The sequence below is a fragment of the Nannobrachium achirus genome (genome assembly GCF_963921795.1).
Source record: "Nannobrachium achirus genome assembly, chromosome: 10".
Lineage (NCBI taxonomy): Eukaryota > Metazoa > Chordata > Actinopteri > Myctophiformes > Myctophidae > Nannobrachium > Nannobrachium achirus.
In genome coordinates this window covers 42,726,599-42,798,687 of record NC_137819.1, presented here as the reverse complement: position 1 = coordinate 42,798,687, position 72,089 = coordinate 42,726,599, and the positions used below count along the sequence as shown (strand labels likewise).

Genomic DNA, 72,089 nt, shown 5'->3' with positions numbered 1-72,089 from the left:
CACGCGGAGCGAAAATTCCAGAATAAAAGCAGGTTTACGCGTTTTACAAACTGCTCAATATGGGGGAAAATCGAAGGGCGGAGCTTACTTAACAACGACACAGATGTCTTCCGCTCGAGTCAAAGCACGCGTGTAACAAGTTGCATGTCTTCAAACAAAACGAGTCATGACTTATGCCCGTTTGAAGTTTGAATTTTCAAACGCTTCGTATAGCGCCCCCCTTTGGCCGATTGGAATAAAATTGGTTTCAGTGATACTTTGACTAACCCTCCACATCTTTGCCAAATGCCATGAACGTGTAACTTTGCATGTATGATTTAGAGGCCGAAGAATAATTTGCATAAAACCGCAATATTGATGGAATTATTAAAAAATTATATTTCACTTTAAAAAAAATCTGGTTGATCAATCTGACCGTATTGGTCCAAAGTTCATGTGAAAAAAGTTTTGTGCACTTGACGCGAAAATCCCAGGAGGAGATAGATTTTTACTGTTTTTCATATAATTCCGAATTGTGGGAGACCTAAAGGTCAGAGGTCAAAAGTTAGAGGGTAAAAGTTGTTCGGCATGAGGAGACGCATAAGTGTATACAGGTTTCATGGCTGTATGTATAACACAGCATGAGCTCTACCTGTTCAAAGTTCGCACTTTCGAAGGCTTCCTACAGCGCCACCATTTGGTCCGATTGCTGTATAAAGTAATAGCACACGTCGCCACTGTAAGCTGAACACATTGATGTTTTTATTTTCATTTTCTCACTAAGTATGTAGGAGTAGAAAGGAACCGAAGTTTTGAGGAGAACTTGATATGACGGTTAGATATTGTCACTAGAAAAATATTGTTCCTTCGAAACAATTGTGGGCTCGCTTCAAGCCGGAAAACAATGGCTATAAAAGCACAAAATGTCAAGATCGCAGGCAGTGCTCTCTTTGACGTTACTGACGTCAAAGATTGGTCCATTTTGTTCCAAAAATGTGTTGTGCAAAAGTTGACCCGCTGGTGGCGCTATAACAGGCCAATGTGAGAAGGTTGGTATCTGTTCCTTGACCTATTGGGAATGTGCTTGCAAGATTTCACGCACATCCCAGGCTGTGTTCATGATTTGAGGTGTTTTTGGCTTTGGCCACTTTATCGCTGCTTGCAGCTATATTTATTATTATTATTTTATATTTTTTTTGTGTGCACTTCATAGGCATGTTAGATAAAGGTCCTTAGATTGCGTGTAGAATGTTTCATGCAAATTGCAAAAAAAATCCTAGAATAAAAACGGGTTTAAGCGTTTTACAAACTGCTCAAAATTATATAGCGCCCCCCTTTGGCCATTTGGGGTAAGATTGGTTTCAGTGATATTTGAACTAACCCTCTACACTATTTTGTCATGAAAATGTGACTTTGCATGTATGTTTTAGAGGCAGAAGAATAATTTGCATAAAAATGCAATATTGTTTGAATTATTTAAAAAAGCATGTTTCAATGTTAAAGAAATCCGATCTGACAGATCTTTAGATATCGGTCCAAAGTTCACGTAAAAAAAGTTTTGTGCACGTGACGCGAAAATTCCAGAATAAAAGCGGGTTTACGCGTTTTACAAACTGCTCAAAATGGCGGAAAATTGAAGGGCGGAGCTTACTTAACAACGACACAGATGTCTTCCGCTTGAGTCAAAGCACGCGTGTAACAAGTTGCATGTCTTCAAACAAAACGAGTCATGACTTATGCCCGTTTGAAGTTTGAATTTTCAGACGCTTCGTATAGCGCCCCCCTTTGGCCGATTGGAATAAAATTGGTTTCAGTGATACTTTGACTAACCCTCCACATCTTTGCCAAATGCCATGAACGTGTAACTTTGCATGTATGATTTAGAGGCCGAAGAATAATTTGCATAAAACCGCAATATTGATAAAATTATTAAAAAATTATATTTCACTTTAAAAGAAATCCGCCGAGATTAGTTTGACCGTATTGGTCCAAAGTTCATGTGAAAAAAGTTTCATGCGCGTATCGCGAAAATCCCAGGAGGAGATAGATTTTTACTGTTTTTCATATAATTCCGAATTGTGGGAGACCTAAAGGTCAGAGGTCAAAAGTTAGAGGGTAAAAGTTGTTCGGCATGAGGAGACGCATACGTGTATACAGGTTTCATGGCTGTATGTATAACACAGCATGAGCTATACCTGTTCAAAGTTCGCACTTTCGAAGGCTTCCTGCAGCGCCACCATTTGGCCGATTGCTATAAAAAATAATAGCGCACTTCGCCACTGTAAACTGAACCCATTGATGTTTTTATTTTCATTTTCTCACTAAGTATGTAGGAGTAGAAAGGAACCGAAGTTCCCGTCTACTGTCTGACTGACTGATAGATAAATAATGACAATATCTAAAGTGTGCTCGCCTTATAGGCGAGCCCACAACTAGAAAAATATTGTTCCTTAGAAACAATTGTGGGCTCGCTTCAAGCCGGAAAACAATGGCTATAAAAGCACAAAATGTCAAGATCGCAGGCAGTGCTCTCTTTGACGTTACTGACGTCAACGATTGGTCCATTTTGTTCCAAAAATGTGTTGGGCAAAAGTTGACCCGCTGGTGGCGCTATAACAGGCCAATGTAAGAAGGGTGGTATCTGTTCCTTGACCTATTGGGAATGTGCTTGCAAGATTTCACGCACATTGCAGGCTGTGTTCATGATTTGAGGTGTTTTTGGCTTTGGACACTTTATCGCTGCTTGCAGCTATATTCATTATTATAATTTTTTTGTGTGTGTGCACTTCATAGGCATATTAGATAAAGGTCCTTAGATTGTGTGTAGAATGTTTCATGCAAATTGCAAAAAAAAAATCCTAACGGGTTTAAGCGTTTCACAAACTGCTCAAAATGATATAGCGCCCCCTTTGGCCAATTGGGGTAAGATTGGTTTTAGTGATATTTGGACTAACACTCTACATCTTTGCCAAATGCCATGAACATGTTACTTTGCATGTATGATTTAGAGGCAGAAGAATAATTTGCATAAAACTGCAATATTCATTGAATTTATTTAAAAAAGCATGTTTCAATTTTAAAGAAATCCGATCTGACAGATCTTTAGATATCGGTCCAAAGTTCACGTAAAAAAAGTTTTGTGCACGTGGAGCGAAAATTCCAGAATAAAAGCGGGTTTACGCGTTTTACAAACTGCTCAATATGGCGGAAAATCGAAGGGCGGAGCTTACTTAACAACGACACAGATGTCTTCCGCTCGAGTCAAAGCACGCGTGTAACAAGTTGCATGTCTTCAAACAAAACGAGTCATGACTTATGCCCGTTTGAAGTTTGAATTTTCAAACGCTTCGTATAGCGCCCCCCTTTGGCCGATTGGAATAAAATTGGTATCAGTGATACTTTGACTAACCCTCCACATCTTTGCCAAATGCCATGAATGTGTAACTTTGCATGTATGATTTAGAGGCCGAAGAATAATTTGCATAAAACCGCAATATTGATGGAATTATTAAAAAATTATATTTCACTTTAAAAAAATTCTGGTTGATCAATCTGACCGTATTGGTCCAAAGTTCATGTGAAAAAAGTTTTGTGCACTTGACGCGAAAATCCCAGGAGGAGATAGATTTTTACTGTTTTTCATATAATTCCGAATTGTGGGAGACCTAAAGGTCAGAGGTCAAAAGTTAGAGGGTAAAAGTTGTTCGGCATGAGGAGACGCATACGTGTATACAGGTTTCATGGCTGTACGTATAACAGAGCATGAGCTATACCTGTTCAAAGTTCGCACTTTCGAAGGCTTCCTACAGCGCCACCATTTGGCTGATTGCTGTAAAAAATAATAGCACACTTCGCCACTGTAAGCTGAACACATTGATGTTTTTATTTTCATTTTCTCACTAAGTATGTAGGAGTAGAAAGGAACCGAAGTTCCCGTCTACAGTATGATATGACTGATAGATAAATAACTAGAAAAATATTGTTCCTTCGAAACAATTGTGGGCTCGCTTCAAGCCAGAAAACAATGGCTATAAAAGTACAAAATGTCAAGATCGCAGGCAGTGCTCTCTTTGACGTTACTGACGTCAAAGATTGGTCCATTTTGTTCCAAAAATGTGTTGTGCAAAAGTTGACCCGCTGGTGGCGCTATAACAGGCCAATGTAAGAAGGGTGGTATCTGCTCCTTGACCTATTGGGAATGTGCTTGCAAGATTTCACACACATTGCAGGCTGTGTTCATGATTTGAGGTGTTTTTGGCTTTGGCCACTTTATCGCTGCTTGCAGCTATATTCATTATTATTATTTTTTTTTGTGTGTGCACTTTAGATAAAGGTCCTTAGATTGTGTGTAGAATGTTTCATGCAAATTGCAAAAATAAATCCTAACGGGTTTAAGCGTTTCACAAACTGCTCAAAATGATATAGCGCCCCCCTTTTGCCAATTGGGGTAAGATTGGTTTTAGTGATATTTGGACTAACACTCTACATCTTTTCCAAATGCCATGAACATGTTACTTTGCATGTATGATTTAGAGGCAGAAGAATAATTTGCATAAAACTGCAATATTCATTGAATTTATTTTAAAAAGCATGTTTCAATTTTAAAGAAATCCGATCTGACAGATCTTTAGATATCGGTCCAAAGTTCACGTAAAAAAAGTTTTGTGCACGTGGAGTGAAAATTCCAGAATAAAAGCGGGTTTACGCGTTTTACAAACTGCTCAATATGGCGGAAAATCGGGGGGCGGAGCTTACTTAACAACGACACAGATGTCTTCCGCTCGAGTCAAAGCACGCGTGTAACAAGTTGCATGTCTTCAAACGAAACGAGTCATGACTTATGCCCGTTTGAAGTTTGAATTTTCAAACGCTTCGTATAGCGCCCCCCTTTGGCCGATTGGAATAAAATTGGTTTCAGTGATACTTTGACTAACCCTCCACATCTTTGCCAAATGCCATGAACGTGTAACTTTGCATGTATGATTTAGAGGCCGAAGAATAATTTGCATAAAACCGCAACATTGATTGAATTATTAATAAAATATATTTCACTTTAAAAGAAATCCGCCGAGACTAGTTTGACCGTATTGGTCCAAAGTTCATGTGAAAAAAGTTTCATGCGCGTATCGCAAAGATCCCAGGAGGAGATAGATTTGTACTATTTTTCATATAATTCCAAATTCTGAGGGATCTAAAGATCAGAGGTCAAAAGTCAGAGCGTAAAAATTGTTCGGCATGAGGAGACGCATACGTGTATACAGGTTTCATGGCTGTACGTATAACAGAGCATGAGCTATACCTGTTCAAAGTTCGCACTTTCGAAGGCTTCCTACAGCGCCACCATTTGGCCGATTGCTGTAAAAAGTAATAGCACACGTCGCCACAGTAAGCTGAACACATTGATGTTTTTATTTTCATTTTCTCACTAAGTATGTAGGAGTAGAAAGGAACCGAAGTTTTGAGGCGAACTTGATATGACGGTTAGATATTGTCACTAGAAAAATATTGTTCCTTCGAAACAATTGTGGGCTCGCTTCAAGCCAGAAAACAATGGCTATAAAAGTACAAAATGTCAAGATCGCAGGCAGTGCTCTCTTTGACGTTACTGACGTCAAAGATTGGTCCATTTTGTTCCAAAAATGTGTTGTGCAAAAGTTGACCCGCTGGTGGCGCTATAACAGGCCAATGTAAGAAGGGTGGTATCTGCTCCTTGACCTATTGGGAATGTGCTTGCAAGATTTCACGCACATTGCAGGCTGTGTTCATGATTTGAGGTGTTTTTGGCTTTGGCCACTTTATCGCTGCTTGCAGCTATATTATTTATTATTATTTTTTTTGTGTGTGTGCACTTCATAGGCATATTAGATAAAGGTCCTTAGATTGTGTGTAGAATGTTTCATGCAAATTGCAAAAATAAATCCTAACGGGTTTAAGCGTTTCACAAACTGCTCAAAATGATATAGCGCCCCCCTTTGGCCAATTGGGGTAAGATTGGTTTTAGTGATATTTGGACTAACACTCTACATCTTTGCCAAATGCCATGAACATGTTACTTTGCATGTATGATTTAGAGGCAGAAGAATAATTTGCATAAAACTGCAATATTCATTGAATTTATTTTAAAAAGCATGTTTAAATTTTAAAGAAATCCGATCTGACAGATCTTTAGATATCGGTCCAAAGTTCACGTAAAAAAAGTTTTGTGCACGTGGAGTGAAAATTCCAGAATAAAAGCGGGTTTACGCGTTTTACAAACTGCTCAATATGGCGGAAAATCGGGGGGCGGAGCTTACTTAACAACGACACAGATGTCTTCCGCTCGAGTCAAAGCACGCGTGTAACAAGTTGCATGTCTTCAAACGAAACGAGTCATGACTTATGCCCGTTTGAAGTTTGAATTTTCAAACGCTTCGTATAGCGCCCCCCTTTGGCCGATTGGAATAAAATTGGTTTCAGTGATACTTTGACTAACCCTCCACATCTTTGCCAAATGCCATGAACGTGTAACTTTGCATGTATGATTTAGAGGCCGAAGAATAATTTGCATAAAACCGCAACATTGATTGAATTATTAATAAAATATATTTCACTTTAAAAGAAATCCGCCGAGACTAGTTTGACCGTATTGGTCCAAAGTTCATGTGAAAAAAGTATCATGCGCGTATCGCAAAGATCCCAGGAGGAGATAGATTTTTACTGTTTTTCATATAATTCCAAATTCTGAGGGATCTAAAGATCAGAGGTCAAAAGTCAGAGCGTAAAAATTGTTCGGCATGAGGAGACGCATACGTGTATACAGGTTTCATGGCTGTACGTATAACAGAGCATGAGCTATACCTGTTCAAAGTTCGCACTTTCGAAGGCTTCCTACAGCGCCACCATTTGGCCGATTGCTGTAAAAAGTAATAGCACACGTCGCCACAGTAAGCTGAACACATTGATGTTTTTATTTTCATTTTCTCACTAAGTATGTAGGAGTAGAAAGGAACCGAAGTTTTGAGGAGAACTTGATATGACGGTTAGATATTGTCACTAGAAAAATATTGTTCCTTCGAAACAATTGTGGGCTCGCTTCAAGCCGGAAAACAATGGCTATAAAAGTACAAAACGTCAAGATCGCAGGCAGTGCTCTCTTTGACGTTACTGACGTCAAAGATTGGTCCATTTTGTTCCAAAAATGTGTTGTGCAAAAGTTGACCCGCTGGTGGCGCTATAACAGGCCAATGTAAGAAGGGTGGTATCTGTTCCTTGACCTATTGGGAATGTGCTTGCAAGATTTCACGCACATTGCAGGCTGTGTTCATGATTTTAGGTGTTTTTGGCTTTGGCCACTTTATCGCTGCTTGCAGCTATATTCATTATTATTATTTTTTTGTGTGTGTGCACTTCATAGGCATATTAGATAAAGGTCATTAGATTGTGTAGAATGTTTCATGCAAATTGCAAAAAAAAAATCCTAACAGGTTTAAGTGTTTCACAAACTGCTCAAAATGATATAGCGCCCCCCTTTGGCCAATTGGGGTAAGATTGGTTTTAGTGATATTTGGACTAACACTCTACATCTTTGCCAAATGCCATGAACATGTTACTTTGCATGTATGATTTAGAGGCAGAAGAATAATTTGCATAAAACTGCAATAATCATTGAATTTATTTAAAAAAGCATGTTTCAATTTTAAAGAAATCCGATCTGACAGATCTTTAGATATCGGTCCAAAGTTCACGTAAAAAAAGTTTTGTGCACGTGGAGCGAAAATTCCAGAATAAAAGCAGGTTTACGCGTTTTACAAACTGCTCAAAATGGCGGAAAATCAAAGGGCGGAGCTTACTTAACAACGACACAGATGTCTTCCGCTTGAGTCAAAGCACGCGTGTAACAAGTTGCATGTCTTCAAACAAAACGAGTCATGACTTATGCCCGTTTGAAGTTTGAATTTTCAAACGCTTCGTATAGCGCCCCCCTTTGGCCGATTGGAATAAAATTGGTTTCAGTGATACTTTGACTAACCCTCCACATCTTTGCCAAATGCCATGAACGTGTAACTTTGCATGTATGATTTAGAGGCCTAAGAATAATTTGCATAAAACCGCAATATTGATTGAATTATTAAAAAATTATATTTCACTTTAAAAGAAATCCGCCGAGACTAGTTTGACCGTATTGGTCCAAAGTTCATGTGAAAAAAGTTTCATGCGCGTATCGCAAAAATCCCAGGAGGAGATAGATTTTTACTGTTTTTCATATAATTCCAAATTCTGGGGGATCTAAAGGTCAGAGGTCAAAAGTCAGAGCGTAAAAGTTGTTCGGCATGAGGAGACGCATACGTGTATACAGGTTTCATGACTGTACGTATAACAGAGCATGAGCTCTATTTGTTCAAAGTTCGCACTTTCGAAGGCTTCCTACAGCGCCACCATTTGGCCGATTGCTGTAAAAAATAATAGCACACTTCGCCACTGTAAGCTGAACACATTGATGTTTTTATTTTCATTTTCTGTCTAAGTATGTAGGAGTAGAAAGGAACCGAAGTTTTGAGGAGAACTTGATATGACGGTTAGATATTGTCACTAGAAATACTGTTCCTTCGAAACAGTGTGGGCTCGCTTCCAACCCAACAAATAGGATACTTTAAGGTACTGTAAGGTACAGTAACTTACAGTATTGTACTGTACCTTACTATACTGTACTGCACCTTACTGTACTGTACTGTACTGTAACTTACTGTACTTTACTGTACTCTACTGTACTGTACCTTACTGTACTTTACTGTAACTTACTGTACTTTACTGTACTCTACTGTACCTTACTGTACTGTACTTTACTGTACTCTACTGTACCTTACTGTACTGTACTGTACCTTACTGTACTATACTATACTGTACTCTACTGTACCGTACTGTACCTTACTGTACTGTACTCTACTGTACCTTACTATACTGTACTTTACTGTACTCTACTGTACTTTACTGTACTCTACTGTACTTTACTGTACTCCACTGTACCTTACTGTACTTTATTCTACTTTACTGTACTTTATTGTACTTTACTGTACTCTACTGTACTTTACTGTACTCTACTGTACCTTACTGTATTGTTTTGTACTTTACTGTACCTTACTGTACTTTACTGTACTCTACTGTAACTTACTGTACTTTACTGTACTCTATCTACTGTACTGTACCTTACTGTACTTTACTGTACTCTACTGTACCTTACTGTACTGTACTTTACTGTACTCTACTGTACCTTACTGTACTGTACCTTACTGTACTATACTATACTGTACTCTACTGTACCGTACTGTACCTTACTGTACTGTACTCTACTGTACCTTACTATACTGTACTTTACTGTACTCTACTGTACTTTACTGTACTCCACTGTACCTTACTGTACTTTATTGTACTTTACTGTACTTTATTGTACTTTACTGTACCTTACTGTACTTTACTGTACTCTACTGAACCTTACTGTACTTTTACTGTACTCTACTGAACCTTACTGTACATATTCTATGTGTTCTAGAGGTGTATATTGAGTGCATATACTGTAGGTTAACAATCCCAGATCACATCTGTCCTCCACTATGTCTATAACCAAGGCGTTCTTCTATGTGGCCACTCCAGACTGAGGAGTGGAGCATGACTTTTATTGTGTTTGTGGATCTGATTTGAAAATGCATTGGTTGTGATATCTCCCTGAAAACCAACAACAACCACTAATACGGCTGATTGTCCCTGCGGGTTCTAGGATATATACTGTAAATCCCATTGCCCGGGATCCTAAAACCTTATTCTTTTTAAGTAACATTCTAAAACACTACAAAACATGTCTCAAAGACAAATACAAGCAAACGTCTCCACAGTAACACAGTAACAGTTGTTTGTGTGTGTGTGTGTGTGTGTGTGTGTGTGTGTGTGTGTGTGTGTGTGTGTGTGCGCGCGTGCGTGCGTGCGTGCGTGCGTGCGTGCGTGCGTGCGTGCGTGCGTGCGTGCGTGTGCACATTGTAGATCAACTTCATAGCAGTATTAAGTGGTCCATCTATGTTTTTTATTAATAATAAAATCTGCAAAGTAACAAGTAACTGAGGCTGTCAAATGCTGTATTTATAGTAGAGTATATGTAACAAAAATGGAAAGTAGAGTAAAAGTACCTCAAAATTGTACTGTAGGTACAAGTACTTGTATATACTTGAGTAAATGTACTTGGTTACTTTGCAGCACCACAGAACAGCCAATGACAGACAGGCCTTTAATCACAGCTGTCTCAATCAGTAGAGTGGAGAGGGACATTTATAGATATTTGTAGTTTTAACTCAGAATATATACATCACAAAGCTTAGATATTTGGATCAAATCAGAGAGCAGACCTGTGTGAACGCAATGATATAGATAGCATATCTGAAGTGTGAACACTGCAGCCACAGCGCCTTAACATAAACATGGGTCTATTATCCTTCTCTCCACTCTGTCCCCACTCACTAAACCCATTGGAAATGCATTGGGTGCTTAAAGTTAAACATTTTTATTTTTTATATTTATACTACAAAACATTTCAAAACCAAAAGTACAAGCACACGTGTCCTCAGTAAGCTGAACACATAAAAATTTGAATGGTGTTGAAAGGTGTAAGCGTTTAAGAGATGAAGCGCGCCAAAGTTTTGAGGAGATACTGACTGACTGACTGACTGACTATAAATAATGAAGATAACATACGTGTGCTCGCCTTCCAGGCGAGCCCACAATTAAGCCTTAAGGTTTTCTGTCTTGATGTGTGTTTGTGGAAGTTGTTTTGACTGGGTTCTTGACAGAACAAAAGATTCCATTGGGTGTGGGAGGTGGGGTTACAAAACAAACAGCTTAGTTTAAATTACAGTTTTGTCTATACACTACAATTCCAAAGAGGTAACTAGATGCCGTTGCAGCCATATCTTTTAAGAACGGTTTGACCTATATCACATATATTTTTCCCTTCAAAGATAAGATATGTTGCCCCCAACACAATGCAACCATTCACATTCAGATATTTGCTTACGCAAGTTTGGAACACACGCACGCATGCATGCACACACAAATTGTTTGAAACAAAATCACAGAAACGAATACTGCAGGGTCGTATCGCTGAGGAAATCTCGGGAAAGCAAGAACTAGGTTTTCAGGACCTCAATATATAGACTTCTAATACATAAACAAATAAATGTCTGGTGCATTTCCAATGTCTATGTATGTACAAGTGGCTAAATATGTATTTTTAGACACAATAAGCCAAGATTTCCAAGATGCACCACAATCTTTCATGGGAAGATGTAAGTATACTGTAAATCGTATTAAAGAACTCACCAGCTTATTGTGTCTAAAAATACATATTTAGCACTTGCACGCATGCCCCCACCCACTGAAATAAAAATTTCTAAAATAGCTAAAACGATAGAAAGTAGTAAATGAAAACATTTTAACACCCATCTTTTCTTTTCTCTAATTACAATCTAAAATATGAACCCTTGATGTAAAAAAAATCACACTGTGAACTGAGCGGTGGTGTGTGTGTGTGTGTGTGTGTGTGTGTGTGTGTGTGTGTGTGTGTGTGTGTGTGTGTGTGTGTGTGTGTGTGTGTGTGTGTGTGTGTGTGCAACAGCGCCCCTCCCTTAACATGTGTGGTCAGAAAAGGTTACTGCAGGCTACGGACACGGAGACAGACAGACATACATACCCACACACACGGCCACGTATAGGAACGTTGTGACCACCGCTCAAAAACTAAGTGGAGATGGTGGACACCTACAAGTTGGTGGGAGTACTCTGAGGGGGCCTAGGCTATAGGTCATTGTGTGCTAGGCTGCTGTAGTATTAGTGTCCTCTTCTTTTCCGTGGTCTGTGTTTTGTTTTATTTTTTGTGGGGGAGGCAACATCAGGATGCCAACAAACTGAACAAGCTGGTGAAGAAGGCCAGCTCTGTAGTTGGCATTAAACGGGATGCTGGATTCTATCCTGATGAACCCTTCTCATCCCCTTTGTGTTGAGCTAGCAGGGATGAGGATCATGTTCAGCCGCAGACTCCTTCACATCCCCTCTGGGTACACCACAAAGTGGGACTTTGTGCCAGTAGCCACCAGGCACCACAACCAAGCTTGACCGCATAATATGAGAACTTAAGACCTGCACTGTCTGCTCTGTTCTTTGGGATTACTGACTCCTACTTGACTCTGGCCCACTCGCGCATGGACTACTGATATCTAGCACTACTACAGAACCAGGACAGGTGCCTAGTGCCAAGGATGTGACTTTATTATACTAATTCATATATCCATGTTCTGACTTCTGTGGTCATTGTTGTCTCCACCAGCCGAAGGCATGGGGGAGAGTATGTTTTCCCCTTCGTCTGTCCGTGTGTCCGTCCGTGCGTGCGTGCGTGCGTGCGTGCGTCCGTCCGTCCGTGTGTCCTCGCAGTTTGTGAGCGCCAAATCTCAGTCGCCGTTGGCCCGGTCGCTGCCAAAGTGAGCACACACATTCCCTGGATGCCAATCTAGAACCTCTGCCCTACATTTTTCAAATGGGCCTTTTCTAGCGCCACCTAGTGGCCGATGTTCCCAAAACACATTTCTGTGCACTACTCTTACAGATTTTGTCCAAAAATCCTACAAATCGGTAGGCAGTATCTCGACAGTCATGTGATCGACACGTATCTGTCTGATTTTGCATATTCTATCCTGATTGGCTAAGATTGGCTTCCAAAGTTTGTAGGATTGAGCCGTTTTGAACAAAATGCCTCAAATCCCAAACGCAAAGTGCAATTATCATGAAATCGCGCACACACGTTCCCACTAGGTCGAGGAAGAAATGCCACTTCAAATTTTTGAAATCAGCCTCATGGTGGCGCTATAACAGGCCGATTTGTGGTTTTACCTATAACTCCACCGATCAGTTTCAAACTTTGTAAGCGCACTCCCTAGAGGCCAAGGAAAAACCCTTTCCCTGCATTTTTCACATCAGCCTTTTATAGCGCCACCAGGAGGCCGACTTATGTAAAACACATTTTTTCCTATTATTTCTTGAGATTTTATCCAAAAATCATGCAAATCGGTACACAGTATCTCTATAGTCATGTGATCAAGTCCGATCCATCTGATATTTCATGTTCCATCCTAATTGGCTAATATTGGCTTTCAAAGTTTGCAGGATTGCTCAGTTTTTGAACAAAATGCTTCAAATCATCAACGCAGCTTTCGATTACCGTGAAATTTGTCAAACATGTTCCCACTATGTCAAGGAACAAATGCTACCCTTTTCATGTTGGCCTGTTATAGCGCCACCAGCAGGTAGACTTTAGCAAAACACATTTTTGGAACACAATGCTCAAATCATGCATGCAGTGTCCGATTGCCATGAAAGGTCTAAGGTGAAGAACATATGCCAGCCTATTTACATTGGCCTATTATACAGTAGCACCACCAGGACGCATGGCCTGGTGGAGACCTGTGCTCAGAAGAGCACTGCTTCTAGTTTATAGACTGAGACTAACTTATATTTACTTATTTGTGTGTGTGTGTGTGTGTGTGTGTGTGTGTGTGTGTGTGTGTGTGTGTGTGTGTGTGTGTGTGTGTGTGTGTCGCTATACGCTGTACATGTGAGAGCAAGTACAGTAGAATTTGAGAAATAGAATATCGTCTGTTGGTTGAAAAAAAAACGAATATGTCGAAAAGGGCGTTAATTTATGGAAGAACACAAAAAGTTTAAATACGGGGATAATACAAACTTAATGTGCATGTGTGTGTGTGTGTGTGTGTGTGTGTGTGTGTGTGTGTGTGTGTGTGTGTGTGTGTGTGTGTGTGTGTGTGTGCGTGCGTGCGTGCGTGCGTGCGTGCGTGTATACAGTATTATACAGTATATATAGAGACTAAATCTCGTAATTCATTGTAACCACTAGAACACAGTTTCTCCCCTGAAAAGTTAACAGTTTCGGATGTACAAGATTTCCACCCAACAATGATGATATGCTCTAAGCCATCTAAAAAGAGACAAAAAATGATTAAAGGAGACGAGAGTGGAACTCAGGCCATTGGCCATAAAGTCCAATATGTACATAAAATGTGCTGCATAAGTATAGAAGTGTTGGAGCATTACGGCATTCCATTCTCCCCCCATTAATCTTCTCCCAATATACCACGGCCGTGAAGGCCTATATATAGACCACAAGATGATTAAGTGGTGAAGCACTCTGCCACAATTGGGACCGAGCACCCCCTCTGCACGCACGCACGCACGCACGCACGCACACACGCACGCACAAAGCTCCTTTCTCACTCATTCCAGTTCCCTGTTTCCCTCTCTCTTTCTGAATATCATTCCGTCTCTTGCATAGCTGTGTATTAACTCCCAACCTAGCGCAGTTCAGTTCACAGTCAAATTATGTTTGACTCGAGGGGAGAGGATAAGTCATTCAATTCCCTTTTTATTTTTTTCCTTCTGTTAAGCTGCTCACAAAAGCGTTTGTGGAGATTGTAAAGTGTTCTGTGGGCTGCTTCTGGAGAAGCAGCAGCAGCAGAGTGGCTCCCTCAACGTACAGTTAATGTAAGCGGCGGAGGTTTCAAGCCAGAGGAAGAATTGCTGATGTCCACCACTAGTGAGATGAAGGGAACGGGGCCCTCTGACAGACGCAAAAGAGCTCTGGGATCACAAGGTGTCCTTGTGTGCAAGCCACAGCGCGGGGAAAACAGATAGGCTTATCTCCATGCATGCATGTAGAGATGATTTATTAGAGAGAGGAGAGGAGGGTGAGAAGAGAAGAGAGGAAGGGAGACACAGAGAGAGAGAGAGTGGTGGAAGTGTAGAGAATTAACCTCAGTACGCTCAAGAATGGCCCCATTTTTCCACAGCCATGGCAGTATAGCGGAGAACTCTCTTTTATATTTTCGTCCACTGTATTAATTTCACAGTGAAGAGTGTACAAAAATGGGCCCTAGTGGACCCTTGTAGGACCATTTGATTCCAATTTGTACACTCTTCCGCGTTAAATAAACACTGGGATTTCCTTTCCAGTAGTAAAGACGCTAAGGTGTAGACATTGCCTGCAAGATATATTTTATGCCGGATTATACTAAAACCATTGTTCAACCTTCTCGCTCGCTGAAAATAACAGATTTTTAAAACAAGACAGTTGGCAATCAGGGTATCAAAGTATATACTAGAAAAATATTGTTCCTTCGAAACAATTGTGGGCTCGCTTCAAGCCAGAAAACAATGGCTATAAAAGCACAAAATGTCAAGATCGCAGGCAGTGCTCTCTTTGACGTTACTGACGTCAAAGATTGGTCCATTTTGTTCCAAAAATGTGTTGTGCAAAAGTTGACCCGCTGGTGGCGCTATAACAGGCCAATGTGAGAAGGTTGGTATCTGTTCCTTGACCTATTGGGAATGTGCTTGCAAGATTTCACGCACATCCCAGGCTGTGTTCATGATTTGAGGTGTTTTTGGCTTTGGACACTTTATCGCTGCTTGCAGCTATATTTATTATTATTATTTTATAATTTTTTTGTGTGCACTTCATAGGCATGTTAGATAAAGGTCCTTAGATTGCGTGTAGAATGTTTCATGCAAATTGCAAAAAAAATCCTAGAATAAAAACGGGTTTAAGCGTTTTACAAACTGCTCAAAATTATATAGCGCCCCCCTTTGGCCATTTGGGGTAAGATTGGTTTCAGTGATATTTGAACTAACCCTCTACACTATTTTGTCTTGAAAATGTGACTTTGCTTGTATGTTTTAGAGGCAGAAGAATAATTTGCATAAAACTGCAATATTGTTTGAATTATTTAAAAAAGCATGTTTCAATGTTAAAGAAATCCGATCTGACAGATCTTTAGATATCGGTCCAAAGTTCACGTAAAAAAAGTTTTGTGCACGTGACGCGAAAATTCCAGAATAAAAGCGGGTTTACGCGTTTTACAAACTGCTCAAAGTGGCGGAAAATCGAAGGGCGGAGCTTACTTAACAACGACACAGATGTCTTCCGCTCGAGTCAAAGCACGCGTGTAACAAGTTGCGTGTCTTCAAACGAAACGAGTCATGACTTATGCCCGTTTGAAGTTTGAATTTTCAAACGCTTCGTATAGCGCCCCCCTTTGGCCGATTGGAATAAAATCGGTTTCAGTGATACTTTGACTAACCCTCCACATCTTTGCCAAATGCCATGAACGTGTAACTTTGCATGTATGATTTAGAGGGCGAAGAATAATTTGCATAAAACCGCAATATTGATTGAATTATTAAAAAATGATATTTCACTTTAAAAGAAATCCACCGAGATAAATCTGACCGTATTGGTCCAAAGTTCATGTGAAAAAAGTTTTGTGCGCGTAACAAAAAAAACCCAGGAGGAGATAGATTTTTACTGTTTTTCATATAATTCCGAATTGTGGGAGACCTAAAGGTCAGAGGTCAAAAGTTAGAGGGTAAAAGTTGTTCGGCATGAGGAGACGCATAAGTGTATACAGGTTTCATGGCTGTATGTATAACACAGCATGAGCTATACCTGTTCAAAGTTCGCACTTTCGAAGGCTTCCTACAGCGCCACCATTTGGCCGATTGCTGTAAAAAGTAATAGCACACTTCGCCACTGTAAACTGAACACATTGATGTTTTTATTTTCATTTTCTCACTAAGTATGTAGGAGTAGAAAGGAACCGAAGTTTTTTGATACTTGATATGCCTGCCTGATAGATAAATAAATAAATAAATAATGACAATATCTAAAGTGTGCTCGCCTTATAGGCGAGCCCACAACTAGAAAAATATTGTTCCTTCGAAACAATTGTGGGCTCGCTTCAAGCCAGAAAACAATGGCTATAAAAGCACAAAATGTCAAGATCGCAGGCAGTGCTCTCTTTGACGTTACTGACGTCAAAGATTGGTCCATTTTGTTCCAAAAATGTGTTATGCAAAAGTTGACCCGCTGGTGGCGCTATAACAGGCCAATGTGAGAAGGTTGGTATCTGTTCCTTGACCTATTGGGAATGTGCTTGCAAGATTTCATGCACATCCCAGGCTGTGTTCATGATTTGAGGTGTTTTTGGCTTTGGATACTTTATCGCTGCTTGCAGCTATATTTATTATTATTATTTTATAATTGTTTTGTGTGCACTTCATAGGCATGTTAGATAAAGGTCCTTAGATTGCGTGTAGAATGTTTCATGCAAATTGCAAAAAAAATCCTAGAATAAAAACGGGTTTAAGCGTTTTACAAACTGCTCAAAATTATATAGCGCCCCCCTTTGGCCATTTGGGGTAAGATTAGTTTCAGTGATATTTGAACTAACCCTCTACACTATTATGTCATCAAAATGTGACTTTGCATGTATGTTTTAGAGGCAGAAGAATAATTTGCATAAAAATGCAATATTGTTTGAATTATTTAAAAAAGCATGTTTCAATGTTAAAGAAATCCGATCTGACAGATCTTTAGATATTGGTCCAAAGTTCACGTAAAAAAAGTTTTGTGCACGTGACGCGAAAATTCCAGAATAAAAGCGGGTTTACGCGTTTTACAAACTGCTCAATATGGCGGAAAATCGGGGGGCGGAGCTTACTTAACAACGACACAGATGTCTTCCGCTCGAGTCAAAGCACGCGTGTAACAAGTTGCATGTCTTCAAACGAAACGAGTCATGACTTATGCCCGTTTGAAGTTTGAATTTTCAAACGCTTCGTATAGCGCCCCCCTTTGGCCGATTGGAATAAAATTGGTTTCAGTGATACTTTGACTAACCCTCCACATCTTTGCCAAATGCCATGAACGTGTAACTTTGCATGTATGATTTAGAGGCCGAAGAATAATTTGCATAAAACCGCAACATTGATTGAATTATTAATAAAATATATTTCACTTTAAAAGAAATCCGCCGAGACTAGTTTGACCGTATTGGTCCAAAGTTCATGTGAAAAAAGTTTCATGCGCGTATCGCAAAGATCCCAGGAGGAGATAGATTTTTACTGTTTTTCATATAATTCCAAATTCTGAGGGATCTAAAGATCAGAGGTCAAAAGTCAGAGCGTAAAAATTGTTCGGCATGAGGAGACGCATACGTGTATACAGGTTTCATGGCTGTACGTATAACAGAGCATGAGCTATACCTGTTCAAAGTTCGCACTTTCGAAGGCTTCCTACAGCGCCACCATTTGGCCGATTGCTGTAAAAAGTAATAGCACACGTCGCCACAGTAAGCTGAACACATTGATGTTTTTATTTTCATTTTCTCACTAAGTATGTAGGAGTAGAAAGGAACCGAAGTTTTGAGGAGAACTTGATATGACGGTTAGATATTGTCACTAGAAAAATATTGTTCCTTCGAAACAATTGTGGGCTCGCTTCAAGCCAGAAAACAATGGCTATAAAAGTACAAAATGTCAAGATCGCAGGCAGTGCTCTCTTTGACGTTACTGACGTCAAAGATTGGTCCATTTTGTTCCAAAAATGTGTTGTGCAAAAGTTGACCCGCTGGTGGCGCTATAACAGGCCAATGTAAGAAGGGTGGTATCTGTTCCTTGACCTATTGGGAATGTGCTTGCAAGATTTCACGCACATTGCAGGCTGTGTTCATGATTTGAGGTGTTTTTGGCTTTGGCCACTTTATCGCTGCTTGCAGCTATATTCATTATTATTTTATTTTTTTTGTGTGTGTGCACTTCATAGGCATATTAGATAAAGGTCCTTAGATTGTGTGTAGAATGTTTCATGCAAATTGCAAAAAAAAAATCCTAACGGGTTTAAGCGTTTCACAAACTGCTCAAAATGATATACCTTTGGCCAATTGGAGTAAGATTGGTTTTAGTGATATTTGGACTAACACTCTATTCTTTGCCAAATGCCATGAACATGTTACTTTGCATGTATGATTTAGAGGCAGAAGAATAATTTGCATAAAACTGCAATATTCATTGAATTATTAAAAAAGCATGTTTCAATTTTTCTTTTAAATCCGATCTGACAGATCTTTAGATATTGGTCCAAAGTTCATGTAAAAAAAGTTTTGTGAACGTGACGCGAAAATTCCAGATTAAAAGCGGGTTTAAGCGTTTTACAAACTGCTAAAAATGGCGGAAAATCTAAGGGCGGAGCTTGCTTAAAAAAGACACTGATGTCTTCTGCTTGAGTCAAAGCACGCGTGTAAGCAAGTTGCATGTCTTCAAACGAAACGAGGCATGACTTATGCCCGTTTAAAGTTTGAATTTTCAAACGCTTTGTATAGCGCCCCCCTTTGGCCGATTGGAATAAAATTGGTTTCAGTGATACTTTGACTAACCCTCTACATCTTTGCCAAATGCCATGAACGTGTAACTTTGCATGTATGATTTAGAGGCCGAAGAATAATTTGCATAAAACCGCAATATAGATTGAATTATAAAAAAAATATATTTCACTTTAAAAGAAATCCGGCGAGACTAGTTTGACCGTATTGGTCCAAAGTTCATGTGAAAAAAGTTTTGTGAGCATAACGCAAAAATCCCAGGAGGAGATAGATTTTTACTGTTTTTCATATAATTCCAAATTTTGGGGGATCTAAAGGTCAGAGGTGAAAAATCAGAGCGTAAAAGTTGTTCGGCATGAGGAGACGCATACGTGTATACAGGTTTCATGGCTGTACGTATAACAGAGCATGAGCTCTACCTGTTCAAAGTTCGCACTTTTGAAGGCTTCCTACAGCGCCACCATTTGGCCGATTGCTGTATAAAATAATAGCACACTTCGCCACTGTAAGCTGAACACATTGATGTTTTTATTTTCATTTTCTCACTAAGTATGTAGGAGTAGAAAGGAACCGAAGTTTTGAGGAGAACTTGATATGACAATATCAAGTTCTCACTAGAAAAATATTGTTCCTTCGAAACAATTGTGGGCTCGCTTCAAGCCGGAAAACAATGGCTATAAAAGCACAAAATGTCAAGATCGCAGGCAGTGCTCTCTTTGACGTTACTGACGTCAAAGATTGGTCCATTTTGTTCCAAAAATGTGTTGTGCAAAAGTTGACCCGCTGGTGGCGCTATAACAGGCCAATGTGAGAAGGTTGGTATCTGTTCCTTGACCTATTGGGAATGTGCTTGCAAGATTTCACGCACATCCCAGGCTGTGTTCATGATTTGAGGTGTTTTTGGCTTTGGACACTTTATCGCTGCTTGCAGCTATATTTATTATTATTATTTTATAATTTTTTTGTGTGCACTTCATAGGCATGTTAGATAAAGGTCCTTAGATTGCGTGTAGAATGTTTCATGCAAATTGCAAAAAAAAATCCTAGAATAAAAACGGGTTTAAGCGTTTTACAAACTGCTCAAAATTATATAGCGCCCCCCTTTGGCCATTTGGGGTAAGATTGGTTTCAGTGATATTTGAACTAACCCTCTACACTATTTTGTCATGAAAATGTGACTTTGCTTGTATGTTTTAGAGGCAGAAGAATAATTTGCATAAAAATGCAATATTGTTTGAATTATTTAAAAAAGCATGTTTCAATGTTAAAGAAATCCGATCTGACAGATCTTTAGATATCGGTCCAAAGTTCATGTAAAAAAATGTTTTGTGCACGTGACGCGAAAATTCCAGAATAAAAGCGGGTTTACGCGTTTTACAAACTGCTCAAAGTGGCGGAAAATCGAAGGGCGGAGCTTACTTAACAACGACACAGATGTCTTCCGCTTGAGTCAAAGCACGCGTGTAACAAGTTGCATGTCTTCAAACGAAACGAGTCATGACTTATGCCCGTTTGAAGTTTGAATTTTCAAACGCTTCGTATAGCGCCCCCCTTTGGCCGATTGGAATAAAATTGGTTTCAGTGATACTTTGACTAACCCTCCACATCTTTGCCAAATGCCATGAACGTGTAACTTTGCATGCATGATTTAGAGGCAGAAGAATAATTTGCATAAAACCGCAATATTTATTGAATTATTAAAAAATGATATTTCACTTTAAAAGAAATCCGCCGAGATAAATCTGACCGTATTGGTCCAAAGTTCATGTGAAAAAAGTTTCGTGCGCGTATCGAAAAAAACCCAGGAGGAGATAGATTTTTACTGTTTTTCATATAATTCCGAATTGTGGGAGACCTAAAGGTCAGAGGTCAAAAGTTAGAGGGTAAAAGTTGTTCGGCATGAGGAGACGCATAAGTGTATACAGGTTTCATGGCTGTATGTATAACACAGCATGAGCTATACCTGTTCAAAGATCGCACTTTCGAAGGCTTCCTACAGCGCCACCATTTGGCCGATTGCTGTAAAAAGTAATAGCACACTTCGCCACAGTAAACTGAACACATTGATGTTTTTATTTTCATTTTCTCACTAAGTATGTAGGAGTAGAAAGGAACCGAAGTTTTGAGGAGAACTTGATATAGTATATAAATAAATAAATAAATAAATAATGACAATATCTAAAGTGTGCTCGCCTTATAGGCGAGCCCACAACTAGAAAAATATTGTTCCTTCGAAACAATTGTGGGCTCGCTTCAAGCCAGAAAACAATGGCTATAAAAGCACAAAATGTCAAGATCGCAGGCAGTGCTCTCTTTGACGTTACTGACGTCAAAGATTGGTCCATTTTGTTCCAAAAATGTGTTGTGCAAAAGTTGACCCGCTGGTGGCGCTATAACAGGCCAATGTGAGAAGGTTGGTATCTGTTCCTTGACCTATTGGGAATGTGCTTGCAAGATTTCACGCACATCCCAGGCTGTGTTCATGATTTGAGGTGTTTTTGGCTTTGGACACTTTATCGCTGCTTGCAGCTATATTTATTATTATTATTTTATAATTTTTTTGTGTGCACTTCATAGGCATGTTAGATAAAGGTCCTTAGATTGCGTGTAGAATGTTTCATGCAAATTGCAAAAAAAATCCTAGAATAAAAACGGGTTTAAGCGTTTTACAAACTGCTCAAAATTATATAGCGCCCCCCTTTGGCCATTTGGGGTAAGATTGGTTTCAGTGATATTTGAACTAACCCTCTACACTATTTTGTCATGAAAATGTGACTTTGCTTGTATGTTTTAGAGGCAGAAGAATAATTTGCATAAAAATGCAATATTGTTTGAATTATTTAAAAAAGCATGTTTCAATGTTAAAGAAATCCGATCTGACAGATCTTTAGATATCGGTCCAAAGTTCACGTAAAAAAAGTTTTGTGCACGTGACGCGAAAATTCCAGAATAAAAGCGGGTTTACGCGTTTTACAAACTGCTCAAAGTGGCGGAAAATCGAAGGGCGGAGCTTACTTAACAACGACACAGATGTCTTCCGCTTGAGTCAAAGCACGCGTGTAACAAGTTGCATGTCTTCAAACGAAACGAGTCATGACTTATGCCCGTTTGAAGTTTGAATTTTCAGACGCTTCGTATAGCGCCCCCCTTTGGCCGATTGGAATAAAATTGGTTTCAGTGATACCTTGACTAACCCTCCACATCTTTGCCAAATGCCATGAACGTGTAACTTTGCATGTATGATTTAGAGGCCGAAGAATAATTTGCATAAAACTGCAATATTTATTGAATTATTAAAAAATTATATTTCACTTTAAAAGAAATCCGCCGAGATTAGTTTGACCGTATTGGTCCAAAGTTCATGTGAAAAAAGTTTTGTGCGCGTATCGAAAAAAACCCAGGAGGAGATAGATTTTTACTGTTTTTCATATAATTCCGAATTGTGGGAGACCTAAAGGTCAGAGGTCAAAAGTTAGAGGGTAAAAGTTGTTCGGCATGAGGAGAGGCATAAGTGTATACAGGTTTCATGGCTGTAACTCAAACACAGCATGAGCTATACCTGTTCAAAGTTCGCACTTTCGAAGGCTTCCTGCAGCGCCACCATTTGGCCGATTGCTGTAAAAAGTAATAGCACGCGTCGCCACAGTAAGCTGAACACATTGATGTTTTTATTTTCATTTTCTCACTAAGTATGTAGGAGTAGAAAGGAACCGAAATCCCGTCTACTGTTGATTGCCTGCCTGATAGATAAACTAGAAAAATATTGTTCCTTCGAAACAATTGTGGGCTCGCTTCAAGCCAGAAAACAATGGCTATAAAAGCACAAAATGTCAAGATCGCAGGCAGTGCTCTCTTTGACGTTACTGACGTCAAAGATTGGTCCATTTTGTTCCAAAAATGTGTTGTGCAAAAGTTGACCCGCTGGTGGCGCTATAACAGGCCAATGTGAGAAGGTTGGTATCTGTTCCTTGACCTATTGGGAATGTGCTTGCAAGATTTCACGCACATCCCAGGCTGTGTTCATGATTTGAGGTGTTTTTGGCTTTGGACACTTTATCGCTGCTTGCAGCTATATTTATTATTATTATTTTATAATTTTTTTGTGTGCACTTCATAGGCATGTTAGATAAAGGTCCTTAGATTGCGTGTAGAATGTTTCATGCAAATTGCAAAAAAAATCCTAGAATAAAAACGGGTTTAAGCGTTTTACAAACTGCTCAAAATTATATAGCGCCCCCCTTTGGCCATTTGGGGTAAGATTGGTTTCAGTGATATTTGAACTAACCCTCTACACTATTTTGTCATGAAAATGTGACTTTGCTTGTATGTTTTAGAGGCAGAAGAATAATTTGCATAAAAATGCAATATTGTTTGAATTATTTAAAAAAGCATGTTTCAATGTTAAAGAAATCCGATCTGACAGATCTTTAGATATCGGTCCAAAGTTCACGTAAAAAAAGTTTTGTGCACGTGACGCGAAAATTCCAGAATAAAAGCGGGTTTACGCGTTTTACAAACTGCTCAAAGTGGCGGAAAATCGAAGGGCGGAGCTTACTTAACAACGACACAGATGTCTTCCGCTTGAGTCAAAGCACGCGTGTAACAAGTTGCATGTCTTCAAACGAAACGAGTCATGACTTATGCCCGTTTGAAGTTTGAATTTTCAGACGCTTCGTATAGCGCCCCCCTTTGGCCGATTGGAATAAAATTGGTTTCAGTGATACCTTGACTAACCCTCTACATCTTTGCCAAATGCCATGAACGTGTAACTTTGCATGTATGATTTAGAGGCCGAAGAATAATTTGCATAAAACTGCAATATTTATTGAATTATTAAAAAATTATATTTCACTTTAAAAGAAATCCGCCGAGATTAGTTTGACCGTATTGGTCCAAAGTTCATGTGAAAAAAGTTTTGTGCGCGTATCGAAAAAAACCCAGGAGGAGATAGATTTTTACTGTTTTTCATATAATTCCGAATTGTGGGAGATCTAAAGGTCAGAGGTCAAAAGTCAGAGGCTAAAAGTTGTTCGGCATGAGGAGACGCATACGTGTATACAGGTTTCATGCCTGTACCTCAAACACAGCATGAGCTATACCTGTTCAAAGTTCGCACTTTCGAAGGCTTCCTACAGCGCCACCATTTGGCCGATTGCTGTAAAAAGTAATAGCACACTTCGCCACTGTAAACTGAACACATTGATGTTTTTATTTTCATTTTCTCACTAAGTATGTAGGAGTAGAAAGGAACCGAAGTTTTTTGATACTTGATATGACTGCCTGCCTGATAGATAAATAACTAGAAAAATATTGTTCCTTCGAAACAATTGTGGGCTCGCTTCAAGCCAGAAAACAATGGCTATAAAAGTACAAAATGTCAAGATCGCAGGCAGTGCTCTCTTTGACGTTACTGACGTCAAAGATTGGTCCATTTTGTTCCAAAAATGTGTTGTGCAAAAGTTGACCCGCTGGTGGCGCTATAACAGGCCAATGTAAGAAGGGTGGTATCTGTTCCTTGACCTATTGGGAATGTGCTTGTAAGATTTCACGCACATTGCAGGCTGTGTTCATGATTTGAGGTGTTTTTGGCTTTGGCCACTTTATCGCTGCTTGCAGCTATATTCATTATTATTATTTTTTTGTGTGTGTGTGCACTTCATAGGCATATTATATAAAGGTCCTTAGATTGTGTGTAGAATGTTTCATGCAAATTGCAAAAAGAAATCCTAACGGGTTTAAGCGTTTCACAAACTGCTCAAAATGATATAGCGCCCCCCTTTGGCCAATTGGGGTAAGATTGGTTTTAGTGATATTTGGACTAACACTCTACATCTTTGCCAAATACCATGAACATGTTACTTTGCATGTATGATTTAGAGGCAGAAGAATAATTTGCATAAAACTGCAATATTCATTGAATTTATTTAAAAAAAGCATGTTTCAATTTTAAAGAAATCCGATCTGACAGATCTTTAGATATCGGTCCAAAGTTCACGTAAAAAAAGTTTTGTGCACGTGGAGCGAAAATTCCAGAATAAAAGCGGGTTTACGCGTTTTACAAACTGCTCAAAAAGGCGGAAAATCGAAGGGCGGAGCTTACTTAACAACGACACAGATGTCTTCCGCTTGAGTCAAAGCACGCGTGTAACAAGTTGCATGTCTTCAAACGAAACGAGTCATGACTTATGCCCGTTTGAAGTTTGAATTTTCAAACGCTTCGTATAGCGCCCCCCTTTGGCCGATTGGAATAAAATTGGTTTCAGTGATACTTTGACTAACCCTCCACATCTTTGCCAAATGCCATGAACGTGTAACTTTGCATGTATGATTTAGAGGCTGAAGAATAATTTGCATAAAACCGCAATATTGATTGAAGTATTAAAAAATTATATTTCACTTTAAAAGAAATCCGCCGAGACTAGTTTGACCGTATTGGTCCAAAGTTCATGTGAAAAAAGTTTTGTGCACGTAACGCAAAAATCCCAGGAGGAGATAGATTTTTACTGTTTTTTATATAATTCAAAATTCTGGGGGATCTAAAGGTCAGAGGTCAAAAGTCAGAGTGCAAAAGTTGTTCGGCATGAGGAGACGCATACGTGTATACAAGTTTCATGACTGTACGTATAACAGAGCATGAGCTCTATCTGTTCAAAGTTCGCACTTTCGAAGGCTTCCTACAGCGCCACCATTTGGCCGATTGCTGTAAAAAATAATAGCACACTTCGCCACTGTAAGCTGAACACATTGATGTTTTTATTTTCATTTTCTGTCTAAGTATGTAGGAGTAGAAAGGAACCGAAGTTTTGAGGAGAACTTGATATGACGGTTAGATATTGTCACTAGAAAAATATTGTTCCTTCGAAACAATTGTGGGCTCGCTTCAAGCCGGAAAACAATGGCTATAAAAGCACAAAATGTCAAGATCGCAGGCAGTGCTCTCTTTGACGTTACTGACGTCAAAGATTGGTCCATTTTGTTCCAAAAATGTGTTGTGCAAAAGTTGACCCGCTGGTGGCGCTATAACAGGCCAATGTGAGAAGGTTGGTATCTGTTCCTTGACCTATTGGGAATGTGCTTGCAAGATTTCACGCACATCCCAGGCTGTGTTCATGATTTGAGGTGTTTTTGGCTTTGGACACTTTATCGCTGCTTGCAGCTATATTTATTATTATTATTTTATAATTTTTTTGTGTGCACTTCATAGGCATGTTAGATAAAGGTCCTTAGATTGCGTGTAGAATGTTTCATGCAAATTGCAAAAAAAATCCTAGAATAAAAACGGGTTTAAGCGTTTTACAAACTGCTCAAAATTATATAGCGCCCCCCTTTGGCCATTTGGGGTAAGATTGGTTTCAGTGATATTTGAACTAACCCTCTACACTATTTTGTCATGAAAATGTGACTTTGCTTGTATGTTTTAGAGGCAGAAGAATAATTTGCATAAAAATGCAATATTGTTTGAATTATTTAAAAAAGCATGTTTCAATGTTAAAGAAATCCGATCTGACAGATCTTTAGATATCGGTCCAAAGTTCACGTAAAAAAAGTTTTGTGCACGTGACGCGAAAATTCCAGAATAAAAGCGGGTTTACGCGTTTTACAAACTGCTCAAAGTGGCGGAAAATCGAAGGGCGGAGCTTACTTAACAACGACACAGATGTCTTCCGCTTGAGTCAAAGCACGCGTGTAACAAGTTGCATGTCTTCAAACGAAACGAGTCATGACTTATGCCCGTTTGAAGTTTGAATTTTCAGACGCTTCGTATAGCGCCCCCCTTTGGCCGATTGGAATAAAATTGGTTTCAGTGATACCTTGACTAACCCTCTACATCTTTGCCAAATGCCATGAACGTGTAACTTTGCATGTATGATTTAGAGGCCGAAGAATAATTTGCATAAAACTGCAATATTTATTGAATTATTAAAAAATTATATTTCACTTTAAAAGAAATCCGCCGAGATTAGTTTGACCGTATTGGTCCAAAGTTCATGTGAAAAAAGTTTTGTGCGCGTATCGAAAAAAACCCAGGAGGAGATAGATTTTTACTGTTTTTCATATAATTCCGAATTGTGGGAGATCTAAAGGTCAGAGGTCAAAAGTCAGAGGCTAAAAGTTGTTCGGCATGAGGAGACGCATACGTGTATACAGGTTTCATGCCTGTACCTCAAACACAGCATGAGCTATACCTGTTCAAAGTTCGCACTTTCGAAGGCTTCCTACAGCGCCACCATTTGGCCGATTGCTGTAAAAAGTAATAGCACACTTCGCCACTGTAAACTGAACACATTGATGTTTTTATTTTCATTTTCTCACTAAGTATGTAGGAGTAGAAAGGAACCGAAGTTTTTTGATACTTGATATGCCTGCCTGATAGATAAATAAATAAATAATGACAATATCTAAAGTGTGCTCGCCTTATAGGCGAGCCCACAACTAGAAAAATATTGTTCCTTCGAAACAATTGTGGGCTCGCTTCAAGCCGGAAAACAATGGCTATAAAAGTACAAAATGTCAAGATCGCAGGCAGTGCTCTCTTTGACGTTACTGACGTCAAAGATTGGTCCATTTTGTTCCAAAAATGTGTTGTGCAAAAGTTGACCCGCTGCTGGCGCTATAACAGGCCAATGTAAGAAGGGTGGTATCTGTTCCTTGACCTATTGGGAATGTGCTTGCAAGATTTCACGCACATTGCAGGCTGTGTTCATGATTTGAGGTGTTTTTGGCTTTGGCCACTTTATCGCTGCTTGCAGCTATATTCATTTTTTTGTGTGTGTGTGTGTGTGCACTTCATAGGCATATTAGATAAAGGTCCTTAGATTGTGTGTAGAATGTTTCATGCAAATTGCAAAAAAAAATCCTAACGGGTTTAAGCGTTTCACAAACTGCTCAAAATGATATAGCGCCCCCCTTTGGCCAATTGGGGTAAGATTGGTTTTAGTGATATTTGGACTAACACTCTACATCTTTGCCAAATGCCATGAACATGTTACTTTGCATGTATGATTTAGAAGCAGAAGAATAATTTGCATAAAACTGCAATATTCATTGAATTTATTTTAAAAAGCATGTTTCAATTTTAAAGAAATCCGATCTGACAGATCTTTAGATATCGGTCCAAAGTTCACGTAAAAAAAGTTTTGTGCACGTGGAGTGAAAATTCCAGAATAAAAGCGGGTTTACGCGTTTTACAAACTGCTCAATATGGCGGAAAATTGGGGGGCGGAGCTTACTTAACAACGACACAGATGTCTTCCGCTCGAGTCAAAGCACGCGTGTAACAAGTTGCATGTCTTCAAACGAAACGAGTCATGACTTATGCCCGTTTGAAGTTTGAATTTTCAAACGCTTCGTATAGCGCCCCCCTTTGGCCGATTGGAATAAAATTGGTTTCAGTGATACTTTGACTAACCCTCCACATCTTTGCCAAATGCCATGAACGTGTAACTTTGCATGTATGATTTAGAGGCCGAAGAATAATTTGCATAAAACCGCAACATTGATTGAATTATTAATAAAATATATTTCACTTTAAAAGAAATCCGCCGAGACTAGTTTGACCGTATTGGTCCAAAGTTCATGTGAAAAAAGTTTCATGCGCGTATCGCAAAGATCCCAGGAGGAGATAGATTTTTACTGTTTTTCATATAATTCCAAATTGTGGGAGACCTAAAGGTCAGAGGTCAAAAGTCAGAGCGTAAAAGTTGTTCGGCATGAGGAGACGCATACGTGTATACAGGTTTCATGGCTGTACCTCAAACACAGCATGAGCTATACCTGTTCAAAGTTCGCACTTTCGAAGGCTTCCTACAGCGCCACCATTTGGCCGATTGCTGTATAAAGTAATAGCACACGTCGCCACTGTAAGATGAACACATTGATGTTTTTATTTTCATTTTCTCACTAAGTATGTAGGAGTAGAAAGGAACCGAAGTTTTTTGATACTTGCACTGACTGCCTGCCTAGTATAGAAATAATGACAATATCTAAAGTGTGCTCGCCTTACAGGCGAGCCCACAATGACAATATCTAAAGTGTGCTCGCCAGGTACTGGCGAGCCCACAATGACAACATCTAAAGTGTGCTCGCCTTATAGGCGAGCCCACAATAATTAATTATGTTAAGCCATCCAGGATGACAGTGAGTCATGAACATGAAACCTTTGTTTCTGTGAAAAGAACATTTTGAAAATAGCTAAACAAAGGGCATTTATCAAATGTAGTACATCAAATAACTAAATATTAAAATATGTTTTTATATTCACGTTATTCCTGGCCCCGCCCCCGGCTTCCTGTTCATATCCTGAAAGAGGCGGAGGCTGAAAAAGCTGGCCTGAAAAACATCATTTGGTTTCCTGTTGTCCTTGCATTAAAGTGTCAGTAGTTGGCGTTCTAGGCTCTGGGCTTTGAATGTATCTGGTTTGCCATGTCTGCTTATAATAAGCAATTTGTGTCTCTAAAAAAATAGTTACTTTCTAATATTTTTTAAACCAGTAGTGCTCAAATCTTTTCATATCAAGGACCCCAGATCACATATTTGTCCATAGTCGCACACCCCCATCTGAACATATGTGATGCCAGGGACCTCCACACAGATTTGTTGTTAAAAAATTTCAAAAATATTCAAAAAAAGGTTTTCCCTCAATAATTTTTAAATAGCAAATATACAAGCTCACAATGTGTCGCAATGTGACACATTGTGAGCTTGCTGATCTGCTATTTTCAAATGTAAATGTAAAGTAGTGTAGGCTTATTTCATTGGCAAAATTCCATGTCACTTCCTTACTTGGGAGGAAGTGAAAAGATGTTTATGAAGCAGCACACAAAGGGCGCGTTCGGAAATGCGCACTCAACGCACTGGTGTGCCATGTTGTCGTTCGTTTATTCGGTGCACTTGGTGCGTTGTCGTTCGGAAATCCAGTGCGCGGCGCACTGGTGTGTTGAGTGCACGCACTCACCAACCCTACTCAGAAGATGGGGTTAGGCGGTGTGGTGCGGTGGTTCGGTGTTCTGATTGGTTGGTTTTCATAGCCATGTCTCGAACGCTTCTCAGCTGTGAAGAATGGAGGAAATTACCGCAAAATGCAGCATTTGCAGCTTAATTGGTCGTTTGGCCTTGATAGTTTCACACACATTAACGTGTAAACTAACAGCAGGTATGCCAATGCTATGAATTACATCTCCTTTCAATGTCAATGTTACGTTAGCATACTTAGCAACTGCTGCTTTTCAGAAAGTTTGCCTTCAGAGTTCAGAGTGAAAAAGCACACAGCTCCCTGTTAAAACTGGTCGTTCGTAAATAAGCCACACTGAACGCACTCTCCAACGTCACGCCCACTGCACTCACTACACCGAGCACACACTCGGTGCGGGTTTCCGAACGCACCCAAAGAAAAATGCTCCAGCGCCCTCTGTAAAAGGAAAATGGCAGCCTCCATAGAATGGCCAGGAATATGGTGAATAGGATCAAAGGTTTTATGGTCGCTTACGTGATTCACTGGAATCCTGGATGGCCTGGTTCTAGGCTTAACATAATTGTTATAAATATTTTTGTAAATGTCTATGGGGGAAAATGAATGGGAGATTTTTTGTGGAGCCCGGAAACCACTTCCGCTGCAAACACCACAATCTATTGAAAAATCTCCCCCAACAATTATTTTGGGTTTCAATCATGTACTGACTTATTTAATATTTGATTCCTTGCAGACAAAGGAGGCCAGCCAAACTTGTTTGCGATGATTTTTGTAAATGTTATAACCATACCTAAGACCATACCAAAGATCTATGGACGATTTAGATTTTTGGCCGAATTCCCTCCTAGCTAGTATAGTGACCATTCTGAGGACCCCCGAGACAGGTATAATCTAGTTCTACTGGAAAGGGTTAAATCTTAATTGTAACTTTTGTAAAGTTTGCTGTCCATACAAAAATGCTGAAAAGTAGTTTCTGCAACCTTGTCTCTCTTCTCAAGCAACTGAACAACAACATTCAATTAAAATACACTTTTAGATCTTATTATGCACAAGGGAAAATCGTTTTGCTCAGGATAATGCATAATATTTATATCATCAAGTAAAAGCATTTTATTCAAACAACTGTCCACAATCCTTAGTTTTTTGTATTTCTTCTTTTTTTAAATAAAGAATTCATTGCATAATAGATGTCTCTTCTCAAATCACATCACTGATGATACGTCCCAGGCCAGATGCATCCATGTGATGTTTTTCTTCTTTTTTTTTTTATCTCTTCTCAAACAACTGATTAAAATGTCATCAGGTAAAAGCATTTTTATTCAAACAATTTTAACAATTATGTTTATTCTCTTTTTACAATATTGTTATGTTACAGAATTGTCAACATTTTTTCTTCTTTCTTATTTTGCATAAAACACATTTTGTGGCATAACAACACATTGTTCACCAGTGCCAGTATTTCTGTTAATCTGCATCTCCTATTTTCGCTTTTAAGATTTTTCTTTCTTTCCTTTTTCTTTTAACAGATCTGTAATTTGGGGAAAGAGAACACATGCTGCATGTGTCAAATGAACCCACCTCAGCTTAAGGATTTCTCATGACGTCTTGGTCTCAGAAAACTGTATGTGTAGGCCTATATGTATTTGCTAAAAGTATAAAACGATACGCTTCTGTGACAGATCTACAGTCTTTTTGAAACAGTATCTGTCTCTTGAATCAAGGTGGACTCTTGGTCATTGTTAATGTGTTCACTGCTACCTATAGTTAAGATGGTGATCACTGTTGACAGCGTGGCGTTGCATGGGGTTCAGCAGTTTCACCAGTGGCACATTTACACCCCTGTCCTGAAAGATGAGGTTCTGCAGAGTCATTGCCTGCATTGAGTCAACGCCTAAAGAGGAGAGCAACAATTCCTCACTCAACTCACTCTTATCAATGCCAACGGTCTCACTAAGTAGAGATTTAACGTAGTCTGTTGGCGAGACCGAGTCTGCTTGTTTTGTCTCTGAATCCAACTGCTTGGACTTTTGGAAGAACTCTTCCAACAAAGGCAACAAACGCACGACAAGGGCGGAATTTTGGGAGGTGACGTTGTACGCCATGTTTTTGAAGTAAACCTGCTCACAACCTGTTGGGGTCTGTTGATCACAAGGCATTGCTCCAAACCTGCTTGAACGTCACCAACATCCAGCACCATGATTCCCTTTGCCTTCAAAAACGTATGGAAATGGTCCTTGTTTAAAAGAAGACCCAGGTTCAAAGCCCCCCAGTTGATAGACTGGCCTGGGAGACCAAGCTTGCGTCTATAATGGCAGAGCGCGTCAAGGAACGAATTGGCTGCTGCATAGTTCGCCTGTGCTGCATTTCCTAGGAAGGAAGCGATGGAGGAGTAACACACAAAGTAATCTAAGTCAAAATGTTGTGTTGCATGATGCAGATTCAGAACACCGTTCACTTTGGGCTTGAGGACCTTCTCGAAGAGAGATTCATTAAGGGTTTCAATCAGCCCATCATGCAAGACAACAGCACTGTGGAACACCCCTTTGATTGGACAAGTGGGGAATTTCTGGCCAATTGTGTCAATAGTCTTGCACACATTCCCAGTGACAGATACATCACATTGCATGGCAATGATGGATGTCCCATTCTGTTTCTCTACACGTTCTATCTCTTGCTGCATCTCTCTTGTTGGATTTCGTCTTGAGAGTATGACAACATTTCCTGCACCTCTCTGAGAAATGAACTTGACTGTTTCAAAGCCCAACCCTGTCAACCCGCCTGTCACAATGTACACAGCTTGCTTACTGAAAAGTGTCATCTTTGTGGGCAGCAATGGAATAACGGATATAGCACCTTTTACATCATTTGCCAGTTCCACAACAGGCAGGGTCTTTGAATTGAAGTGCGACTTTGATCCTTCCAGTTGGTGATTTTCAATACTTTCGGATGTCACACTCTGCAAGGTGAAATTCCTTAGGGAAAATGATTTCCCATCCAAGTTCATGGACTTGAGCCAGTGGTAAACATGGGAACTCTGCGCAGTCAAGGAGCCCTTATGTAGAATCACTGGCATTTGAATGATCTGCAGACGAACACCTTCCCTCACATTTTGAAATGTGTCCTGAATCATAGAACACTGGGACTGAGATTCACAGACTACGACGACATTTCTTACACCAGCAACGTTGCAAAGTTTAGCAATCATAGACTCATCAAACTGGGGCAAGAGGACAAAGGCCTCCACTTGGTTTCCATCTACAAAAGACCCATTGCACTGTGTACTATCTATGACATTCCATCCTGATTTGTGAGCTGTGAGAGTCAAAACCTTCATCAGCACAGAGTCGGGGACTGAAGATATAATTCCTAGGTTTTGTTTGTTTCCGGCCAAAGCACTGCACAGGATCTCCCATGCTAGGACAAAGTATGAAACACAAGCTGGAGTAGCATGCATCTACTGGCACTGAGACTGTGGTTGCTGCCTGAACAGGGTAACATGCAACAACATGATCTCCAACTTGAAACTTTCGAACATCCTTTCCCACTGCTGTAATCGTGCCACTGAAATCCAGAGCAAGTAAATTATGGTTCTGGGATGCTTGTTTGTTGCAGTAGATAATCTGGCCATATTGCATATGTGAAACACTGACAGGATAGTAGTCAGAAGTATGAGCACACATCTTACTGATCTGAATGTCAACTGATGACTCTGCAATTGGCCAGCCCTCTTTATCATTGAAAGGAACAGCGGACAGCTTGGTCATTGTATATGCATCAGCTATCTGAAGGATGCAGGGATCAGACAGTGTGGAGCAGAACTTGTTGTCGAAGCTGTTAACATCACTTTGAACAGGGGTACGGACAATGGAAGGTTTCAAGACTGTCCCGTCTTTTACAACCAATTCAGGATACTTACTGCATGGGAATGATCTCAGGATCTGAGAAAGTGCAGTGATGTCCTTAGCAGAGATGGAACTCATGTCAATCAGTTGAAAAAAGAGTTCTGGTAACTCTGCAGCTAATGCTCTTGTCATGCCAAGCAGAGCAAAGCCTGGGCTTATGTGGTCTACTGTGATATCAGCAGCACGGTAGGTTATTGTTCTGATGGAGTTAGGAAAATCCATTTGTTTCAGTTCAACAACTATTCGGCGGAATATCTCACAGCAGCTCACCAAATTCTGCAAGACATCATCGGCTGCCAACAAAGATAGATCTTCTTTGCCCCACAAAAACAAGACCTCATCAAAATGTTTCCCTACTTCTTTGATGTTGAGATTTACCAAAAGAGTATGGAATCCATGACTCAAGATTTCCTTTGCATGTGAGAAGGAAATGAATCGAGATCTTGGGTCCAGGTGTTGTTGCATTGCTTTAACTATGCCTGCCTGGCCACAGAAGACCAAGGCCTTAGGAAGGTCAGGGGATGTGATGTTTTCAGAGACCACATTGTATTCATTGTGGTAGAAGTATTCCTCAACCACATCAGTGCGACTCCCAAGGTACTTGAGCAACACATGCTTGACCTCAACCAACACTCTTCCCTTTTTATCGGTGATGAAGCCACAGACTTCATAGTGATCATCACCCACATCAATTGCTCTAAGGTAGATAACCATCTCACGTTGAAGTGGTTCCCACACTGTCACACTTCCAATTTTGACAGGGAAACCTGCTCTTCCCGCATAGCCATACCTTATCGTAACGGGGCAAAGTTGCATCAGGTAGTCAAATACAACAGGATGGATGCAGTAGTCGTATAACTGAGGCCATACGTCCTCTGGAACTGTTACAACTGCATATGCCTCCATCAACTCCTCCCCATAATACACATCCCCTTTATGCTGGAAAATAGTCTTGTAGATGGAATATCAGTTGAGCAGGTAACTCGGGTCAAATTACTGGGCGTGAAATTAGATGATTTATTATCTTGGTCTGATCAGATTGATCATATTGTTGCAAAGATGGGTAGGGGCATTGCAGTTTCTAGAAAATGCTCAGCTTATGTTCCATCTTCTGTCATGAGTGAAGTTGTTCGGTCACTTGTTTTATCACACCTGGACTATTGCCCTGTTATTTGGTCTAATGCTGCTGAGAAACACATGAAGAAACTTCAAATCGCTCACAATAGAGCAGCTCGATTGGTTCTAAATTGTTCTTTCCGTACCAATGTATGTGAGATGCATAAGCAATTATCATGGTTAACCGTAGAGGTGAAATTAAAATATAGCCTTTTGATGTTCATGCATAATGCTATGTGGAACAACACACCACACTTCTTTCATGAACAGATATTATTTTCAGGTTTCTGTCATGAACATTATACCGGTCAAGTGAGCTCAGGTCATCTGGTTGTGCAAAGTCACAACCAGAATAGTATGCTGAGAACTGTTCTTCACAGAGCTTTTTCAGCTTGGAATATGCTCCCTATAGATTTAAGACATACCAGAAGCAGATTTTCTTTTAAAAGGTTACTCAAACATAAATTGACGAGTCCTTCATAGATGTTTGTGTTTTTCTCTACTTTTGTACCTTATTTTTATTTATGTATTTCGTGTAAACACTGTATTTGTGATTATTGGTTATTGTTCTCTGTTTTTTATGCAGAGAGATGTCACTGTTTTTGCTATTAACTCGATTTGTGTCTATTTTAGATAGCAACATTTTTACTACTGTCTGTTTTTACTGTATGAATTATTGTGTGGACCCCAGGAAGACTAGCGACCACTTGTGGAAGCTAATGGGGATCCTAATAAAGAATAAAAGAATAAAGAATAAAGAGGTAAAGGGTTCATAATATCGAGAAAATAGATAGATAGATAGATAGATAGGCATAAATGGGCATATGTCTAATAAACTTGAGGATTGGATTGGTGAGCTTCACATGACATTTCAGCCAACCAGACTATAAATGGGCCAATCTCCATGATGGTTTCACATGACATCATAACATCTTACTATAAAGCGGGAGGAGCGGGCACAAACCTCTAGTACATACATGGGCCAATGGCGGCCCGGGGGCCACATGCGGCCCTCACCTTCTCTTAATGCGGCCCACAGGTTAATACCGGAATACTGATATATTATTGATTTCAGCTGTTACAATTCCAAACATGACCTTCTTTAATTCTGTCAGTCTATATTAGTAGCTTAATGACTAGTGTAGTAGTATTAAAATGTATTTCTTTTTGTCCAATGTAGGTATTTGTATTTAGGTTCATAGAGTCAACATGAATATTATAACTACGGTAAATGTGTTTGAAATTAAATCAAAATTTCAGGATTCCAATTAAAAAATAACAAATAAAAATGTAGGATTCCAATTCAAAAGAAGCAAAAATAGCCGATCTACAAGCTCAAAACGCATCGCAGCGCGATGCGTTTTGAGCTTGTAGATCTGCTATTTTTGCTTCTTTTGTATGAGATACTAGAATGACAAAGTAGGAAGTAGCAATATGCAATGTGGCCCTCTGGAGTGAAGGTGGAAATATAGTGGCCCTCGCCATTATCAAAGTTGCCCACCCCTGCTCTAGTACATACAAATAGACAAAGCCAGTTCTGGGAATATAGATTCATACAGATAACTCACGATAAGGATTGAAACAATGTTTATTATTGATGAGTAATAATACAAGTGTGTATACCGGTATGTCACATTAATATTGGCGTCTGGCTCTGCTTCTCCCTGCTCAGCGCAGCACAAAAGAACAACGTCATTAACCATGGGAGCAGGGAGATATATAGATATAAACACCCCCCATGGGGAAAAGAATTAGCAGCAGAGCCTACTGGTGGTGCTGGGGAGGCAGGGGGGGAAAGCAAGTGCAAGCAGCCAATCAGCAAGGCAGGAGGAAGAGACAACTGAGCAGGCTTTAAGTAGGTTGGCAATGATCAGCTGACTGCCACGTCACGCAGTGATACCCCCTCGAGTATATCTGTAAGAACCAATTCTGCCAGCGACATACATTTCTTATTCTCAACCTAATAATTCTCTCCCAATATTAGCAGGTGAAATAACAGTAGGAAAATGTTCTTCAGTCCATGTTTATTCATTAATTTACAGTATATGATTATAAATCAGCCTTAATTTATTCTTTTACACAAAAAAACAATGTGAATTATGGAGTGAAATGCATAACGTTGCTGTCGGGATGTGATAAAACATTTTTTCTTTTTTTCGAAAGAATTCTTCTTCTTTCGTGTATCATCGACCTCGATGAATTGATGCCCTACTTCATCATACAAGAGTTATTTATTTATTTAATTGAACAATTTGAAAGTGCATGCTTGAGGTCCATGGAATTTTTAAATATTTAACCAATGAAAAGTATTAACAATAACTAAATAATAACATTGCAGCCATTGAAACACGGGCTCCATTCCCCCCCCCCCCATTTCCCTGAAAAGTGACGTTTCCTCCCGACAGACAGTGATAATATACATAATATAACAGTGATAATAAACGTATACTGGTTGTAAATCAGCACTGAAATGTGTTTGAATTTGTTCTGTTCCTGAGCTAGAGTATGTGCCTCTGATACCCATTACAACCCCCACTCACCTCTAAGGGTTCCCAAACACTTCAGTGCCATGACCCCCCAAAATAATCATATTTGAACCCCACCCTGACAAGCACTTACACAATATTTTACAATTGGGCCAATTGGGTATTAAAAATAAAAGTCATTAAATTGTAACTAGCCCCCCAGTTTGGGACCCACTGCTCTACTATACCCATTTGGTACACAGTAGTAATCCTTACTCTTAATTAAGAGAATCTCTGACTTAAAACAATGTGTATTGTATGTGATGATGTACGGGGGAGAGAGAGAGAGTTTATGCAGTACGCTAGATTAATTGCGTTTGCAGGGTTTTGAAAGATAAAATCCATTGTTAAAATGTACCTGCAAAGGTCCTTCACTCTTTTGTTTTTCTCCCTGGGGTGGGTGGGGGTGTGTGTGTGTGTGTGTGTGTGTGTGTGTGTGTGTGTGTGTGTGTGTGTGTGTGTGTGTGCGCATGTGCGCGACTTTGCGTGTGTGTGTGTGTGTGTGTGTGTGTGTGTGTGTGTACATCACTTTGCGTGTGCGTGTGTGAGTACATCACTCAGGCCTGTGTGTGAGGTTAGTTCTGATAGACAGGGTGGTGTCTATCCAGTGGTTGGGGTTCTCGATCATGGAGTTCCACACGGCCACCTCCTGCTCTGTGGAGTCCATCCAGCTGACCTCCTGACCGTAGCTCTGACCTGCACGCACGCACGCACGCACGCGCACACAAACACACACACACACACACACACACACACACACACACACACACACACACACACACACACTTAACATATTTAAGAAAAACATATGTTTCTATCAGTGGTTCTCCAACTTTTTCATGTCAATGACCCCATCTAAAAGACAATCATACCCAGTGTGAAGTGAGCAAGAGCTATTTATGAGTTAATTTCATTAAGCGTCTCGCGAAGCTTGGCCAATGTGGGATGGGGCGGGACCAAGCCCCCAGAACGGTTTGTAAATATTGAAGCTTTGGCCCAGCTACTGGCCAAAGCTGGAACTGCAGACAGGGTGAAATACATGCACGAGCATAAGAGCACGACCCTGGGGTCTGCCATGGGGTTCAATGGACGTCGTAAATGCGACACACGGCATGTGACACACGGCTTCACAAAGTGAGTCATTTCTTTAAGCCCTGTACAGTATATGGCCTACAGTACCACAAATACTGAAAGTAGACAATCTACTGTACATGATTGCTCAGAACATGATTACATGGGGTTAATGTGGTTTAACAGCAGTAGACGGAGGAAGTACAGGATGTTGTACAGTGTATGAAGACATCAGCACAACATGATGTCAGTTATGTTCCCACAAAATCATTTCCAGCTGTGGCCTGCCGTGCCCACTAGAGGGCAGTGAAACACTAGGTTTAAGCTGTGCGTGTGTGTGTGTGTGTGTGTGTGTGTGTGTGTGTGCGTGCGTGCGTGCGTGCGTGCGTGCGTGCGTGCGTGCGTGCGTGCGTGCGTGCGTGCGTGCGTGTGCGCGCGTGTGTGTGTGTGCGGGCGAGCATGTGCGTGCCCATGTGAGGACCAAAACTCCCACCCCTTATGTGGACATGGTTATGGTCGCCTTATAATAATAATAGATACCTTTTCTATAGCGCTTTTCTGAGTAATCAAAGTCGTTTTTAAAAAAAAGAAACAAAATATATACTATTTAATAAAGGGAAAAAAATGATTAAAAAAGTTAAAGGTAAAAAAACGTTGAAAATGTTGTGTCTTGCTCAAGGACAATTCGACACTGACCCAGGGATCAAACCAGGAACCTTCCGCTTCCTCAAGCAGATGCGCTCCTGCCTCCTGAGCTAACGCTGCCCACGTACACGCGTACGTACACGCGTACGTACGTGCGTATTTGCCACCAGTGTTGTCCAATGTAAAACTCGAGTCACTTCCTGGCTTGCTTACGTACTAGAAATACGAGTCGAGTAGGACCCTGAATACTGTACAGACTGAGTGGCGAGAGTGAGAAAAAGACGAACGGTAGCAAATCAGTCTGGATTGGAGGCTACCCGTCCCCCCCTCACCTGTCCCGGGGCTGAGGCGCATCCCTCCCAGGTAGTGCGTCTTCAGGCCCTCGCGGTGCCAGACGGTCAGCTCGGCGCAGGCCTCCGCCAGGTCTCCGCTCTGGAAGCCGTCGTACACCATGGTGTGGTTGTAGGTGGGGCTGATGGAGCGCTTCACCATGCGTGTCTTCTGGCCGCTCTGGCGGCTGGCGTCCGGCAGGATGTAGCTGAAGGGGGCGGAGGTGGGGGTGAAGGTGGGGAACACAGCGGGATTAAAGCCTCTTTTTATTTATTTTTTTACTTTGTTGTATGATGCACGTGAGACTATGTCATCTACTTTGTCGGGTGGAAACCTCATATGTCAAAAACTGGACAAACCATTCAGGATTCAAATTTAAAAACAGCAAAAGTAGCAGATCTACAAGGCCAAAACCCGTCGCTTTGCGCTGCATTTCGAGCTTGTAGATCTGGTTCTTTTGATGCTTTTGCGTGACGGTACCCTACTATTATGATAAAGTAGGACATTCATTTATGAAAAAACATTAAAATATGGAGATAAGAGGTTTCTGCCCGACAGCAATGATTATGCCTAAATGTCTACTCTATATTCTGCACTTGGGGCTAAGCTATATACAGGTACACAAAGGTCTATGTTCTATGTTACTATATGTACTGTATGCATGCATGCATGTACAGTATGTGTATTGTGTACACACGTATGCATGTTGTACATGTACAGTATGTTCACGTATATGTATGCATGCATGTAAGTATGTACTGTATGTAATATGTGTTTATGCATGTACAGTGTGTATCTTACTCTACTCATATCAGTAACATTTAACTGTTTTCCTTGTTCTTTCTTAATCTTTATTCTTTTCTTTCTAGCTCTATTTCTTCCCTTTCCTGAAAACTACAAAGGATGGGAGTTTTTATGAAAGAATTTCACAAGCTTATTGACACCTGTAAACCTGTGACGTTGAGGTCGACGGTGCTACTTGGTGAAAATAACTCTACAAGTACAAGCTTGTAGAACATGTTGCTAGTTTATAGATCGTTTTTTGGCACTCGACACCCTTGCACAACAACGCATAAATCAAGCCTAATGCTGCACTCAAGTTATGACAGCTATTTTTTTATTTTTTTTATCTTATCCATCTATCTTTTCTTTCTTTCAGGCAGTGCTCTGTCAAATGTCAAACATTAAGTGGAGCGGGGCTAATCAAAACGATTCAACCCCCGAGTTCACATTATCACAATTTAATTATGCCCGTTATCGAAAGTCTCGGTTTTCCCCGACTCTCAAACTCTCAAAGTTCTTTGAACCAAACCCAGTTCCCGTAATAATAAAAGGCTGTGTCACAGGACCTTTGAGGAGCGGGAATCTCAAAAAGAAATAACTGTCTCTTCCAGGACAGAATGGAGCCTTCCTTTTCCCGCAAGCGGAGATAAGGTTTTGAGAGGAGTCATGACACCCGAGTGTTCTCCTCACAAGCAGGAAGACATTTGAAATGACAACAACAGTGGTGGGAAAAGTGTTTTAAGTAAAAGTATCAATAAGTCTGGTAATCAAAATCTACCTAAGTAAAAGTACAAAAGTATTCGCATCATTATGCAGAATGTCCCGTTTCACACATTATCATATGTATAACGTTTATGAAACTCTTGCAGATCTAAAAGCTCAGAACACATGTTGTGAGCTTGCAGATCGGCTATTTTCAAATGAGGCTGAAGTAATTAATGTATGTTTTGGAAAACCGTAACGGTAGTACTATTAACTAAAGTAAGGGCTCAATACGAGTGTCTTTTCTGTTGTGGAGATATCGACAAGCTCACATCGCGTCGCAGCTTGTGAGCTTGCACGCGGCCCACCCATCTGACCACATTACACAGCAGCCGAATGGCTGGGTGCCGCCAACAGAACACCACAGAGGGAAAGAATCCTCCTTCCCGCAAAAGCAGAGATAAGGTTCTGGGAGTCATCATGACACCTGAGTGTACTCCTCACAAACAGGAAGACATTTGAAATGTCAATAGAGCGTGTGGGCAGAGGAGGGTGGTCTGTAATTAAAGGAAGCTTTTAATGGGTCCTCCTCAACCCATTATGGTTGAGTGGCGTCCCTCAGGGCTATATACTAGTGTATTTTGTTCCACTGATCAACCCTCGATACAATTGATTGAACTTGAAAATAAACATGCTCTTAAAATGCATGTGCATGGCCCACAGAAAGAAGAATCCTCCTTCCCGCAAAAGCGGAGATAAGGTTATGAATATGATGAGAAGAGCAGTTATGATGACACATCACAAACAAGAAGACATTTGAAAATGTCAACAGGTCAAGTGCGCCGAGGAGGAAGGCCTGTAATTAAAGGAAGCTTAACCTTATGCCACGTCGTCTCATTTCCAGTATGGGTCCTCTGTGGACGTTATGACGTGCTGTGAGCTGTTTTACATCTTGGCTATTTTCAGCGTGGCTTAAAATCTGAGCCGCGCCGTTCCCGTGTGGATCCCGAGATGATCCGCGTCATTCGATTTTTATCGACCCGAGAGCAACGGCTTCTATTTCACGGCGTGATAACTTTCCAGGAAGAGAAAGGCTTGTTACTTTCCATTAGCTTGGAATCCCCCATTGATGACATCACCGGGATGCAGGTTTCTGAACCAATGAGACGCAGAGTGAGTGGATGGAAATGGGTCCATTGAATGCTTTAACTATTGAAAAATAGCATATAGGGGCGCCCGCTGGCCTGGTGGTCAAGGCGCATACCACATACTAGGCTATGATGCCTGCTGGCGTCGCCGGTTCGATTCCCGATCCGGACGACCTTTGCCACATGTCATTCCCCATCTCTCTCCCCATTTCCTGTCAGCCTACTGTCCTATCAAATAAAGGCATAAAAAAGCCCAAAAACAAATCTTAAAAAAATAATAATAATAAAATAAATAAAAATAGCATATATACAAGCTCGGTGCCGCGCTGCGAGCTTGTAGATCTGCTATTTTTGAAAAAACGTGAAAATTTGAATTTTGACCCGATTCTATAAGTGTCTTTTGAATCCTTTTAAGATTTTTTGAAAAACCTATGTTTCTGTCAGCAATCTGGCCAGCCATCGTCAAAGAAAAGGTCCTTTTCACTTAACTGGAGCTCAGTTAGCCTGTTCTTGAGAGACTACTATGTCAGTGGTTCTCAAACCTTTTCATGTGAAGGACCCCCAAAATGATATTTATTTGGCCACGGACCCGCATCTCAAAATATTTAGTTCCAGAGACCACCCCCACAAGCAAAATTTGAGTTACAAACGTTCGCTTTGAAAATACATATATTCAAAGATTTGCACACATTTTCACGACTTTTTCAAAAATAGCAGATCTACAAGCTCGCAGCGCGGCACTCGGTGCCGCGCTGTGAGCTTGTATATCTGCTATTTTTCACTGGTTAAAGCATTCAATAATTCTAGGCCTAAATGGGTTAAAATGAACATTAGTGAGGACCAATTGTGTGAAAATAAAATGGAAAATGGATGAAGTGTTCCGGCGTTACAAGTGTGTTCAGAGTTGATATAGTTTGTTGATCTCCACATGAAAACCCTTCAACAGCATGAACCACTTGGACGCGGGCATTCACCCAGGATTTGAGGTGACTATGCCTTATGCAGTCAACCACTTAAGCCAGGGGTCTTGTCAGGCCAAGGACCCCTCAGCTGAGAGAGAGACAAAGCAGTTGAAGTGCAATTAAGCAATGTTACACGAGAGAGTGGGCGTTAGCGTATGGTCATTTGCACTTCAGTGATGCGGTAAAGCCACCCTCCAGTGTGATATTGTGATTATACAACATCAAAATAAAACATAAATATATACATATTGTGGGGCATTTCGCTCTCAAAATAACAACCTTTTCTGTAAGTGTTATCTCTATTATCCAGGAAATACATGGAATCTGACAGAGTCCCTGTTTACTCAGCCAAGACAACCTTTCCCTAAACATAACTGTTAGCTCCATCTCATTGTAATCAATATTCGCTAGAAATTAATTTTATTGGGGCGCGCGCTGACCTTGCGGTACAGGCGCACACCACATAGGCTCTGATGCATGACAGCGTGTCGCTGGTTCGAATCCCGATCCAGACGACCTTTGCTGCGTGTCACTCCCCATCTCTCTCCCACTTTCCTGTCAGTCAACTGTCCTATCAATAAGGGCATAAAAGCCCCAAAACAAATCTTAAAAAAGAATGAATTTTATCAATTGTGTTGGTGTATTTGAGAACAGGCTACAGTAGGTGTGCTCTCATACTCGTTTTACCACAGGTAGAGAGCCTATTTCAACCAATTAGATTGCTGGGTCGGAACTACCTGTTGTATAATTAACCACTAAAGCCATAGGGTTTAGTTGACCGGGGTCCCCCAGGGGTCTATACTGTGTCCCCCCCTTTTCCCCCTCTACACCAACTCTTTAGACAAGCTCAAAACACATTGTAATTTTCCAAATGTTTGCCTATTATGACATGCTCAGAATAGCGACACCAGGGTTCATGTGGTTTAAACGAGGACGCTTGCCATGTGAGGAGCTGCTTTAGATTCTAGCTGAAGAGGGGCTTGGTGAGAGCAGCATCATGTCTGAAGGAAGACGTGAGGCTGAATAAAGCCAGTGAACCCTCTGCACCCCCTGCTGATCAATCTCATATGTACTTATGACCCACTCAATTTTAATTAAAGTAAGTAAAATCTATTTGCAGAGCACCTTTCACAGACAGTCAGAGTCACAAAGTGCTTGATAACAATAAAAAGTAGAAACATGTCAATAATGGCTTGGCGCAGGCTTACATTTTTGTCAATAATGGCTAGGCACAGGCTTATGTTTTTGACGCCAGCTCCTAATAATGATCAGCCATTTTCAGAGAAGAGATCTGAGGTCAATGAAGTATATCGTCTCTGTCGGGTGGAAACCTCATTATGGCCAAAACTGGTACTTTTCAGGATTCAAATTCAGAAATAGCAATTGCAGCAGATCTACAAGCTTAGAACACGCCACAAAGTGGATCTGCTACCTTTGATGTTTTTGTGTGACACATACTTGTCGTATGATCAAGTAGGGCGTTAATTCACAAAAAAAAAAACACAAGATGTTAGAATATGGAGATGGAAGGATTCTGCCCTACACGATTTACAGTAGGGATTGTACAGATAGAACCAAGTGGATGGTCTCAATTTGTTTTTCAATTTTTGCGCCGTCACTGAATGAACACTGAACACTGCAGACCTCCACACTGAGTCAAATGAACACTGTGCAGACCTCCACACTCATCACCCACCTTCTGATGAATGAATCCACTGGTCCTCCTTTAGCAGACAGGAGGCCCTGCGCCTCCCTCAGCCAGATGTGGAGCTCTCCTGTCTGAGGAACACCTCCTCCTTCACACACACACATGTTACAACACACACACACACACACACACACGTTTTTATTTACTGTACTCCTAATGATCTGCCATTGTTAGTGAAGAGATTTGGGGTCAATGCAGTGTTATCGTCTCTGTCGTGTGGAAACCTCATTATGTCCAAAACTTCAAATTCACTCTCCAACTTGCTGTGTATTGTGGAGGAAATGTATGTGATGGAGAGATTTACACATAGACTCAGGATACAGGAGGAGCTGTTTCTTGAAAAATGGGAGAAACGGACAGAATACACGACCCGGAAGAATGACACCACGGAGGATTGATATGGACTGAAATGTGACGAAGAAAATGATGTAAAAAGTTGACCCTGTGAATGTCTGTACACAAAATAAAAATTAAGTAAAAAAAAATCGAACCTCTGTTCGAAGTGGAGCTGTGTGTGTGTGTGTGTGTGTGTGTGTGTGTGTGTGTGTGTGTGTGTGTGTGTGTGTATTGCAGTTGATGCTCAGGGCAGGCTAGACTCAACAGCACCTCTCTGGTCACCCAGGATCATGTGTACCGATTTTTGTGACATTTGAAGAAAATATGTAGGAAAAGGAGCAAAAAGTGTGTTTTGGAGAAAATTCAAGATGGCGGAAAATCTATCCTGGCGCAAATGGGCGTGGCCTATATGGGGAGATGCGTCTTGACCCAAGGAATCCAGGGAAAAAAGAATTTTCCGATCTACGGTTCAAGAGTTACGGGGCAAAACGTAAAGTGGGCCGTTATAGCGCCACCATGAGGCCGAGTGATGTAATTATTTTTCGATTCATTCTTAAAATCATTATGAATCTCCTCTCCGAGGTTTGAAACTGTAGCTCCTATGGTTTACGAGAGAAAAATACTTGAAAGTGATTTCTTGCATTGTCCCATTATAAGTCAATGGGGACAATTAAGCGTCGTTTTTTGCCGATTACGTCGGCATGGTAAGGCGGATCGGAACGAAAGGTAATAGAACACCATTCCCGGCCGAGCCGCACATTTTGATGTATATATTGCGCGAGTGGCGTAAATGGTGCGGCACTAGTTACGCGCCGAAGTTTAGGCTACATACACAGACGGAGACAGACAGACAGACAGACAGACCCACACACACGGCCACGTATAGGGAGCTTGTGTTCCACACAGCTCCAAAAAAAAGAAACGTCAAATTCAAAAACAGCAAAAGTAGCAGATCTACAAGCTTGTCTGCTACTTTGATGCTTTGGCGTGGCGCTGTAGAATGGTCAAGTTGGGTGTGAATTCACAAAAATAAAATAAAAACACCAAAAGTTAGAAAATGGAGATAAGAGGTTTCTCTTCTGCCCAACAGCAATGATATACTGAGCTGACATCGTGATAATGATTTGACGTCACATGGCCCGGCCCTTATAGGCAGTGTGTTATAGGCTCAAGCAGCTCTATGCGGCACGGTGTGCGTTCGTTCAACACTCACCCTCTGAGCCCGCTGGGGTGAACTTGATCGAGAGCAAGACGGTCCCACGACTGCTAATGGAGTCTGGGTTCAACTGAACCTGATGGGAGGGGGGGCGGGTGGGACAAGAGAGAGAGAGAGAGAGAAGGAGAGAAGGAGAGAGGGAGAGAGAGAGAGAGGGAGAGAGGGAGAGAGGGAGAGAGGGAGAGAGGTTACTGCGGTGGCGTGAGTAAGCACCGGCCGACTCCACAGGGAAGGAAAAAACAAGAAAGGAGGCCGAGGAAAAGTAGAGGAGAGGAGAGAACACATGCAGGAGGAGGAGACTAAGGTTACATAAAAGCTTTGTTGGGATGCAGAGCGGTGCCTCCGTCTCTCCCAGACAGACATACAGAGCTCCTGTACCTACACCTCATCTTCCACACCACGTCCATAAAGCCAGACGACAGCTAGTAGTACCAATACCTGGATGTCCTGTTGGGATAGAGCACTGCTTCTCAAACCTTTTCCATGTCCAGGACACTTATTAGCCCACGGTCACCCCCATTTGAAAAGATATGCCAGGGACCCCCGTAAGAGAAGAATTTTACAGCTCTAGCAGTGATTCCCAACCATTTAAATTTCAAGGACCCCCAGTTTGACATGCATTAGGCTACGGACCCCCATTTAATGATATTTCTATCTCTGGGACCCAAATTTATATTGTAAAATCAATGTTAATTTAACTCTGAGAGTGTACAAATGGAACCAAATGGACCTGTCAGTTACATACCCATAAAGAGTCCATTTGATTGGTTCCTAACCATCATTTAGCTGGGGACCCCCAGGAACTCCCTCAAGGACCCCTCGGGGTCCCCGGACCCCACTTTGAGAACCAATGATCTAGAGCAGGGGTTCCCAAACTTTTTTGTCTCAGGGCACCCCATAAATATTGTTTTAATCCTAGGCACCCCTACATTTGAATTTTCACTCCCAGCACCTTATATTTATAGCATATCGTCGTTGTCGGGTGGAAACCTTGTATGTTCAAAACCGTTTGTTTTGTATTTATCATCTATAAAATGTTCTAAACTAGTGAAAACAGCAGATGCGAGGCGTTGTGTGCTTGTAGACCGGCTGTTTTCACTACTTTTGTGCGACAGTCTTGTATGATGAAGCAGGGCTTTGCTTTACCAAAAGACGTACACATTTGAAACTTGGAGATAGGAGGTTTCTGCCCGACATTGACGATATTTTAGTGATTATGTTGCGAGGAAAATGTTGAGATAATAGCCATTTTGGTTAGAACTGAAGTTTAAAATGATACTAAATGTTTTTTCATGTGTCCAATAAATTCCAAATATTATCAAATTATCTCGCGGCACCCCTGGACTGCCGTCGCGGCACCCCAGGGTGCCCCGTCACCCACTTTGAAAACCCCTGATCTAGAGCACTGGTTCTAAACTTTTCCATGTCAAGGAACCCCCAAACTGACTCATAATAGCCCGCGGATTCTACTACATGCCACCAAAATGTGGAATGCCCTGACACCATCCATTAAAAGGATGTGACTCAAGGGTTTGTTTCAAAATCCCATCAAAAGGAGGTGTCATTCACCGCCGTTTGTCCTTTTATCCCTTTGTACTGTACATAGTGTTTGTATTTATCCATGACATGCCCACCATTCCATAATTAATTCTATTATTTGAGTTCAATGGACTTTTTCTGTCCCTTTTCTGATTGGACAAAATAATGTCCAATCATCAGGATTGGTCATGCTTCAAGTTACATCACAATATGTATGTATATATATATAAATGGTAAGACGGAATTCATCAGGAACAGTATATATATTTTTCCCCCAGTGGATTCCTCGCGACTCCCCTCACACACTTGCAATTTCCCAGAACTTTCTAGTTAAAATCCATTATTTGTGGGCTCGCCTGAAAGGAGAGAACACTCTGTTATCCTTCGTTATTTATTTACCAAGTTCCGCCTCGACAGTACAAAGGCAGGGCCCTTAGCCAATGAGGTGCAATTGAGGTGCGGAAAATCTGGGAGTGGTGTTAGCTGGAGTATTGGTTGAGCTTCACATGACAGTTAGCACACTGCAGAATATAGTCACGAGGAAGCCCACACTGTTTTGTAGGAACAGCATATCTAGTTGTTATATAATCTATTAAATGTATTAGTTGTATTAACGGTTGCACACAGCAACCTCTCCTACCCGTGGCTGCAGGTCGTGCCAGAGGGGCTGTGTGCAGCTCCAGTCCCAGGTAGCCAGGGTCAGCTCCACCTCTCCCAGGAACACGTTCCTGCCCAGGGCCTCTGCGTGCCACACCGACACGTTCAGCGTGCGGCTCTTCAACTCTCCCTCGCCCATGCTGTACTGTAAACACCATGACACATCACAGAATGTCAGGTAGATATGGATCAACGTACAGTGTATGTATAAAAATGATTCTCAACCATATGCATGCATGCACGCACGCACACACACACACACACACACTCACCCTGAGTGTCTGCTCATAGACTGGGTTTAATGTCTTCTTCCGGACGGAAGTTTTCTTTTTACTGTGAGATGACTTGTCTGGCAATAGATAGGTTTTGACATATCTGTAACACACACACACATGCTTAACGATTAGAAATGTGATGTTCATTGGGCATACAAAACACACAACTAATCATTGCAACACAAACACACTTACGAAAGAAGTAACAGTAAATGCTTGTTACACACAGATGCAACTAAAATGCCCCAAACTGACTTTTTTAGGACTAACTGTGGCGGGTGATCAGATATAGTGACATCTCACCACGTGCGTTTGAACCATAGCATTCCTTTTCTGAGGGAGAACACTCGGTGAAAATAGCCGACATGCAAGGTCGAGAGCTTGTACATCGGCTATTTCCACTAGAAGATATTTGTGTTTAGAGGGGTAAAAGGTAGTATAGACCCTTGGGGGACTCTCGTTAATGAAGTAAAGGGGTTAAAAGTTGCTCCAAACACACCGCACACAGACCAACTGGGGGCCAGCTGACGGCGCTGTTCTGCACCTGCGTCAGAGCAAATACATCTCAGTTCAGTTCAGTTCAGTTCAGAGTTTATTTGTCACATATTTTACAATAGTGAAATGTCATAGACGACTCCTCAAAGCATATGCCACAAAAACACAACAAGACAGACAGACATAGAAAACAGTAATAATGTCGGGGTTATTGCACAAAACAAATAAGGTGTTCAAAAGTGCCTTAAAAAACAAACAAACAAAAGCAAAGTGTCTTTAGTCAGTGCCATTTAGGTATCTTATGGCTTGAGGAAAGAAACTCCTCTTGAGTCTCTCTGTTTTTGCCATAAGTGACTGGTACCTCCTCCCCCCCCTCCCTGAGCTGATGAGATAGAATAGTCCGTGGTTGGGGTGACTGGGGTCTCGCAGTATTTTCACTGTTCTAGACTTGCACCGCCTTGTATAGATGGTATCGAGGCCACAGAGCTCCGCCCCTATAGTGCGCTCAGCTGAACGCACTACTCTCCGCAGCGCGCTGCGGTCCTGTACGGTGGTGTTACCGTACCAGGCGGTGATGTTCCCAGTCAGTAAGCTTTCAATGGTGGATGTGTAAAAGCTCTTCAGGACGCTTTGAGAGGATCGGAATCTCTTCAGCCGCCTCAGATGGTATAGTCTTTGTTGAGCTTTCTTCACCACAGTGTCCAGGTGGGTGGACCATGTCAGATCCTCGTCAATCTGGACACTGAGGTATTTAAATGACTTCACCCTCTGTATGGTATCTCCATACCATACTGGGGAAAAACTGCATGAAATATCCATTTACCACCACAGTTATATATATTCAGATTTCTTTATACTGTATGTAGATGATTTATGTACATCAAAAATAGGCGATTGACTCCTGTCCCAGTGCCAGAAGGCGTGTAAACCTTTCTTGTTTTGTTTCTGGTGTTTTGTCACATTCAACCAACATAATAATATGGCCACAAAACTCACAATTAAAGGATGTTAAAATAATATAAGTCATTGTTATGCCTGGATGCTTTCTCTCTATCTCCCTCCCACTCACTCTCTCTACCTCACACTCACTCACTCTGTCTTTCTATCTCTTTTTCTCTGGTGCGTGCAGTGCTATTATGCCATTATACAGTAACTCTCCAAAACAATGACAACAGATTTGGGATTTAAAAAACATATATATACTGTATAATGAAGGATTCTGATAACCAAAAAGTTTTAATTACTTTGAATGAATTATTTGGATTGAAACTGTACTCGCACACTGTGCGAGTAATAGATTTTTCCACTTCGCACAACGTATATATCAGGTTTTGGGTGCAAATGTGAGTGAAATACTTTTTGTATTGTAATGTGCCTGCAGACAAAACAAACATCGTAAAATTGCATTTGAGTCAACAGACCGTGTTCTTTCTCCCTACGTGACACCTGAGACGAGGGAGGACCTGCTCTTTGCTCTAGATTTGAGCTTATTTTACAGTAGAACACCACAAGTTTATCCGAAAACTATTTTGTGGTTTAGAACAGTGGTTCTCAAAAATAGCAGATAATACAAGAAGCTGCTATTTTTTTAATTGTAATAAAAAATAAAATAAAAAATATGGGGGTCCCTGGCACAAAACATTTTCAGATGGGGGGGGTCTACGCGGCCAAATGCATATCAATTTGAGGGTCCTTGTCACGAAAATGTTTGGGAACTACTGATTTGTAGAATCGATCTCAGGACTTAAGCTGTCACCAGTACAGTAACACTATACTTGTGGGGACCAGGGGTGTACAGTAGTTGTCCCGATTTAAAATGAAGCTAACACGGAACTGAAAGTTCCTTGGCTGCTAGTTGCACTGTTCTGGCACCAGAAGCAACATGTTCTCCATAGGATTCCATTAATTTCCCGCAAACTATCACATTTGATTTTCTTACCTTAATAAATATTGACATAAATACTTTATGGTTCCTGTCGCTAGTTTAAAGCCTCGTTTCAATCACCATGATTTGCGTTTTGTGAAAATATGGTCCAATTTATGTTATATTTGATGTTATGTTGTATAGCAAGGTTTGCTGTAGGAGGGGCTTGTGATCATAGGCTTGTGATGATTCTTCTTCGTGTGCTTTATTTTCGGCAAGCTCAAGACATTGTCCAATGTATCCGTGCGGTTGCACGTGACCATTGGCAGCCAATAGCATTCCTTTGGTACCATTAAAACAATGGCCAATACAACAACAATACCCATACATCGGCCAAAAAAGCTTCAATTGCGCAGCATAGAAACCAATGGCTTTACACCGTCCATATTCTTTTACAGTCTATGGTGGGGACATCTAAGCCCTCCAGTAACACACAGTGCAGTGCAGTGACTCACGGGTCGGAGCGGTTCTTGTGTGCGGGCGCCAGGTCATCGCAGCGAAACACCCGGATCTGGAGCTCCCCCTTGTGGACGTCGTGGAGCAATGAGAACTGGATCCGCCCTCTCACCTCCACCGCGCCGAACTCCCCCGAGCTGAACAGACTCATCATGCTTCCGCTGAGCTACGAGCGTGCACACAGTGGTGGAAATAAGTACTTAAGTAAAAGTATCAATACTGCAACACAGAAATACTCTGTTAGGTCACACCATACTTTGGTGTGACTTACAGTAACAGAGTATTTCTGTTGTATTTCTGTTGCCGGCTGAAAAACTGTTTTCCGCAGCCAGCGTATTCTCCCAATAACCAATGACACACGTAATGTAGCTACAACCACTTGTCACTTCCTGAATCTTGGGACATTACGCCTTAGACTTACCCGATTGGCTAGAGGGGGAAAACATAAACGCAAGGTCTGCGCGGCACGCTGAGAGCTGCGCAAAACCATAAATCCACGCCATTCCCATTGAAATACAATGCAGAATCCACTCTGAAAGGTAGAATATTTTTCCGGTGTGACGTACAAGTAAAAGTCCAGGAATTCTACATTTACAAGAGTAAAAGTACAAAAGTATTGGTATCAAAATGTACTTAAAGTACCAAAAGTAGAAAGTACTCATTATGCATTATTTCACAAGTTTCAAGTGTATAAAAATCCCTTGGATAAATAGCAGATCTACAAGCTCGGATGCAACGCATTCTGAGCTTGTAGATCAGCTATTTTCAAATGGCCGAAATGTATATAGGGCTGAAGTGGTTAGCGTGTTTTGTAATAATAATCAAAAAAGTAACTAAGTTTTCAAATAACTGTAGTGGAGTATGAAGTACAATATTTGTCACTGAGATATAGTGTAGAAGTAAAAGTAAAAATACCTCAAAATTGTACTTGAGTAAATGTACTCAGTTACTGTGCACACACGTGTGCACACACACACACACACACCATGCCCAAGGGGCACTTGGATCCTGAATCATAGCCCTTTGCAGAGTCATCGTACATCAATGGTACGTGTGCGTGTGTGTTGATATACTTGTGAGGACCAAATGTACCCGCAAATATACTGTAGTGCAGGGGTCTTCAACGTTTTCAGGCCAAGGACCCCTTAGTTGAGAGACATTAAGCAGGGATCCCCCCACAACCTTTTCATAGATTCTGTATAGTTTAATTTGACAGCATAATCCTCAGTGTATTTTGGATTCATGTCAATTTGTGTTCTCCGATATTTAACCACTTGAACCGTCAATACTTAATAAACTTGACCTTTCACTCTGTACTTGGTCTGCTCTTTTTCCCCTCTACATCAAACCTCTTTGCCGAAAATAGCCGATCTACAAACTTACAACGCCTCGCAGCGTGAGGAGTTGTGAGCTTGTAGATTTTTGGCTAAAGTTCTCAGAATATGAACACTTAGGGTTCAAGTGGGTAATATAAAAAACGCAGAAAAAATGTTTCTAGATTTGGAGGACCCCCGAGGGGTCCTGGACTCCCTGTTGAAGACCCTTGCTGTATTGTTTTTTGTTTTGTTTTTTAGGGTTACGTTTAAAATTAGAATGTTCAGAAGGTTCAGGTTGTGGTCAGTGATTGGATCAGGCAAGTAGAGCTTAGTTTAAGGGTAATAGGGCTAAGATCTATGCATAATCTATAGTAAATTACACACTGGTGTCCTGCACTGTAAAATAGCCGATCTACAAGCTTACAGATCTTTTTGCCACAGCAAAAAAGAAAGAAAATGGTACTCATACAATCACAAGTATGTCCTCACAAGTATAATGTGTGCATGTGTGTGTGTGTGTGTGTGTGTGTGTGTGTGTGTGTGTGTGTGTGTGTGTGTGTGTGTGAGGGTGCGTGCGCGTGCGTGTGTGTGTGTCTGTGAGGCTGCGTGTGCGTGCGTACCATATAACTGGAGTGTAGGCTACCAACAGAGCTTGTTGTTTTCAAGGGAGTAGGATCCAGATGTGTCTCACCACTGGAGATGGAGTCAGTGTCTGCATCATCATGACCGTCAGAGTCTTCCTACACGCACCAAAGAAAGACAAAAACACATTAGTGTACTTTTATCTTCCACCACGGAGGGGTGAGCGTGTGTGAAGTTGGGGGGGTGCACATGTGCGGTCCATTTCCTTTAAAGAAATAATCGATAGGACAGTTAGGCTGACAGGAAATGGGGAGAGAGATAGGGAGTGACATGCAGCAGATCAGGACTCAAACCCACAACGCGCTGTCAGATTACATTGAAACCTATAGGTAACTGGACTGCTACGCCAGCATCCCTAATCTAAAGACAAATTAAAACAGAATAACGTAAATGTAATAATAATCAAGAATCGCAATCTTTGGCACTGACTGCAAATACTGTGCTTAATGTTCGTTGCACACTGCTGCGTTTTTCCGGACGAATACAGAGCGAATTTCGGAGCACGTAAATAAAGAAATCAACCTCACGCTATGTCAATCACGTTTGCACACTGCCGCCCGTTTCGTATTTAATTTCGGACCACTGAGTCTCTCTCTCTTTCTCTCTCTCTCTCCTTGCCCTGAAAAACGCATTTCACAACGAAAAAACCCAGCAGTGTGCAACCAGCTGAAGAGTTTTAAACGTGATGTAAAGTGTCAGCAATGAAGGACTCGTCTTCACAGTGCTGTCCCATTCCTTTTATACCATGTGGCGCCCTGGCAGCCTCTCACCCTCAAGACCATAGCGGCTGACGTCACTCCAGTCTGTGAAGGTGCAGCTAGGGCTTGAGGGCTTAGGGAAATTGTGTGTGCGTGCTTGCGTGTGTGTGTGTCATAATCACCTCTGTTTCTCCTCTGTGGCCGTTACTTCTGCTTATACGCTCTGGTGAGAGAGAGAGAGGAAGATTTAGAGCACGGCGAAACCCCAGGATGTATTTTCTACTCGATACTTTTACTTCACTACATCGGACTCAGAGGCAAATAATGTACTTGGTTGACAGCTTTAGAGAGCAGTTACTTTATCAGATTGTGGATTATTAACAGAAAACATGCATATGGGAGTTTGTGATTGTATTGTTCCCATGCATGTGCAATGACTCATTTGGACAGTCCGTCTTCACAGTAAAGGGGACAACACTCTGAACCTCTATGCCTGCGGATCTAAAACTAGAGACTCATGGCAATGTGTGAAACAGACCATTCAAATCATGGTTAGAATCAAATCAATAGTGCTCACATGAACAGATTCTGACTGGTATCGTTTCACAGTTAATGTATTGTGTCTGATTTTGTAATTGTGATTTCCATGTCGAATAAATAAACCATAAACACAACCAGTATTTTATACTTTGGCTGCTTGAAGATAGCAGATCTAATAAGCTCCTCGACTATGTTGGGAGCTTGTACATCAGTGGTTCTCAAAGTTGGTGGTGTGGCACCCCAGGGGTGATATCAATATCACTTCAGTTTAACCACTTATACTTAGTAAAACAGACCTGAGTTGCACTGTACTTACTTACACAGTACACCAAGTCTCTTCACCAGAAACAGCAGATCTACAAGCTCACAACGCGTCGTGAGCCTGTAAGCTTGTAGACAGTCTGATTTTGGTGAATGATCCCCCAGGATAAGGATGCTAGTATTTAAGTGGTTAAACACCAAGTATACGTTATTTTTGATCTATCCTATGATGGAAACGGATATTCTCCTCGTGACATACTGTATTGTATCTTTGGGGTATAGATTATGGATGGATGAAAGTTATTTTTACAGGGGGGCCCTGAGCCAAAAATGTTGGCTGGCCCTCTTTCAGATGTTGTCATGTAGATCGGTACACAGTATCTCTGTAGCCTTTAAACGAAACGGGTATTTCTTACATTGATGCTCCTACATATTATCATGCAAGCACCAGAAAGTTACTTTCCATCCCTCATATACTGTGTGCACAGTGCACACCCCATAACCCACACACTGCACATCATTTCGGAGCTCATATCTTTGAACGGGTAAGGACTAGTTTATATAAATCCTTTGACAAGAAAAGAGGTGCTTACTGTACACACTCTGGTGGTGAGAGAGGAAGTATGAGATTTGAAAGGGGATGAGTTTATTTGTTTACTCAGTTTCAGGTGAAGACCACAGCAGTAATGTAGGTAAACATATGGCTGGCTAAAATAAGACTGACCTGGTTAAGCAACGCCACCAGCTGCAGCTAATCTAGTTAATAATGGGTGTGTTTTAGATTAGGCTGACCACTTCACTTCACACTGGCACACCCAAGGCCAAGGCCATGTGGGTATACGCCTAAATCTAACACACGCCGTTCTTAATTTGAGAAGCTGCAGCTGTGTTGCTTTGCTTCACTAGCCCTTACAAAATCAGCCTAGTAGAGTTTTCTCCTTTTAACCATGCACTTGAACCCCAGCATCCATCCATATTCTGGTGGGGAACATAATAAAAACAAAAAGATCTACAAGCTCACAACGCACCGTGTTGAAACAGAAAGAGAGAGAGGGGGGAGGGAGGCAGACAGACAGACAGCTTCATACCTGTGGATGAGGAGTTGCCGTTCACATCTTGTTGAAGCTGGAAGTGAGAGACAAACACTGATACAATGAACTACTCCTCCACATGTGTGAACACATACACACATGCATGCACGCACATACACACACACAACAAATAAAAGGCACAGACCTTGGGTATGGGGGCTTTAGTTCTGGGCGAGGGTGCAGGTGGGAGTCGCTCGTGAGTCCTGAAACACCAGATGGATATCGTCGTTGCCGGGCAAAGACCTTACCATATCTTAACTTTTTATGTTTTTCGTAAATTAACGGCCCTACCTGATCATTCTACAGCGTTACACAAAAGCATCAAAAGTATCACACCCACAAGCTTGAAAGAGCTTGTAGATCTGCTACTTTTGATGCTTTTGACAGTTTTGGACATAATGAGGTTTCTACTCAACAGAGACGATATAAGAAGATTGGAAATGGAAGACACGCACGCACAAATATCTGTAATCTCACCACAAGTCTACTATAATTCTAATATAGATTGCAGTAAAGAAATCCTCAATATTAACATAACCACTCAAGCCCTACTGTATACGCAATTGTAGGACAAAAAGCTACAGATCAAGCTCAGATCACTGTTTGTGAAAAGTAAAAAATAGGGCCGCTCAAGTGGAACCTCATGTCCCCTATGTCCCAAACCATTCCTTTTTATTATTCTCTTCATTTTTATTTTTTATCAAATCAAAATAGTGAAAATAGCCGTTCTACAAGCTCACAACATGCAATGTGACGTGTTGTAGAGCTTGTAGATCTGCTATCTTCACTTCTTTTTATGTGACACTCTTCTACACTGTCAGAGATAAACGGTGAGGACATTCACTGACCCCGTGTCTGTTGTGTCCTCTAGCCTGCTGGACTCCAGGCTGTCACCAGGGGGCGCTCTGACAGTAGCCTCCTCCGTCTGTCCGTTGAACAGTTCATTCAGAGGTACATCTGTTAGCAGACATACAGTACAGCAGTGACGTCATTACGTGCGCATCCCGCGTCTCTGACGCATTCACGTTGCCTAGAGACGCATTCACGTCAGTGTTCTGGGGTCCCACGGACGCATCGCCTCCATTGGAGTCCACGTGAAAATAATTTACCACATCGCGAAAAAAAAAATATTTTAAAAAGTCCACAGACGCCACCATTGTTCATGGGTGAAGGCTAGCCCCTCTCAGGACCCCAAAATCACCTCTTTTTATATTTTGACGTCGGTGATTTAGGAGTCCCTTGCTTGTAGATTGGCTCTCTCTGATACGCAGCGCTACCACTGTCTGGTCTCGGATGAATACAGCGTCGCTCAGATGTTGTTGAGATGCTTTAAAGATACCCAGAACTGCACTAGGAGAGCGCGGAAACGTGTGCGAAGCGCCTCAAATCGGCGATGCCGTTAAGTATCATTAATTTATCTGTGAAAATTTAGTAGCTTTTTTCCAAACCTGTATCTCGCTTCCATGTCCCGCCTCCCCGCGGTGTGGTTGGCTACGTTCCTGCCTCTGATCTATCAGAGACAGGCTGACACTACCAGCTAGCCAAAAGACGCCGTGGGGAGGCGGGACATGTGACGTAATAAGGAAGCAAGATACAGTTTGGAAAAAGCAACTACATTTTCACAGATAAATTAATGATACTTAACGGCATCGCCGATTTGCGTCGCTTCGCACACGTTTCCGCGCTCTCCTAGTGCAGTTCTGGGTATCTTTAAAGCATCTCAACAACATCTGAGCGACGCTGTATTCATCCGAGACCAGACAGTGGTAGCGCTGCGTATCAGAGAGAGCCAATCTACAAGCAAGGAACTGTATTTACCAATATAAAATATAAAAATATAAAAAAGGTAAATACAGGAACGAAAGGAGCTAGGGTGAAGGCATGCTACTGTACCCTACGTTAACACAAATGAAATCCGCGTAGAAAGTCTTAAAACAGACGATAGAACTAACGACAGTGTGTGTTTGGAATCCACCGACGCTATTGTGTGCTCCTTGCCTGGTCACAGAATTCAATGGGTGCCTTAGTTTTAGCGTAGCACCGGGCCGCTCTCTGACCATAGTGGCACAGCGTGTTAGGTGATACACCAAGAAGGGTTCCCCCACCGAACGTGGGTTTGGCTTGTCGAGCCTGTTATCGGGTAAGCGTCACGTCATGGGCTGCTATAGCGGCCGGGGGCCGGGAGGTACAATGTGTCATCGATAGTTGTGTGCTTTGGAAGTGCATGCGTGCCGCGGAACAACGGTGGAACGCGTGAAACACTAAAAAGTTTGGTTACCTTTTGGAAAAGACAAGGGGAGCGCTAAATACAATGGGCTATGTGCAGCACGGTTGTTACATCATGCTCGGGAGGGAACACTGACTTCGACAATGCAGACGGAGCCAGGCACTTGTCCATAATGCATCACATAAGACCCAAGTGCAATCAATAACTTTGCACGTCTGCGACTAGCTCTGGTCCATAGCGTTAGTGGAGTTCTCCTCCACTAACGCTATGGACCAGAGCTAGTCTGAGACGAGTTGAAACAACTCCAACGCGGGCTGTTGAAGCAGCGCGACACCCGTTCTCTTCCACCCAAAGTACGTGGTGCTTGAAAATATGAATGATTCCATCGATAATAATCCGTTTGGGACACTCAAAATCACTGCCATAGAGTTATAATCATAGAGTATATATAAAATAGAGAGCGGACGAGCCCCGCCCCCACTATCATTTCAATGCAAGTGCTCAGTGGCGTTTTGAAGCAACGGCTACGTGCTAGCATGTAGCTAATCCAGGTGCATTCTGGGGAATGGCTCCACTACGCAGTGGAGCCAAACGTCACGAATGACGTCACGAACGACGTCGACGTCCATTGAACCCTATTGTAGACCCCAGCGCCGCGCTCTTATGCTCGTGCATGTATGTTTCACCCCGCCTGAAATTCCAGCTTTGGCCAGTAGGGCGGCTGCTTCAATATTTACAAGCCGTTCTGGGGGCTTGGTTATAATGTATCGCTCCGTGCGAATGAATCCGTAGCGTTGCCAGCGCGACTTCTGAGTCTACCGAAAATAGCAGATGTACAAGATCACAACGCGGTGCGAGCAGACACGGTTTGAGCTTGTTGATTGGGTATGTTTTTGTTGCGTGACACCGTCGTACTATGCATTATAAATTACACTGTTAAAGAGACGGTACACATTTAGTTTCTTCAAATATTTTCCAAAAATAAAAAGGTTGACTTGCCTTCTGTCTGTTAAAGTACTGTATTTGAAGGCCCTGGTCAAATGTATTTAATGGAAAAAATAGATATGCATTTACTGTGTAAAAAAAAAAAAAAGGAGAGACATGGAAATGTTAGCCTATAGTTTATAGTATAGTTTTACAGTAGGCTATTATTATTAATTCATGAATAGTACTGTAATTATATATATATATATATATATATATATTAGTGTCTCATCATGTCTTTCCACAAAATAACAGAAAAAAGCTCAATAGTGGGCTCGATAAAAGCCCGGCTCGATAAGCAACATCGATAAGGTGCTCATTATCAATAAAAATTAACGAGCTCCATCCCTAGTGCTTCTTCATCTCAAGGTACTATTATAGTTTAATTGTTTCATTCGTTTTTGTATGTATTTTGTAAGATAAACAATGTAAATAACCATATAATAACCAATTCAAGTTAAATGCTGCACTTTGTCAAAAATGACATGACGCGTTGAATTTTTGTGGGACCCATAAAATATCCCTGGGACTCATCCGAAGGACCCTCCTTGGGTCCCGGGACTCATTACATTAAAAACCTATTAACATCACTGGTACAGTAGAGTTACAGTCATGTGCAGGGCTCCTCAATGTGTCCTGTACATGGACAAGGGCGTCCGTGGCAAGACTTGTCCTTGTCTGTGGGATATGTAGAGATTAAAGACCTAGTGAAATGAAAAATATGTTTTTCACACTTTTAGAGCTTATCCGTGGTAATCATATGGGCATTCCTAACACTAGATGCCAAATAAATATTAAATAAACAATTTTTGTGTATTTGTATATCAAAAGTCCCTAAATAGCCCATTCTTAGTTATTTCCTGTGAACAGAAACGTGCTGCGTGATGACATAGACAGGTCTTCTTGAATATAAATGAACCTTGATTACATTTACCTGTTTGATTCCCATTGCTGCACATTCCTTCAAACACAGCTGAGAGCTACAGAGCTACTCCATTTTGAATCTCATTCAAGATGACGTCCAAACTATGTATTACCCTTTGTAAACTTAATGAGCACAATAAAATATGTATCTGTAAACATTATAGGTTGGAATAATAAGCAACTTCGTAACAAACATTCTGTACAACTGGCCCACTGGCCGGCTTGCCTCCTTTTCCCATACCGCTCCACCTAGCCCCCACCCCCGCTAACCCCCCTAACCCCCGCCTCCCCATTCTCCCTCTCTGTCCAAGACCTCACTCAGAAGGAAATGGAACGAAGAAAAAGTCCTGCTGCTGACAACATGATGCTTTATTTACTATAGTTAGACTACTTTTTAGATTTTGATTATTATTATGACAAAACACTTCTGTCATAATCAATTTCGGCCGCGATGCGACGCATTTTGCACTCGGAACAAAATGAAATGAAGCAAAACACGGCGCTCACTAACAAGGGGAAAGAGAGGCGCTTCTCTGTGAAAACAATAACAAATAGAACATAATTAAGCGGCGATAAAGATAACTATATCGATAATTAACAACAACTGCCGTCCTGTTGTCCTGCTGTTGACAACATGACGCTTTATTTACTAGTTAGATTTTGATTATTAGTCTATTATAAAACACTAAAGTCATAAGCTAATCAATTTCGGCCGCGATGCGCACTGCATGATGCCATCACCCTCTTTAGTTGAGAATTTGTTTTTAAAACGCTATTTTTACCCGGTGGGAATGACGCTATAAAATAGCCATGTTGTCATTTTATTGCTATTACAGCACACATTTGTTATTTTCTATTGTGCTGTGATCAATTGCATGTCTATAATGTAAAACTCACACGTGTGCGCTGTGGACTGGGACGGTGGGACAGAGGAGGGAGAGCGGGGAGGCGGGGGTGGGGGCTAGCGGGGGTGGGGGCTAGGTAGAGCGGTATGGAAAAAGGAGGCACGCCACTGGCCGTGTCCCTCTGCCAGCCGTTTGCAGGCTAATGGAAGCTACAAACAAACATTGGGCACACGTGAGCCGTCCCATTGCCTGAAGGGCTGGTCCCTTCTGATTGGTTCAGAAACAGACAGGCTTGCGTTTCAGACTGAAAATAAAATGCCCAAAAAAGCCATTTCACTAGGTCTTTAAAGCAAATCTTGCCTATTGTAAATTGCTCTGGATTAAGAGCGCCTGCTGAACGCCTAAATTGTAAATTGTAACAAAAAAAATGTTGTTAGGCATAAGTCACTGTGATTTGTGAAACGGAACTCAGGACCACGTTCTTGTATGGTTACCTAGGCAACAGCCTAAAACTGGATGATCACTATGACAACAACCGAGTGTGAGTGCATCCCTCCCTTCCAATACCCCACCCAGGCGTTGTGAGCTTGTAGATCGGCTATTTTCCGAGAGTTGGTGTAGAGGAAAAAGAGCAGACCAAGTACAGAGCCAACGGTCAAGTTGACTAAATAGTGAGGGTTTAAAAGGTTAACTGTCTGAAAATACACATTAGCATGAATCCAACTATATATGTACTCTATGAAAAAGGTTTAATCTGCAACACAATAATATTGTATACAGTATGTAGTGAGGGTCCCTGCTCTCTCAGCTATAGTCCTGAGCTGAGAGAAAAAACATGAAAAAAATGCTGAAAAACGTTGAAGACTCCTGGTCTAGTGCCTCAAAGAAACTAGGACACCAGCAATACCCTAGCAGTAGCATCTGCCTAAACAACATGCTATCCAAATAACACCCTAAGAAAACAAAAAAAACACTAGTGACCAAGATGTGCCTGCATACAGTAGTGGCCATATCTTGGTCTCAGTGTCTAAACTGACCTTTGCCCTTGGTCCTGGTGCTGCGACGGCGTATGGAGGCCTGCACCAGGTCCACAGCCTGCCTGCGGTGGCGCTTGCTGCGCTCCTCACTGAACCACGCCCCCGACTGGGAGCGCAGACGCATCGGGTCCTTCTCCCTCTCCTGCAGCTCACTGCATGGGTGCACGCACACACAGGCACACACCACACACACGCGCACACACACACACACACATGCACACACACACACGCACAGGCACGCACACACAGGCACACACTCACACAGGCACAAACACACATGCACACACACACACGTTTAAAGGTGCAGTAAGTGAAAAAATGTTTTGTCACCCCACCAAGACCTGAGGCCAATTCTACAAATGCCTTCTAAACTAGTCGTTCTTTCAACATTTCTCAAATATGTTAAAAACAGCAGATGTACAAGCTCGCAGCGCGGCTCGAAGTGACGCGCTGTGAGCTTGTACATCTGTTATTTTCGAATAGCCAACGCTAAAATCCAAAGTGACACAGTTGCTTACTCGGTTTTAATGGGTTAAATACGTGTTAAATAGCTCTGTATTCTCATAGTAATGGTTGCTATAAAAACTCTTTTTCATTTCAAGGACCCCCTGTTTGTTATGCATTAGGCCACTGGCCCCCCCATAACTCTGAGAGCGTTGCATTTGGGTGGCATTTCTCCTCATCTTAATGGGAACGTGGTCGTGTGTGCAAAGTTTCACGGCAATCGGATGCTGCCTTCATGATTTGAGGCATTTTGTTCAAAACAACCACTCCTGCAAACTTTAGATGCCAGTCTTAGCCAATTAGGATGGCATATGTAAAATTGGACAGATCCGTGTTGATCACATGACTATAGAGATAATAATAACATACAAGTTTGTGTGATGTTTAGACAAAATCTGTAGGAGTAAAGAATCTGACTCCTGGTGTTGCTATAACAGGACGATGTGAGGAATCTGAGTGAGAAGTCCTGCTCTGGCATCCAGGGAGTGCACAGTGCACAGTTTCATGTCGATCGGGCCAACAGTGCCGGAGATTAGACGCACGCACGGATGGACGGACGGACAGACGGACAGACAGACGGACAGGGTGCAAAACATAGTCTCAGCCACTCCGTCGTCCTGGCGGAGACAATCAGAAGTGATGACACAAAGAAATGGGCAGAAAAGATAGGAATTGGAACACTATGAAACTGAAGCTGACAAATGGATAGCAATAATAGCCCTCATACTGTCTTACTCTTAGCCTATATGGAAGCAAGGCGGTTTTAGCACATGCACTGTATACTGTGATCACTTCAATGCTAGAGACAAGGAGAAATAGGCCAAAGAGACAATGAATGACATGTAACACAGGCCAACAGCCAGAGCAGAACCACACCCATGACATGGAGAACCTGTGTACACTGTGTACAAGCAGAGACCTGCTGTGACAGAGAGGTGCCCAGTGTGAGACAGGTGTGATTAAACCAGCCATGCCATGGTGTCTGATCTATACTGTAATATGGGATTAGAAAGACAGTAATAATAGTATTTCTATTTAGTCAGCTCTTAAGGGTTAGGGTTAAGGAAACAACATATCAGATCGGACCATAGGCGGATTATAAAACAATGGTTCCCTAGCTGGCAGAGACTTGTAGAAGCCCCCCCCCCCCCCCCCGCACGCATCCGCCTGGGTGACAGCAGACTGCTGGGCAAGCGCTGGCAATTTTTTCCCAATTATGGAGATGAATGACGTCTGACATCATAGATGTTTGACGTCATAGACCACATGACACAATATATTACTATCTCCATATATGGGCATGAAAGGGATTTGTATCCCCTGGCCTCACAGGGATTCTCCATATCTCCATATATGGGCATAAAAGGGATTTGTTCCCCCTGGCATAACAGGACATCATTAATATTGATGACATCAGGGAAATCCATATATAATGGGCATAAAAGGGATTCTGTTAGTGTGAGATCACAGTGAAGCGTGATGTCAGAGCGGCAAACCCATTCTTGTAGAGTGGTTCCCCTGACATCACAGTGACATCAGAGCATGATGACATCATGATGACAGATTTTTATGGGCACGGACAAGCTGTGACGTTTCTCATGGTAAACTGCGACCATTGGTCGCAATTAACACACCTGCATCTCTCAACATCTCATTTTACAGATAACAATGCTGTGTCTCTGTGTCTGTGTTGTGTATCATTGTCCTTGATGATTGGTTGACAACATTATGCTGTTATTTGTGTAATACATGTATTTAATTCAGTCTGACCAAAAGATATGGATACATCCCCAACGGCCATAAAAAATAATGACCAGCCTCACCCCCCAGTAAATCCAACCCTGCACACACGCAAACACACACACATACACACACACAATAATGGTCCATTCATTATTATTTTTGCTAAACACCAGACGTATGGAATGTTCATATTATTTCCTCAGACCACATGACGGTAACCCGTATTAGCATGGCGTGTGTTATGTAGTCTGTGTGGATGTTGTTGATTAGCATTGCTGAATGGATCAGGGCCACTCGGGGGGGGTGGGGCGGGGGGGATAAAGGTTGACCTCTGACCTGACGCGGCCCTTGTCGCGCTGCTGGAGCTCTGCGTCGCGCGTCAACACCGCCAAGATGGAGGCCTGCTCCTCCTCCGTCAGGTGGTTCAGGTCCAGCACATCCTCCCCCTCTCCCTCCATACCCTGAGACACACACACACACACACACACACACACACACACACACACACATACATTTAAAGGGATATTTCACTTTCCCAAAACCTTTTGGTAATTTTTCGTCTAATCAGGCTTTTATGAACACCCTGAACAGTTTTTTATTTGCTTTAATATTATATTATAATATATTTGATTCAATATTTCAATATTTGATGTAAATGTTACCAGGACCTCCAGGCCCAGGGCCTCTCCCCACACACACCCATTGTAACTTCAAACTCCATTTTAACCATGATAGATTCATTAAAAACACCCATTATTTTTTCTGGTGACTCATACTACCCTCCTAATACGTGAGCAGGCCGTGTTTTTTCGATAACTCGCGTGGCCAGACTGTTGCGTCCCCCAATTTTCAAATGCCTCCGGTTATACAGTCTGAGACACGGAAGCTCTGTTGATGAGTAAAGTATAAAGCGGATATTAAGCCTCCTCCCCACTTACGTTTCCTCTTTACAGTCGCACAAATTTATCTTAATGTAAATCTAAAATTTCTAAGCATATATAGCTTGCTGCTTGGAAATGGAAATAAAAATAAATAAATGTAAAGATATTTAAAAATATTCTTCGTTGAACGGAAATGCCAGCTTCCGTTACTGCAGATTTCGGGAGGTGTAGTTCCAGTCTCTATATAACATTCGGAAATTGTGGAATAGTTGTCTGGCTACGCAAGACTAATTCACATTTAAGAAATTCTTGAACACAAACAATAGTAGATGGATGCACAAACTTGGGAAACTAAACAACAAGTGGATCAGGAGGATACAGATCACGGATACAGGAAGCACTGTCTCCTCCATATGTGGTGACAGCCAATTATCACAGACACTGAACAGAATTTTAAAAAGCCAATGCCTTAGCAACTCTTGGCTTGCTGGGCATTCCTGCAACCTGCATGCCTCTCACAACTGATTTATGGATATTACAGAGGCTTTCAAAATATGAACACAAGCAGTTTACATGTGTAACCAAGCTGTATAATAGCATCCTTAAGATGTTGGTACTTAAGCACCTTGGTAATGAATGTCTCTTCACACACACTCGCATGCACGCACGCACACGGTCACGCATGCACACACACACACACACACACACACACACACACACACACACACACACACACACACACACACACACACACAAAATGTATTATTATACTTGTATCGACATCAACATTTTACAACAGCAATTTTATGCATGCCTTTTTTTTACCATTATTTTGCCATTTTTAACTCTATAGCCTGAATTATACTTAGTTGTGCAACAGTGTTGCACAACAAAAACAGCCAATCTATAAGCTCACACTGTCTTGCTGTTTTCAGTGTGCGAGCCAGGCGTGCAACAAAGTATAGATCAGTCCACAACTCTAGTCCAAACCCCTAAACCTACAGTAGCCTTTACATGCCTAATCCTAATCCCCCAACCTTTGGTTGTTAACCTAATTCTAAAAAAAACTAATTTTAACCACAAAACAACCTCTCTTGTGAGGGCCAGGAAAACTGTCCTCACAACGTCTACTTGGCACCTAAAAACTGTGACCTCTGTGGACATCTTTAACTCATTAATACCTGAGGCCAATTCTTCAAATGCCTTCTAAAGTTCCAAAAATAGCACTAAGTGACGCGCTGTGAGCTTGTAATACATCTGCTATTTCGAACGCAAAAATTCAATGTACATCCTTTATGATTACAGCTTTTGTGTTTTGCAACATATCATTGCATTGATTTCCTGAATTTCACCGGTTGATTGGTTAAATGCCCGATTATCTTTGTCTTATTTTATTATTGACATCTATAAGTTTATGTTTATTGTTGTGAAGCACTTTGTGACTCTGAATGTCTGTGAATGGTGCTCTAAAAGTATAGTAATACAGGCACACACACATACACACACACAGGAATAACAAGCAGAAGAAGAAAAACGCGGTTCCTATTTGTACATACTGCACCCTTGTTGCGTTTTGTGTATTACTGTCTGTAATTACTTAATGGCTGCACATTTTACACTTGCTTAATCAAGACACATATTGAGATATTCTGTTCTGGTTTCATCTACTCCTGTAAATCATCTCTGTCAGGTGGAAACCTCATGTCCAAAAAGTAAAAACTGTTGTACTTTTCAGGATTCAAGTTCAAAAAGTAGCAAAAGTAGCAGATCTACAAGCCTAAGAGGCGGATACCACTTAGGCATGGATGCCTTGGATGCCTGGCGGCGGCGCCGGTTCGATTCCCGATCCGGACGACCTTTGCCGCATGTCACTCCCCATCTCTCCCCCCATTTCCTGTCAGTCTACTGTCCTATCAATAAAGGCATAAAAGCCCAAAAACAAATCTTCGAGTCACGTTTCGAGCTTGTGGATCTGTAATGAATATCTGGTGTTAATATAATAAGACAAGAATAATACATTCAATAACTTTACATTTACTGGATAGCTTAGTGTGGGTAAATCAGGGCATACAGTCTATGCTAAAAGAGGAAGCTGTTGTGGTTGGAGTGCGTGCATGCGTGTGTGCGCACGTGCGTGCACGCGACCGTGCGTCTTTGTGTGTGTTGTGTGTATGTGCGTGCTTGTGCGCGTCCGTGCTTGCATGCGTGTGTGCAGAGGAAAACTATGTGCAGAGGAAAACTATGTTATTTCTTATACAATACATGCTTTTTAAATGTCCATTACATTTAGTTATGTTTTTTTTATTTGACAGGCCTGAAGATACTTCTGAGAAAAGTATTGCTGTATTCTCTAAATGTACAGAACAAACTGGTTTTGAGTTAAAACAACAACAAAAACAATCACATTGCCAGTTTTGCCACCAAAGATCTTAACTAGTTATCAATAGTATTTAGTTAAAGTTGCTCAATTCAATGTAGGCTACTGTATGAGCCAGCTATTTCATATAGCATTAAATAGGAAGCGTGTAATTTATTTATTTCTTTGCACATTATGTATGTTACCAGAGGTCAATTCAATGTTTTCATATTTAAAAAATAGCCCATCTACAAGCTCACAACCCACGTTGCGCTTAGCCAGGCCAACGTGTTCTATTTCACAATATAACCTACTACTGTATAAAAGTATATTATTATTAATATTATTATCATTATAAAATTGCACTGTCTTCCATCCATCAAAGCCTCTAATAACCATGTTGTTCCTACATCTCTAATTTGTCAATAAAATATTCCTTCAATCCCACATTTGCATTCGACTGTACTGTACACAGAAGACTCTATAGCGGGTGCAATCATTCAGCCCCTCGATGACTATGGAGTCCACGTATATCGAAACACACCAAAGGCCCTGGAAAAAAGGCTCCAAACAGCCCAAAACAAACTAATTGGGGTCCTGCTTAACCTTCCTTCTCTGACTGACCTCACCGCTATTCACCAGTCAAGCGTGGGGTGGCTCACAGTAGATGACAGAGCACAGCATCTTGCAATGGGCCTGGTGTACAGATACCCATGTACCTGACAAAATACTTCCAAAACGTCAAGGATGTCGACAACACCAGAGGCAGCGGCAGCGCCACAGACCATGTTCAACCCAGATTCGTCTCAAACAAAAGGGTCAAATTCGTTCACTATACTACCGAAGGCCTTAAAGGAGTGTAAATCCCTAACTTCCTTTAAAACCGTGAGTTAAAGGATCTCAATGGAAACAAGTCTTCTTTTAGTTGACCTTGTACCACTGAACTGTAGACCGACCTACTGTCATGAGTATGACCTTTTCCTATGCAAACTTCTAATACTTCAATCAATCAATCAATCAATCAATCAATCAATCAATCAGTGTGTGTGTGTGTGTGTGTGTGTGTGTGTGTGTGTGTGTGTGTGTGTGTGTGTGTGTGTGTGTGTGTGTGTGTGTGTGTGTGTGTGTGTGTGTGTGTGTGTGTGTGTGTCCATCGCGTGAGGCGTCTCCACTGGCCGAACTGCGCCGTTATTTTGAATCACGCGTGTCCATCATCCATCCCATTCAAAAAGTGCAGACTTGAGACTTACAGCTGAGCGATCAGCGCATGCGCCCAAAATATCTGTCTCAACAAGCGGTTGTTAGTGTTAATGAGGCGTGTTTGGCAAACAGGATCTAAGCAACACACACAGCTTTCACAAACAGTTACAAACCCAACACTTGCACCACAAGACAAGAAGAGGATTGTTTTATTAAATACGGCAACCCGCTGTTGTTTAACTTCAGTCCACAGGTGTCTATAGATTCCCTACTTACAGTAGGCCTACCTCCTTTGGTAAATAGGACACTTGTCAACTGCAGCGCACGCACGCTCGCGCGCGCACACACACACGGCGAGAGACAGGACACCTGTTACTTTTCTCTCTCTTCACTCTCTGTCTCTCTAAAATAATTCAAATTCAGAAGAAATTCATAACAGGCCTACCTTATTCGTGCGTCACGGCGCTTGGAGACACATCTATGTATGAAAGTTGTGTTTGTGAAGCATACATTCATAAAGTTAAGTTTATCCAGCAGTGAGTTGTTGTATACTGGCTGACTGGCTACCTTTCCTTTGGCTGGCTGAAGTTGGAGTTGACACGATCCAACAAGTGAAAACACGCCCTCTCTCCCTCCCTCCCTCTCTCTCTCTCTCTCTCTCTCTCTCTCTCCTCTCTCTCTCTCTCTCTCTCTCTCTCTCTCTCTCTCTCTCTCTCTCTCTCCCTCTCCCTCTCTCTCTCTCTCTCTCTCTCTCTCTCTCTCTGCAAGCTCAGTCAGGACAGGAGCTGCTAAACATGCTGCAAACATGATGAGGCGGAACAAAAACTTTGAGGGACAGTGACGTGCAGGGCAGTCTGGGACTGGGACTCTGGTGGTACGGGGTGGGCAGCAGTGATGAAAAGTAACTAATTAAGTAGCCTACATTTATTTATTTATTTCTTTATTTATTGATTGATTGATTGATTGATTGATTGATTGATTGATTGATTGATTGATTGAAGAATGTACCTTTAAGTATAGTAGCCTACGTAAATGAATGTCTGTCATTCAATGTTATGTAGGCCCATTGAATGACAGGCATTCATTTACTCAGTACTAACCTGGTTAATGCTAATTAAGCCTAAACCCAAACCCTAACCCTAAACCTAACCTTAACCCTAAGCGGACTACATGGGACCTCAAAACAATGGGACCTCGGAATATAGAGATTTTGCCTATCCCAATTGTGGGGTATTTTTACTTTACTGGAGTAGCTACTTCCAATTTTCAATAATCTTACTTCTACTCCATTTACATTGTACTTTTACTCCACTATCATTATAGCTAGAGACCAGGACACATGGAGAACATGCAAACGCCACACAGAAGGCCCTTTCGCCAATCCCATCTAGGGTATGGGCACTGATGACGCGGAGGAGAGAACACGCCCCCAGCGGGAGTCGAACCCAGGACTTTTTAGCTGTGAGGCGACAGCGCTACCGCCTGTGCCACCTTATTTGAAAACGTTAGACTTTGATTATTATTACAAAACCACTGTACTTTGGCAATTTGAAAATAGCAGATCTACAAGCTCACAACGCTTCTAAATCTGCTATTTTCAAAGGATGTTCATACAATTGAATACACTTTTATAATTGGGAAATGGGACCTTCTGCATAATGAGTAGCCTACCTTTACTTTCGATACTTTAAGTATACTTTTGTACATTTTGAATACTGAACTTTAGCCAACTTGTATAAAAGACAATATCAATCGGACATTGATACTTTGTAAAGAAATCACACCTAGTGTGAAGTGAGCGGTGCTATTTATGTGTCAATTTCCTCAAGCATCCCCTCAATCACAGTGCGTCCTGCAAAGCTTGGCCAATGAGACGCTGGGTGTACAACAAACTTTGAGCGGTTTATGCCAAGATGTAGGCCATCTAGACCAGATGGCCATGCTTCAGTTAACTTAAGCCCTGGGCATTTTTTAACACGTTTTCTTTAGTTTTTTTGTGTTTTGACTGGACAAAGCCAGCTATATGTTGGAGCTTTGCTCCTGTTCCAGGAGCACTGCTCACAAATGCACACACGCATGCACGCACAGACACACACACACACACACACACACACACACACACACACACACACACACACACACACACACACACACACACACACACACGGATGTTTTTCCACAGGGAGGGATGCTTAACTTTTTTATTCCTTGCAGCTGACCACACCTGCAAGCTAAACACATTATCATGCCATGCTTTGCGCGTGCGCCGTGCACACAACGTTTTGGTCTACTGCACAATTTACGCACAGCTGCTTGATTGAAATGTACATAAACTAACTAGCAAAACCAGCTCGAACATGTGATGATGTATCCTATATAGAACTGACATTTCCGTGTGTGTCTGTGTCTGTGAGTGTGTTGTTGGGGCGGGGGGAGGGGAGGGACACCTCTTCTCTTCCCGGGGAGAGAAAGAAGACCTATTCAGCCTTTTGTCAACAGACTTGGACCACAGCCACGTTGTTGCCATGGGTCTGCCAAGTAGGGATTCCTTTATGTGGGCCCAGTCAGCCTCAACCAACCTGCTTCAGTGCAGCCTCAACCAGCCTGCTTCAGTGCAGCCTCAACCAGCCTGCTTCAGTGCAGCCTCAACCAGCCTGCTTGAGTGGACAGTGGTGGGTCCAAACAGGCAGGCCGGTGGTACTCGGTTGGTACCCAGCTGGTCTCCATCATCACAGGATGTACAGGTTTATCTCTGTCTGAGGACGGGAGTTGATGTCTTCACGGCGGAGCAGAGAGGAGACAAGTCAGGACAGGATACTCATAGAACCCGTTGTTTCTGTGAGGCAGCTTGATGTACAAGA

At 41.5% G+C, this 72,089-nt stretch overlaps 4 protein-coding genes across 4 annotated transcripts in view; all 4 read right to left on the bottom strand.

Annotated features, from left to right (window-relative positions):
* Positions 1-31,870: 31,870 nt before the first annotated feature.
* LOC308293078 (uncharacterized protein) lies at positions 31,871-33,193 on the bottom strand (the record flags this gene model as incomplete). The annotated part of the gene is given in 3 exon segments (XM_080735508.1): positions 31,871-31,993; positions 31,995-32,302; positions 32,305-33,193. Coding segments are annotated over 3 exon segments (1,320 nt in total).
* A 450-nt stretch (positions 33,194-33,643) lies between these two features.
* LOC308293077 (uncharacterized protein) lies at positions 33,644-34,805 on the bottom strand (the record flags this gene model as incomplete). The annotated part of the gene is made up of 2 exons (XM_080735507.1): positions 33,644-33,750; positions 33,875-34,805. 2 exons carry the CDS (start codon positions 34,803-34,805, stop codon positions 33,644-33,646), a joined length of 1,038 nt encoding a protein of 345 aa, XP_080591633.1.
* A 3,480-nt stretch (positions 34,806-38,285) lies between these two features.
* On the bottom strand, positions 38,286-69,796 carry sytl1 (synaptotagmin-like 1; the record flags this gene model as incomplete). The annotated part of the gene is made up of 16 exons (XM_080735506.1): positions 69,674-69,796; positions 65,128-65,252; positions 62,545-62,696; positions 57,376-57,484; positions 56,819-56,827; positions 56,673-56,730; positions 56,525-56,561; positions 54,818-54,858; positions 53,916-54,035; positions 51,979-52,145; positions 49,102-49,204; positions 48,813-48,974; positions 46,631-46,709; positions 45,070-45,169; positions 39,781-39,986; positions 38,286-38,428 (listed from the first exon to the last, which is right to left on the bottom strand). The coding sequence occupies exons 2-16, from the start codon at positions 65,247-65,249 to the stop codon at positions 38,286-38,288; spliced, it is 1,608 nt and encodes a 535-aa protein (XP_080591632.1). The 5' UTR covers positions 65,250-65,252; positions 69,674-69,796.
* Positions 69,797-71,862: 2,066 nt separating this feature from the next.
* The window catches only part of cd164l2 (CD164 sialomucin-like 2), a gene marked incomplete at both ends in the record, with an annotated part of 16,748 nt that continues 16,521 nt past the window's right edge, over positions 71,863-72,089 (bottom strand). Inside the window, one exon of the mRNA XM_080735505.1 lies at positions 71,863-72,004. Within this exon, the coding sequence (XP_080591631.1) occupies positions 71,863-72,004 (142 nt within the window). The remainder of the gene's footprint in view (positions 72,005-72,089) is intronic.